The sequence below is a fragment of the Gorilla gorilla genome, chromosome 22 (assembly GCF_029281585.2).
Source record: "Gorilla gorilla gorilla isolate KB3781 chromosome 22, NHGRI_mGorGor1-v2.1_pri, whole genome shotgun sequence".
In the NCBI taxonomy this organism is placed as follows: domain Eukaryota; kingdom Metazoa; phylum Chordata; class Mammalia; order Primates; family Hominidae; genus Gorilla; species Gorilla gorilla.
Window position 1 is genome coordinate 34,457,937 of NC_073246.2, and position 60,796 is coordinate 34,518,732.

General features: G+C 46.2%; 2 protein-coding genes and 1 pseudogene across 7 annotated transcripts; 1 reads left to right on the top strand and 2 right to left on the bottom strand.

Moving 5' to 3' along the window:
• Nucleotides 1-14,100: 14,100 nt before the first annotated feature.
• TCP10L (t-complex 10 like) lies at nucleotides 14,101-22,639 on the bottom strand. Its single transcript, XM_019017592.4, has 5 exons — nucleotides 22,500-22,639; nucleotides 21,276-21,420; nucleotides 19,640-19,855; nucleotides 16,154-16,291; nucleotides 14,101-14,365 (listed from the first exon to the last, which is right to left on the bottom strand). The coding sequence occupies exons 2-5, from the start codon at nucleotides 21,417-21,419 to the stop codon at nucleotides 14,216-14,218; spliced, it is 648 nt and encodes a 215-aa protein (XP_018873137.2). The 5' UTR covers nucleotide 21,420; nucleotides 22,500-22,639; the 3' UTR covers nucleotides 14,101-14,215.
• Nucleotides 22,640-22,791: 152 nt separating this feature from the next.
• CFAP298 (cilia and flagella associated protein 298) lies at nucleotides 22,792-51,012 on the bottom strand. 6 transcript variants are annotated; one of them, XM_031005188.3, is made up of 7 exons: nucleotides 50,002-50,744; nucleotides 46,628-46,795; nucleotides 44,434-44,501; nucleotides 40,907-41,065; nucleotides 39,943-40,074; nucleotides 29,138-29,277; nucleotides 24,158-24,317 (listed from the first exon to the last, which is right to left on the bottom strand). In XM_031005188.3, the coding sequence occupies exons 1-7, from the start codon at nucleotides 50,138-50,140 to the stop codon at nucleotides 24,269-24,271; spliced, it is 855 nt and encodes a 284-aa protein (XP_030861048.1). In that variant the 5' UTR covers nucleotides 50,141-50,744; the 3' UTR covers nucleotides 24,158-24,268. The 6 variants fall into 6 exon arrangements, with proteins under 6 accessions (XP_030861049.2, XP_030861048.1, XP_030861047.1 ...); XM_031005187.3 differs by lacking the exons at nucleotides 24,158-24,317; nucleotides 29,138-29,277 and adding exons at nucleotides 38,462-38,766; nucleotides 39,054-39,149 and having other exon boundaries at nucleotides 50,002-51,012; XM_031005189.3 differs by lacking the exon at nucleotides 29,138-29,277 and having other exon boundaries at nucleotides 22,792-24,317.
• An 8,127-nt stretch (nucleotides 51,013-59,139) lies between these two features.
• On the top strand, nucleotides 59,140-59,995 carry LOC115931866 (putative gustatory receptor clone PTE01; annotated as a pseudogene).
• Nucleotides 59,996-60,796: the final 801 nt, after the last annotated feature.

Here is a 60,796-nt window from a genome sequence, read left to right on the forward strand (position 1 = left end):
AAAAAGGAAAGTGACGTGCAGAAAACAGATGTGAGGTACAGAAACAACCAAATTGGTTGCAGCTCGGCAGGCATTTGCCTTATTTGAACATAGTTTGAACAGTTAGCCCTTGATTGGCCAAAACTTGGTGATTGGCACAAAAGTAGGCTTCAGTCTGTTTACATCTTCATTTAGGTTAAAGTTCACTATGTACAGAGAAGCCTTTAGGCTGAACTTAAAATATGTTAAAAGGCAGCTTTAGTCTAAACTTGATTTAACAATATAAAGAATTGAGGCAAAGAGAATTTCATAACTTGCTCAAGATCACAGAGAAATGAGAAACTCAGAATAACTCTCAAGTACTCGGACTCCAGACTGGATGCTGTTAACCTCCCCTAGACTCTCATGTCTATATTGCTTTTGGCCTATAACTTTTTCATGTGTGTGCATGAAATTGTGAACTTCTTTTCAGTGATAGTCTTGTGTTCTTATTTTATTACACTTTTTAGTTCTTCTTGAATATGGCCACACCACTCTGAACACGCCTGATCTTGTCTGATCTCATAAAGCTAAGCAGGGTCAGGCCTGGTTAGTACTTGGATGGGAGGAATAGATCTTGAATTTTATAAATAGCACTCAGACATCTATTTTTATGCTTATTTTTAAATGTCTTCATAAAATGTTTGACTACTATTACATTCTTGGGAAAAATCTCCCTTTTTTGTGTTACACTTTTAATAATCACTAGATTTTATTTGCTAAAATGTTATTTAGAATTTTTCATGTATTTTTCACTGGACTGTGATTTTTCTTTTTATATAACATCTTTTTTAAGGGTCTTTGTTAATATTACACTCAAGTTTTCTTCTGTTTTCTTTGTTCTGAATTCAAGCAGTTAAAAATCCATGGGAAATATTTTTCCTTCACATTTTCTTTTTTTTTTTTTTTTTGAGACAGAGTCTCGCTCTGTCGCCCAGGCTGGAGTGCAGTGGCGTGATCTCGCCTCACTGCAACCTCTGCCTCCTGGGTTCATGCCATTCTCCTGCCTCAGTCTCCTGAGTAGTTGGGACTACAGGCGCCCGCCACCACGCCCGGCTAATTTTTTATTTTTTGTATTTTTAGTAGAGACAGGGTTTCACTATGTTAGCCAGGATGGTCTCGATCTCCTGACCTCCTGATCTGCCTGCCTTGGCCTCCCAAAGTGCTGGGATTACAGGCATGAGCCACCGCGCCCGGCCTTTTCCTTGACATTTTCAAAGAACTATGCATGTAATATTATATTGACTGTTCACCCAGCCCCTTGCCCTAAAGCCTGGTAACATGATTAACTCATGATTCCTGGATAAATGCTATGTTCTCATTCCTCCATTTTTATCTATACGTAAGGCTCTTGGCTTTGAATTTTATTTCTATCTCTTTGTTTGGTTAAGTTCATCTTGGTAAAACATTAGCTCTCCCCGCATTTGTTCTCAGTTCTATGATGTAGAGTTGATAAACTTTCCCAGTAGGACAGACATATATTTTGCCCAATGTGTGTTCTCTGTAAATGCAGGTGAGGAAGGAGGGGTAATTAGTGGAAACAGAATTAGAATCTCTAGGGATTTGAGCCCTTAAACAATTCTACGATAAACTACAATTTATACAATATTTTCTGAGTCATGTAGTTTTGTGTTGGATTGCTTTCGGTCTGGTAGAATTCAGCTGGGAAACCAACTGGTCCAGGGCTTTTTTGGTTAGTAGGTTTTTCATTACTGATTCCATTTCAGAAGTTGATATTGGTCTATTCAGGTTAACAGTCTTTTCCTGATTCAATCTTGGAAAATCGTGTGCTTACAGGAAAGTATCCATTTCCTCTAGATTTTCTAATTTGTGTGCTTAGAGTTATTCATAATAGTTTCTGAAGGTCTTTTGTATTTCTGTGGGACCAGTTATGATACTGATAAAAAAACACCTTTTTCATTTCTGATTGTGCTTTCTTGGATCTTCTCTTTCTTTTTCTTTGTTAAACTGGCTAGTGGCCTATCGATTTTATTTATTTTTTTGAAAAACCAAGTCTTGGTTTTATTGATCTTTTGTATGGATTTTTACATGTCAATTTCATTAAGTTCTTCTCTAATTTCAGTGGATTTTCTCCTGCTAGTTTTGGATTTTCTCCTCCCTAGTTCCTTTCCCTTAGTTGACCTAGTTTCTTCCTTTCCAAAGATAGATTGTTAATTTGAGATTTTTTTAACTTCTTGATGAAGACATTTAGGGCTATAAACTTTCCTCTTAACACTGCCTTGGCTGCATCCAGAGATTTTGGTAAGTTGTGTCCCTATTTTCATTAATTTCAAATAATTTTTTTGATTTCTGTCTCAATTTTGATGTTGACCCAGGAGTTATGCTGGAGTAAGTTAGTTAATTTCATGTATTTGTATAGTTTGAGGCGATCTTGATATTGATTTCTACTATTATTGTACTGTGATTCAAGAATGTGCTTTGGTATGACTTCAATCATTTTGAATTTATTGAGACTTTTTATGATCAAGCATGTGGTTGATCTTAGAATACATTGTGTGCAGACAAGAAAAATGTATATTTTTTGATTGTTGGGTGTAGTGTCCTGTAGCTGTCTGAGATCCAGTTGTTCAAGTGTCAAGTTTAAATCCAGAGTTTCATTGTCAACTTTCTGCCCTGATGATCTAACGCTGTCAGTAGGATGTTCAAGCCTCCCACTAGTATTTTGTGTTTGTCTAAGGTTTTTCGTTGGCCAAGAAGAACTTATTTTATGAATCTGGGTGTTCCAACGTTGGGTGCATATATATTTAGAATAGTTAGGGCTTCTTGTTGGATTGTACCCTTTATCATTATGTAATGCCTTTTATTGTCCTTCTTGATTTTTGATTTAAAGTCTGTTTTATCTGATATAAGTATAGTTGACTCCTGCTCTTTTTTCCTTTCAGTTTGCATGGTAGAATTTTCTCCATTCTTTTACTTTGAGCCTGTGGGTGTTATTATATGTGACATGGATTTCTTGAAGAAAACTGACATTTGGGGCTTGTCTTTTTATCAGGCTTTCCACTCTGTGACTTTTAAGTGGGCATTAAGCCCATTTATATTCAAGGTTACTATTGATAGGAATGATTTTAATTTTGTCGTGTTGTTAACTGGCTGTTATGTAGTCTTAATTACGCAGTTGCTTTATAGTGCTTGTGGGCTATGGTCTGGAGTGTCTTTTGTGGTAGCAGGCTCTTTCAATTCTATGTTTAGCACTCCCTCACCAGGTCCCCCTCAGCAGGGACCTGAGGATCTGAGGACTCCCTCACCAGGTCCACTTCTGGGGATGTCTTGTAAGTCTGGTCTAGTTTAAATATACTCCCTCAGAATTTGCTTTTCTGAGAAGGATTTTATTTCATCTTCATTTAAGAAGCTTAGTTTGGCAGCATATGAAATTCTTGGTTAGAATTTTTTTTCTTCAAGATGCTAAAAATAGGCCCCCAATCTCTTCTGGCTTATAAGGTTTCTGCCGAAAGGTCTGCTGTTAGCCTGATGGGTTCCCTTTGTAAGTTACATTCCCCATCTTTCTTGCTGCCTTTAAGATGTTTTCTTTTGTGTTCACTTCAGTGAATCTGATGACCACGTGCCTTGGGGATGGATGTCTTGTATAGTATCTGGCTAGGGTCCTCTACATTTCTTGGATTTGCAGGTCAACCTCTCTAATGAGATTAGGGAAATTTTCATGGACTATGTCCTCAAATATACTTTCCAAGTTGCTTATTATTTTTCTTTCTCAAGAATGCCAATGAGTCATAGATTTGGTTTCTTTGCATAATTGCATATTTCTCAGAGGTTTTGTTCATTTTTCTTTATTTTTTCTCTTTATTTTTGCCTGACTGAGTTGACTTAATTACCTGTCTTCAAGCCCTGAGGTTCTTTTCTCTGCTTGGTCTATTCTGCTGTTAATAGTTCTGCTTGTATTTTGAAATTCTCGTAGCGAATTTTTCAGTTCAAGAAGTTCAATTTGGGTCTTTCTTAAAATGGCTTCTTAGTATTTCAACTCTTGAATCATTTTACTGAATTGCTTCGCATCCTTGGATTGAGTTTCAACTTTCTCTTGGTCTTGATAAGCTTCCTAGCCATCCAGATTCTGAATTCTATGTTTGCCATTTCAGACATTTCAGACTGATTAACCATTGCTGGGAACCTAGTGGGCCTGTTTGGAGGTAAGGGGACACTGGCTTTCTGAATTGCCAGAGTTCTTATTCTGATTTTTTTCCCATCTGAGAAGGCTGGGTTCCTTTAACTGTGATGGTAATCTAGCATAGTCAGTTGGCTTTGTATCTGGAAGTTTTCAGAGGGCTAAGGCTCTGTACAGGGTCTTTGTTGTTGAATTCTTGCCCTTGGTTTATCAGCAGGGAGAATTGGCAGAGTGACTTTTTTGTTGCTGTTGTAGTTTGGGCCGCGATCCAGTAGATAGTGCTTGAGAGCAATGGATGGAAGACGGGCTCTTACTTGGCAGCATGGCTCCTTTGTGTATCCTTGGATTTGCAGCTATGCTCTGTGGTACAAGGGGGAAAGAGGTGACCCCCTCACCAGGTTCACTCCTGGGGACTGGGGGAGCCATCTCTGATCGCTGGCACTTTGCCAGCAATTCCAATTATTTATTTATTTATTTATTTATTTATTTATTTATTTATTTATTTATTTCAATTTGATGTTTCAGCCTCAGGGCTCCCTTGGACAGAGGTCCAGTAGGGAAATAGGCCACCTCTTTACTGGACCTGCCCTGTGGAGGGGAGGCACATCTAGGTTCTAGGCCAACCTGTGAACCAGTGCAATTCACCCTTCTCAGTTTTCTGGGAGTGTGGGGTCCTCCCCAACTTGAGTGCAGAGAACAGATCCTGGCTAGGTAATCCTGAGCCATGGGCCAGGACCCTGGGGTGCCAGGACCTGCTTGCAGCTCCCTTCTCCAGACCCTTGGGACTGGGTCTCAGGTGCACTATAGGATCTGAAGGGCTCCCAGGCTTCCAGAATGCACTTAGGTGGCACAAAGCACCCAGGCTGGGCAGTGGAGCTATGCTGTATACAGGCTTCGGCAGGGTGGCCAGGCAGGAGCCTTGGGAGGGGCTGGCAGGCAGGTGGCCTGTGAGACAGATGTGCCCCAGTCCCACAGGGAAGGTGGCCCTGCTTTCTCCCCAGTGGTTAGCTAGGGCCAGAGACTGTCAAAGGGAGATAGGCAGCCGTTGGTGGGGTTAGGCTCCGCCAAAGCTGTCCCTAGCACAAAGGTTCCTGGCGCCATGCCTGTGGCAGCTCTGTCTCTGTCTAATCTCTGAAGACATCCACCTACCAGCTCAAATGTCCGTGGCGCGTGTGAGGTCTCCAGTCTCCAAGTTCCTTCACTTACCCTTTCCTCAGACACCGCTGGAGGCCAGGAAGCAGCCTTAGCATTCAGTTACCCGCACGGAGTTTCCAGCTTCCTCCCTCTTCAGCCTCAGGGTCTGCATCTTTTCTACATCCACATTCAGCATCTTCTTTACAAAGATCTGTTGAAATTATGTTGATTTAGTCAAAATCTCGGCCTCTCTCCATGGGAGCCACACTTCCCAGCAGCATTGAGTTGGCCATCTTAAGACCCAGTTGGTGTATAATTTTTAAATATTTAATAGAAACTTTAAAATATTTGAAAAATTAATCTTACATTATCACACTGCCCATTCTGAATTGTCAGCTTCCATGAGTGTAATCATTAGCTTAACTGTCTGTACTATGTATTCTTCAAATTAAAACAAATGACATAATTATTTGTAATAATTTTTTGTAAAGGTGGACAACACGATGTTTCTGTAGTGTTATTAAATTACTAGTTATCTAACTTGGACAGCACTTAGCAAGTTAGATAACTGACTTGTTTGTAAAACTAATCTCATTGACACTTCTTCTAGTCCAGATATTATTTTCTCCGATAAACAACCATTGTTTATAAAATCACTGTCAAGGAAAGATTAAAATAGATTTAATGAACTAAAAGAAGTAGAAGGTTTGTTTATTAAGAGGAAGAGTTCAGAGATCTGAGCTCAATACGAGTATACATCTTAAATGAAATAAAGGGAATAATGAGAAAGAAAGAAGTCAAATGAATATCTAAACATGTTTCATCAAGGAAAATATAGGAAAAACATTTGCCTATATATTCATAAAGGCAAAATGTAAGTATCTAATTAAAGTGCAGTTGTAAAGAAGGACAGGCAATACAGCTTGATTAACATACAGCTGCTTTTTACTGGTTATCCAACATCCTTGATGAAGATTAGATTTTATCACCCACCATCTCCTCAGGGTCCACCTGGGAGGTGGTGGGTTTTGCAAGTTGACAAACACAACTGAACTTTATCTATTATTCACGCTGGGTTTCTGTATGAATTTCTGTGAATAAAGTTTTCTATTACAAAATTTTTAATAGTGAAATTGAGAACGTTTTTCTTATTGCCATTATTTTTTTCTTTTCTTTTTATACAATTACATTATTTTACAGCATCTTTTAATGCTGTCAATCTATAGAAGATAGTCAGAATGTTGTTGTATTTCCTTACAGGTTCTACTGACTCTGAAGTGTTCTGAAGTTGAAGGTTATGATTCTTTCTCATTTTGTTTCAAAACAGGGTCCCCATTTCCCTAACGTAGGATTCGAGGGCACAAGCAGAGGAGGAAAGGGGTGTCAAAGTCAGAACCGCCTAGAAGGCAACGAGAAGCAGAAGCGCAGGCCTGCGAGATGCTCATCAGAGTGACTTAGCTGTGGGCTGCGGAAGGCAACGGAAGGAACTCACATCCACTGGCCGCATTCCGCTCCCCGGAGCGGAGGACAGAGCCGAGTTTCTTCAGGCAGTGGCTCCAGCCAACTCTGCCCCACAGGTAAGGAGCGCGCAGCTGCCACACACCGCAGGCAGCGCGAACACAGACTCGGCTTTCCAAGGGCGCCGGCGTGTTGAGGGCGCCGCCCCCGTCGCTGCGGGGAGCCCGGCAGGCCCGTGGCCTTTTGCCTGGTTCTCCCGCCTCTGCAAGCCTCGCCTTCAGGACTCCGCCTCGCCTTCCTCTTTTCTGTTGGACAGACTCACGGGACCGTCTGTCTGGATGATGTGTGCACATTTCTTACCACGATTCCTCTGCACACCAGGTCCAGGGACTGCCGCGCTGGGGACGGCACAGCTGAACTGTGCAGGCAGCGAAGGGGCCTCACGGGGACCGCTCAGCTCCCTGAGGGCGCAGCCCACCTGGTCGGGTGGGAATAAACTTCCGCGGTTTTCAGTGACCCAGTTTGTGGCACGGCACAGGTTGAAAAGTTAAAATCTGAGCGCGTTACTTCACAGATGTACCGTGAGCGGCTTTGTGCAGCGAAATGACCTGTTTACCGAACAGCGCCCTCTGTAGCCCAGTGCTCAGAACGGGCCTTTTCTTGATGTTCCTGTATTGCGTTTACAGCCTCCCTGTGAGGGGGTTGCGCGCACAGGTGGACCTCGTTTTATTGCGCCTTGCTCTATTGTGCCTCGCAGATACTGCACTTTTTTTACAAATTGAAAGTTTGTGGCAACTCTGTTGGGGCACCTCTATGGGTGCCATTTTTCCAACAGCTTATGTTCACTTCATATCTCTGTGACATATTTTTAATTCTTGTAATATTTCGAATTTTTTCATTATCATTATATCCGTCATGATGATCTGTAATCAGTGATCTTTGATTTTACTTTGTAATTGTTTTGGGGAACCAACGACCGCACCCACGTAAGACAGAAAACGTAATAAATGTCACGTGTGTTCCGAGTGCTCCAATGACCAGCTGCCCCCCCCATCTCTCTCCCTCCCCTCAGGCCTCCCTGTTCCCTGAAACACAATTGTGGAATTACACCATTAATAACCTACAACGGCCTCTAAGTGTTCAAGTAAAAGGAAGAGACACACATCTCTCACTTTAAATCGAAAGCTAGAGATGATTAAGCTTAGTGGGGAAAGCCTGTTCCAAGTTGAGATAGGCTGAAAGCAAGGCCTTTTGCACCCAGGAGTTAGCTCAATTGTGAATGCAAAGAAAAACCTCTTAAAGGAAATGAAAAGTGCTGCTCTAGTGAACACATGAATGACAAGAAAGCGAAACAGCCTTATTACAGTGGTCTAGATAGATCAAACCAGCCACAGCGTTCCCTCAGGCCAAAGCCTACTCCAGAGCAAGGAACTCTCCTCAGTTCCACAAAGGCTGAGAGGAGTGAGAAGCTACAGAAGAAAAGTTTGAAAGTAGCAGAGATTGGTTCATGAGGTTTAAGGAAATAAACCATGTCCACAACATAAAAGTGCTTCCCTCTAATAAAATGTCATGAAATAAGAACTTTTTACAAATGTGCTCATTGCTGATTCCCTAGCCCTAAAACAATGCCTGCCACATGGTGACCATTGAATAGCTACAGGATGAAGGGTCAGAAGGGGCATCAGGATGAATGATCACTCATGACCAAGGCAAAGCAAAGGACATTTTCAGATGAGCCAAAATTGAAAGGGTTGATTGCCCCCATCTCTTCATGCCCTCAAGTAGAAGAAAATTGTGCCCAAGAAACGAGAAAGAAGCACCCCAAATTCGGCATAAATTTAAAAAGTTTAAAGTAAACACTGGCTATGTAAACACCACAGTAATAATCATAACTAATACTGAGGGTAAAGACAACTTAGAGTAAAAATCCTGGCAGAAGCCAACACAATGACATGAGAGATCGGGGAGGAGAATCAGAACTAGAAGACTCTTGAGTTGGTTGTAGAGGACGGTAAGGATACTGATACATTTTCAGTTTATGAAATAAAACCTCAGGTTAAAAGGAAAGTTATTTTCAGATTATATACTTTTCTTAATGTCTGTTTCTTATAAGATCATATTTAAAGATAAAGATTTAGAAATAGCAAAAGAGAAAGAATAGAAACAGATATACCAGACGTATATTAACTAACTAAAAGAGAGCTGCTATACCTATTAGATTTAATAGACTTAAAGCACAAAGCATTAAAGGTATAAAAATAGGTGTCACTGGTTAAGGATTTTTAAAAAGAAACCAATTCATAAGAAAGAGAAAAATTACAAATGAATATTAGTAAATTCATAAGCGAACTAGGATTTTTTTTTTTTTTTTGAGATGGAGTCTTGCTCTGTCACCCAGGCTGGAGTGCAGTGGCGTGATCTCAGATCACTGCAACCTCCGCCTCCTGGGTTCAAGTGATTGTCCAACCTCAGCCTCCTGAGTAGCTGGGATTACAGGCACACTCCACCACATCCGGCTAATTTTTGTATTTTTAGTAGAGATGGAGTTTCACCATGTTGGCCAGGCTGATCTCGAACTCCTGACTTCAGGTGATCTGCCCACCTCGGCCTCCCAAAGTGCTGGGATTATAGGAATGAGCCACTGCACCCGGCCCAAACTGGGATATTTTTAACACAGTTCTCTCATTACCTAATGCAGTGGTCCCCAACCTTTTTGGCACTAGGGACCAGTTTCATGGAAGACAATTTTTCCACGGACTGGCATGGATGTGGGTTGTGGGGGGGTTGGATGATTAAGTTCACTAAATTTACTGTGCACTTTATTATTATATTGTAATGAAATAATTATAAATTATACAATTCACCACAATGTAGAACAAATAGGAGCCCTGAGTTTTTTTTTGTTTGTTTGTTTTGTTTTTGTTTTTGTTTTTTTTGTTTTTTTTTTTTTTAGAAAGCCTCACACCGTAACCTGGGCTGGAATGCAATGGCATGATCTCGGCTCACTGCAACCTCCACCTCCCAGGTTCAAACGATTCTCCTGCCTCAGCCTCCTGAGTAGCTAAGATTACAGGTGCCATCCACCACGCCCAGCTAATTTTTGTATTTTTTTTTAGAAGAGATAGGGTTTCCCTATGTTTACCAGGTTGGTCTCGAACTCCTCACCTTGTGATCTGCCCACCTTGGCCTCCCAAAGTGCTGGGATTACAGGCATGAGCCACTGCACTCGACCACCCTGAGCTTTTTTTCCTGCAACTAGAGGGTCTGATCTAGGGGTGAAGAGAGACAGTGAGAGATCATCAGGCATTAGATTCTCACGAGGAGCGCACAGCCTAGATCCCTCGCATGCGCAGTTCACAGTAGGGTTCACACTCCTATGAGAATCAAATGCTGCCACTGGTCTGAAGGAGGCGGAGCTCAGGCCTAACGGAGCGATGGGGAGTGGCTGTAAATACAGACAAAGTTCCCCTGGCTTGCCCGCCACTCACTTCCTGCTGTGCAGCCCAGTTCCCAAGAGACCCAGGTGTTACCCAGAGGATGGCGTTTTAGAGTCCAGGTGAGACTTCGGGAAAGAATGTGGTGGCTTTTAAGACAATGAGCTGACTGCACTGTGCGAGTAAGTAACACCCATTTATCTCGATTGCTGCTCGAGCCATGTAGCCAGGCCCACCCAGAAAAGCTGAAACACAAGCCCCAGACTGAGGTCTGACGGCGTTTACGGAGGCATCCAGACCTGGGTGCACTTACACACCGGCACAGAAGCCACAGGCTCACAGTTCTTGGATAAGAACCAGGAAAACATGCATTAAGCAGGGTAAGCCCCAAATTATCTGGACAGCTGCTGCTGTGGGGAACTTGCCTCCAGGGCTCAAGTATCTGCTAACCTGCAAGTCCCCACACCTCTGCACATTCACATGCAAAGGCACCTACCCACATGCAAAGGCACCTACCCACCAGGTGAGTTCCTGGTGACGTCACTCACCTGTCTGCTTGTTAAGAAACTGCACAACTTCCAAACCATCAGGGTAGGTCGTGTGTGTCGTCTAAGCATTTGCATAATAGTAAACCTGTAAGCACCAGAAACACCTGTTGGGAGGCAGTTTGTGTTATCATTTTGAACCTGGATTTAATCTAGTAAAGTCCTTCCTACAGGGGGGTAAAAGCACCGTCCCAGCAGGTGGGAGTGGGCTGACCTTGTCCATGGCATCCTCCACAGCAAGGAGGCGTGAGGAGAGGGCTTGTCACCCAAGCCCAGAAGTCAAGACACTGTGGCTCTAGGCTAGTGGGAGAGAGGACTGGACCGAGGTGGAATTCCCAGTCCTTCACCTGGGAGAAATGCACCTTGCGCTGGCATTTTGCAGCCTCTGCCTCTAAGTCGGTGGGCACGGCTGAGCCCCGGACAGTCAGCACCAGGAATTTGGACCATGTTTTGTGTTTTATTAAAGTGGTTATCTCCCACTTATATGTTTGCTCTGGGGTCAGGGTGGCCACAGTGACAACCGCCACATTCAACACCTGATATAAATAACACACAGAGACATACAAATAACATACGAATAACACCTGCCATGACTGTGGCACTGTTTCTAAATGCAGATCATTAGCCCTGAGGCTTCCAGGCAAACCCATTAGCTGGATCCCCAAATAAAATAAAATCCCAAGAAAAATGTTCCCACTCGTCCCCCCACTGAAGATATTGAAAAGGGCAGAACAGAATGTGGGTTTTTCTCGGGAGAACAGAAAACAAGCGGGACCTGTGTTCCCAGACTTCCCCGCCAGGTGCCTACTTACATCACACGTAAGTTCACAGCCCAAATTTCCTGCCGTAGAGAAAATAATTTCATTTTATTGACTTTTTTTGTAAAATATAGCATGTTACAAGTGGACCACTAGCTAGGGCTTAGAAATATGTTTGCTATTCTTGCCTTCGAGTCTATTAATGTCAATTGAGAACTGTAAATCAAAATGATAAGAAATGAAACTTTGACTTGGGAAACTCTTAAGCCATGAAAAATATTAATCCTGTTTGACTATGTGCTAAATGCAACCAACTTAAATCTATAAAAGAAAGTCTCTGTTTGAAAGGCTGAACCTCAGGAAATAAAGAGACATTTGGAATCATCTTAATTTTCTGTTCTTGTCAAGAAGATGCAACCAGCTCTTGACACCCACTCCGAATCTCACTTCCCCAGGATGAAAAGGTGACCTTCTCAGGTCTCCCTCAGGGGAACCTGGCTGGCCACCCTTGCAGAAGCCACTCAGCCCACCTACCTGCAGCTCTGCAATGTTTGGGGAAGAAGCGGTGAACTCATCAGGTTGAACGTGGCTGAGAAATCCACCTTCAGAACTCTCTAAGACTGATGAGCTTCCGTCTAAAAAGCAAATAAGTTAAATTTAAAAGGATAGTGTATATACATTGTGGAAATATCAGTATCCTAATGCGATTGCTAAATTCAATTTAAGCGAACATGTGAACACATTCTTTCTTGTTCATGAGATTACTATACACATGTCAGGTCAGTTCAACAACAAATGATCCTGTAAGGAACATTAATTCTTTAATGAATACACTCCATCGGTATTTCTCTTTCGAGTATTCTGATGGATCAGGAGATTCACGGATGGAAAGGCACTGTCTTGGCCCTGAAGCTGCTCACGGTCCCGCAGCAGGCAAACACAGAAGAGAAAAGCCAAATCCCTGTGACACTGGCTTACGGGACCTATGAAGGGCCACGGGCCATTGTGAAGGAGCACCACAGGCTTCCAGGAGAGCCAGGAGTCAGGGGAGCTTCCCCAGGATGGCATCACTGTCAGCTGAGATGATGCCTGGAGGTTGCGGAGATACTAGCAGGTGTGTGTGAGAGGCAAGGTCCCCCATTCTGCCCGGCACCAGCAAGTACACTGAAGTCTTGTCCGGGGGCCTGAAGGGGAGGGGACAGCAGGAACAAGGTAGCCAGGCTGGAGCAGACCTGATGGGAAGGGCTTCCCTGCCCCACAGAGAAGTGCAGAGGGGACTGTGAGGGCACGCAGAGCCTGAGGTGGTCTGAAGCAGACAGATGGCACCAGCCTCACCTCTACGAAGCTCCCTGCAGAGGCCATGAAACAGCCTGGGGGGGCAGGAAGCCTGGGGGGCAGACTCAGGAGGAAGACAGTGTCAGATTCAGCCCTGAAGGGCCATGCAGACCTCGGCCAAGGATGGGAAGGAGTCCAGGTGCCAGGCAGCCCAGGGCGAGTGGTGCCCACAGGCTTGGGCTGTGCTGTGCATAAGGGCCACACCTGAAGCTCGGCCACACCTGAGGCTCGGCCACCACACAGGCTCCGTTTCTTTACCGAGATAGGTTCCTGCAGAGGTCGTGAAGCTGCTGTGGTCATTTGCTGGCAGCGACGTGAAGATAGAATTCTTTCCTGACTCAACCAGGGGCACTCTTGGCTCCTCCCCGTGAGACCCCCAGTGCAGGAAGCACCCACAGCTGCATGGACAGAACTGGGGCTTGGGAAAGAGGCCAGGCAGGTGCCAGATGAGAGGGCGCTCCGTCAGGGTGGCAGCAATGCCATGGGCTGGCAAATGGAGAAAGGGGAACAAAGCACCCAAGTGCATCTAGCCCCAGCCACACGCCTTCTGCTGGGAGTGTGCTCAGAGGGAAGTGACCGCTAGGATTCGGAATCTCCAGTCACGGCCCCTGGAGACCGGCATGTGGGCTGTGTGTGGGGTGGAGGGCTGGGGGTGTTGGCAAGTCTCACAGGTGAGGACCCAACGAGGGAATCAGACAAAAAGTGGCCACAAATTAGGCAGCTCCATGAAGGACATGTCCTTGCCATAGTAAGATGTTCTGCTCACGCGTATCCACGAGAAAGCCCCGCATTTCACGGGGAGCATAGAAACAGGAGTCCCCAACCCTGCTCACCAGCTCCTCCGGCTGCTGCCATCTGCTCCTGCAGCATGGCGGCCTGGGAAGCCTGCACTGGTGATTTTCTGCCATTCAAGTTTTGCAGACTTCGGGAAGATGGATGCATAGCCTGGGGCAACGACAGCCACAGGCCTGCCTTGTCACAAGGTCCCTGGAGTGGGCAATGCCTTGAACCCAAAGGCTGAGAGCACAAAGCCATCTTCAGCCATCCTCGATTTCCAGCAAGACCCCAGGGTTCACCCAACAGCCCTACACTCCATACTACAAAGTGGGTTAATTTTTTTAAAGACTCTGCAGAAATATACCAACTACAGAGCTCAGGAAAGCAACTGATTTATACAACCCAATCCAAGTTGTTTGCTTTTATAGCATTAGAGACATGTCTGAAGAAATTGAAGGTTTTATCTACAGAAACATAATTAGTTTAATAAATTACTAGGTCTATTTTGAATAACAAATTGAGTACTTTTATTAGACCTAAGTGGAACTTTATCTGAATCTGAATTTTCCAAGGGGCCAGTGTAGAGTGACACAGGTGTCCGAGGCCACCTTTCCATCTTCAGACACCCCCCCGTCTCTCTGCACAGGGAGTTGGCCTTCCAGTAGGCGTTGCTCTTCTGTCTTGACGTCTCCTGGAAAGACTTTTATCTCTCTTTTCCTGTGGTGGTGTTTTCCACGAGCTAATTCTTTCTATCTTTAAACTCATTGGCTGAAAACAAATGTGGGAAGATTTTTGCATTAGTAACAATTATATTATTTTTAAATGTTAAGCAACACATCACACCAGCTATCACAGAATGTAGATGATTCTACTCCCCCTTCCTACAGAAGGACACATGAGGTATCCACACTTAGTGTCTCTCATTCCCCATTTTACAGCCCACGCTCTTGTGAAATCCGGGATTCCAATACATGGCTGATATTGTAAAGTCAACAGTGAAATAAAGTGCTTGAAACTCAATTCAAAAATGCATAATAAAAATAATTTTCTACCTTTTGCACTATTTAACAATTGATGGTTTCAAGGCATGGATAAGCCACCCATTCAGTTATCTATTTACTCGTACATTGCCCCGCATGCCTGTGATTAGCTCAGGTCAATGAGGGAGCATGAGAGAAGTCCGCGTCTCACAGGAGGCTGGGCCTGTGCAGTCCACCCTGGGACTTACGATGTTTTGTACTCATAGGATCTGAAAAGGCTCTTTTCCTACTTGTGACAAATGCTTAGAGTAGATTTCTGATCTTCCTTCAGGGAATAAAGTGTTATCTGCTCAGCAGTTGCTTTGGGAAAGAATGCGAGGGGATAAATCATCTTCAGGAGTTGGGGGCACCTTCTCCATCCACATCAACCCAGTATCAGTTGCTGGCTGTGGACTCACGAGATTTACTTCCTGAGTATGAGGGTGACACAAAGCTGGGACAGGAAGAGACACACTGGCTGGGAGAATGTTCTAAAGCGGAGCTAATTTTAACAAAGAAAAATGTGATAGAGACTGCCGAAACCAGCTCGGTCAGGAAGACCCTAACCCAGCAGCGCTAGAGGAATTAAAGACACACGCACGGAAGTATAGCATGTGGAGTGGGAAATCAGGGCACTCACAGCCTTCAGAGCTGAGAGCCGTGAACAGAGATTTACCCACATATTTATTGACAGCAAGCCAGTGATAAATTGTTTCTATAGATTATAGATTAACTAAAAGTATTCCTTATGGGAAACAAAGGGATGGGCCGAAACAAAGGGATGGGCTGAAACAAAGGGATGGGCTCTGGCTAGATATCCGCAGCAGAAACACGTCCTTAAGGCACAGATCGCTCATGCTATTGTTTGTGGTTTAAGAACGCCTTTAAGTGGTTTTCCACCCTGGGTGGGCCAGGTGTTCCTTGCCATCATTCTGGTAAACCCACAACCTTCAGCATGGGCATCACGGCCATCATGAACATGTCACAGTGCTGCAGAGATTTTGTTTGTGGCCAGTTTTGGGGCCAGTTTATGGCCAGATCTGGGGGCCTATACCCAACAAAAGACAAAATAGCATCCTGTACTGTGGCTCCCAAGCTAACAGCGCCACCCCTGTTCAGAGGAGTCCGCGCCAACAAGCAGCAGGTACAAGACCGCAGTGCAGAAGCAGGGAGCGCGGGAGGCTGCGAGCCCTCAGACTCACGCGTGGAGACAGTGCCACACACATCACCTCCGCAGCCTGCACCCACGGAAACAAAGCCCCCAAGTCCACTCGGCCCCAGCCAGACGCTTGCTGCCGTGAGTGTGCTCAGAGGGAAGCAGCCGGGAGGACTTGGAATCTGCTCCACAGCAAGAAGTGCTAAGGGTTAGGATCTTGTTTGAAAGGCATGTACCCGTGTCCTTGGAAGAACACAGGACTCCAGGGAGCACCATGCTCACCCAGGGAGGTGAAATTGTGTGGTGAGGAGCTGATGGGATGTGTGTGTTTGGGTACAGAACCTCTGCTTCTCTTTACAGATGATAAGCACAAAGGGTCACCTTTGGAGGAGCTGAATTGTTAGATGACGATCTTTGTCCCAGGAGAGTGGCACTCTGATTCTTGCGGCCAATGTTTTTGGGTATTGTCTCTTCATCAGCTGACAGAGGTGAAATTTTTCCAAAAGCAGGTTCCAATGCCTAAAAGACAAAATGCAGGGAAATTTTTCACATTTTCGAAGGTAAAATAAATTCAGATTTTAATACAATCAAGAATAATTGGAATGTCCTAGAAAAAAATAGGGTACAAGTAGGGGGACTTGGACTGGGTTTTCCCCCTAACATGTTGATAAGAACAGAAACCCTCACCAAGCGTTTGTGAAGGAACCTTTGTGGAGCCGATGTTTGCTTTGTGTTTCTTATTGTGGTTCCTTGTTTCAAAATGATCACAGGATCCCAAAGGCTACAGAACAAACAATACCCAACATATCTTCCTTTAGGCTCCTGTGTCTTCAACCGGGAATGTGTTAACGGAGGAAGAAAATGTGATACTACTTCTAGTGTTGTCTCTACAACTTGTCTAAGATCCAAAATGCAAATTCCCAACTTTCCCTGTTATCAGCAGACTGACCTGGAACAGTGTGATCCTTCAGGTGGGATGAGGTATGTTAGGTCTGGAATGCTAAATTATTCACCATTCTCCCCTCTGAGGAGGAGAAGGGAATGAGAAGGGGAGAGGGTTGCTATGAACGAACCCTTAATATCAGATCCAGAGTGGCTCACCCACACAGCCATGCCCGCGTACTGTGGGTGCTCAAGTCTCAGCCTTTTAGATATTCAGTCCCTAAAACGGCGACTACACACAGATACACCTTCGCATATTTAAAGTGTGGGATTCACATATCCCATCCTGTTTCTTCAAATCAGGTATGCTCTTGTGAGCGTAGATCGTGTTCTTATAAATAGCCCCATGGTGACCAGTGCAATGCACAGAATGGAAAAATATTTGGAAATTCACCAAGCTCTAATCTCAAAATAAGAGAATGATCAAAACTGCAGGGCATGTGAAGACTGAATAAGACTTCATTGACTTTTAGGGTAATTGTTATACAATGACCCAAATGGGGCAGTAGATACTATTTTTTAGGAACTGGCATACAATATATGTAGGGAAAAAAATCCCTGTGAGTCTTCTTGGGTTCTCCCCACAGAAGGTGGACAATCCCGGCCAGTATTTGCGGCAATTTCCCCCACTCTTCCTCTGACAGAGGAACAGCCTGCCCAGCTTCTGCTCTTCCTTCCGCAGAAGGACTCGGCGCTTTGCTGTGCTGAGAGGCTAAACTCACTTTCTTTCTGAGGCAGCAGAAGCCATCTCCATGGAAACAAAACTCTCGCAGAGCTCCCGAAGAGTGGGAATAACTTCCAAGATTTCCCGTAATTTCTTGTAGAGGAACTTGTGGCAGTTTTTTTTTGTTTTTTTTTTTCAGACGGAGTCTTGCTCTGTCCCCCAGGCTGGAGTGCAATGGCGCCATCTCGGCTCACTGCAAGCTCCACCTCCCTGATTCAGGCCATTCTCCTGCCTCAGCCTCCCGAGTAGCTGGGACTACAGGCACCCGCCACCACACCTGGCTAATGTTTTTGTATTTTTAGTAGAGACGAGGTTTCACCGTGTTAGCCAGGATGGCCTCAATCTCCTGACCTCACGATCCGCCCGCCTCGGCCTCCCAAAGTGCTGGGATTACAGGCGTGAGCCACCGCGCCCGGCTGTGGCTGTTTTTGCTGTGCTTGGAGAACAGACCACAGAGCAGTCTCCTCTGGAATGTATTCGGTGGGTGCCTGTGTGTGTGTGTGTGTGTGCGCGCGCGTGTGTGTGTGTTGTAATCACTGTGCCGTATCGGAAATATTCTAAGTCCTGGAAGTACCGATTTAAAAGTTCACACAATAAATGCAGCTAGGAAATGTTAGTACTTTTCTTAATCCACTAAGAAATATCCCCACTTACATTTGGAGGGTGTTCATGTGGTTTCATGTGTTGTTACCTGTATGTATAATTTTAATGATTCAAGTTATTTAGATCCATATGCAGGAAACAGAACCCAGACAAGGCAGTGATAACACTGGCCACACTCACACTCTCTTAGGCTGGTTCTTTGAGCCGTGTGATCAAACGCGAAAGCTCAGTGTTCTGTAAAGGCAGGCTGGTGCTGGGAGGCACCCACTACTTCAGCATGAGAATGCTGGTTCTTCGTTCGGGATAGAGCAGGTTAGTGATACAGGATGGGGGCAGGAAAGTCCTGGGTAGAGAAGAACGGGGTCCCTGGCTAGGGCTCGACCCCTGGGCCTGTGCCCATGGACCTACGCATTTCTGCTTTTGTGCCCAAATGTTGCATTTCCCAAGACCACCCTGGCCTGCCACACTCCCATCCTATGCCTATAAAAACCCCAAGACCCTAGCGGGCAGAGACCAAGCGGCTGGATGTCAAGAAGAACACACCGGCAGAAGAGCACACCAGCAGACACAGCAGACGCCAGCAGGCCATCGACTGGCGGAATGACACGGAGTTTGCTTGGGGTGGTCAGGGGAGAGCCCGGTCACTGGGCAGCCCAACTCCCAAGGGGAAAACTGCCTTCCCACTCCATCTCCCTTCTGGCTCTCCCATCTACTGACAGCTGTCACCACTCAATAAAAAACCTTGCACCCATCCTCCAAGCCCATGTGTGATCTGATTTTTCAGGTACACCAAGGCAAGAACCCAGGATACAGAAAGCCCTCTGTCCTTGTGATAAGGCAGAGGGTCTAATTGAGCTGATAAACACAAGCTGCCTACGGAGGGGTAAACTGAAAGAGCTCCCGCACTGTAACACACACCCTCTGGGGCTTCAGCTGGAAACATTCACCCCCAGACACTGCCGTGGGGTACAGCCTGCCGGTCTGTACACTCCCCTAGAGGTTTGAGCAGTGGGGAACCAAAGAAGCGAGCCACACCCCCATCGCACACCCTGCGAGGGGGACAAGGGAACTTTTCCCGTTTCAACAGGTCTCTATTGCATTCTACACAGCTGTCCTAGAGGATGAACAGGAGGACACCAGGCTACTGAGCTGGCTCTGGAGTCACCCTGGGTTCAAATCCCAGCTCTGCGTTCTCCAGCCCGTGGCCACGATGGAGTTAGTAATAGTATCCATTTCATGGGGTCGTCATAGAGAGTAAGACCGTAAAGCTCCGTACCTAGCCCGTGTAAAGTCCATAGTAAGGGTTTGCTGCTGTTGTCCTGAGACATCATGAGATGTCTTAGAATTCTGGACTTGAGACACACGGCCTGGGGGCGGCAATGCTTCTGTCTGCTGGAGTGCCAGGTGAGAGGCCTGATGTATCCAGTTCTTATTAATCATTACTTATGGGAAATGGAGTTGATGGAAAAATAGCAACCCCTCCCACCACCCGGAGCGTGAGTGATACCGCGTCACTCAGCAATAAAGCCCACATCTTTATGGGGACGCTATTTTTACATAATGCAAACGGTACAAAAACATAAATGCGCTTTTGGTACCAGAGTGTGCGATTCTTGCCCCACGTGTGGGGACGCTGCAGATTTCTTCCTGGCTTTCCACTGCTGCAGCTGCAGAGCTCTCAGCTTTTCTCGGAGCTCCATGTTCTGCTCCCTCAAAGCATCTATATGACTCCGGAGTTTTCCACGAACATCAGCCCACAGAGACTTCTGTCTCCCAAGCTCATGGTGGAGTCTGATGACCTGCTGCTGTAATGGCTGTTATTGGGAAGAGAACACCAGAAAAACCTCTCAGACGTCACAATGGGCACATTTATCTGCAAAATACTCAAGCCCTCTCTGATGTAAGACCAACACTATTTCTGGAATAAAAGACACCCGATGAGATAAACAGGACTACCACAGCCTTTTTCTTTCTTCTTTCTTTCTTTCCTTTCTTTCTTTCTTTTCTTTTCTTTTTTCAGGGTCTCACTCAGTCACTCAGGCTGGAGTGCAGTGGCATGATCTCAGCTCACTGAAGCTTCAACTTGATGAGCTCAAGCGATCCTCCTGTCTCGACCTCCCAAATAGCTGGGACTACAGGCATGTGCCACCATACTTCGCTAATTTTTGTATTTTTACTAGGGATGGGGTTTCACCATGTTGCCCAGACTGGTCTCAAATTCCTGGGCTCAAGCGATCCACCTGCCTCGGCCTCCCAAAGTGCTGGGATTACAGGAATAAGCTACCATGCCTGGCCATAGCTTTATTCTTATTAAGTAGTGTTTATTATGAGTTAGTCCACATAATATAACCAGATAAAGATGGTTAGTGAATTATGATTTTTTTTTTGTTAAAACACTACTACAGCAAAAAGAGGCTGGCATTCTTTTCCTTTTTTTTTTTTTTTGAGACAGTGTCTTTCTCTGTCACCCAGGCTGGAGTGCAGTGGCGCAGTCTCAGCTCACTGCAACCTCCACTTCCCAGATTCAAGCAACTCTGGTGCCTCAGCATCCAGAGTAGTTGGGATTACAGGCACATGCCACCACACCTGGCTAATTTTTCTATTGTTAGTAGAGACAGGGTTTTACCATGTTGGCCAGACTGGTCTCAAAGGCTGTACTGGCATGGATATATGGTCAATAGTTTAAAAATTATGGAAGCCACTGCATTTTCAACCTAACATGTTAGCCTTCCCCTGGGATCCTTCACTGGATCGTAGAGCCTCCAGCCTTGCTCTGAGAATAAGCGGGATCGTGATAAAGGTACAGTCCTGCACTGGGTGGCCCTGGCCACAGGGACCCGTGGGACTTTAATGACAGCAAGCGCTGTCCAACAGGGTCCAATGAGGAAGATGGTAAAAATTAGGAAACTTGCTGGGATGATGTGAGGCATGTCAACTTTCTGATTTTCTTTAATGAAGTTTTTAAAGTCTGGTGCCTTCTCCTGGATTAGAGGAGAAAAGCTGGAAGGTTAATATTTTCTTTAACTCCCTGCCCTGCCTCCCATCCACCAAGAGATACGGTTGCAGAGGGGGAAAGAGCCACATGCCCCTTGGAGAGGAAGTACAGAATCAGTGTCCCGGGGTGGCGCATTCCTACAGGGGTCCAGCAAGGGAAAGTCCAATGACGGGCCTCAGGGACAGGAATCAGGGTCCCGCCTGGAGGGACTAACTCTGTCCCCACAGAGCTCAACTCACTGGCATCTCCCCGGTGTTGCAGTCCTCCGTGAGAACCTCGGCTGCCACAGCTGTCTTCTCCATGACAGCCCCAGCTCCTGGGCATGGGTCCTCTGGGTGGGTGCCCTCCTTGGGGTCCCTGGCCTCGAGTTGACCTGCCAGCATCCTGGTTGGGAAGGGAAGGGCTATGGGGACACTTGAATGCAGCCCTCCTACCCCGTCAGTGTGGGCTGAAGGCCCCAGCCCCAAACTAAGGGTGAGCAGGACCCGCAGCCGCTCTTCTCCCCCTGGGTCATGGGCACATTCCCAGGCCCGAAGCTGACCAGGTGAAAGGACACCACAGACAGAGGGACTGAGCTGTCCACACCTGGCTCTCCACCATCCTCCGTGGAAAATGCTTTAGATCCTAGAAGATCAGCCTGACACCTAACACACTCCAGTCATCCAAAGAGGGGTGTGAGTGGGGTGTGAGCCGGTGTGAGTGGGATGTGAGTGGGTTGTGAGCAGGATATGAGCGGAATGTGAATGGATGTGAGCGGATGTGAGCACGATGGTCTCGGGGTGTGAGCAGGTGTGAGTGGAGGGTCACATGAGACACCGAGGGAATTCTCAGCCCTTTAATCAGCACCCACCTGGAGGGGCACAGGCAGACCCTCCACTGTGTTGAGTATGTGTCTTGAACCATCAGGGTGCCATTTGTGAATTCATGGTGAAGATGTGGAAAGGAAACACCTTTTTATAGGTACAGCATTTATGCCAGTTCTAGGAAGTTCACAGCAATTAGAGAACAAAAACGAAAGAGAAAAACGCAAAGCTTTCCTGCAAGCCTGCAGGGTCGTCTCTGAAAGCTGCCTCCACCCCTGCCTTGCCCTGTCCGTTTTAGGAAGCCAGTGGCCCCCAACGAAACCCCGACTGTTTAATTCATAAACTTCTAACTGTGTGAGAAGGAACAGTTTAACCACAGTGATCGGAGAAATGCTATTTAAAAGAGTCTCCTGATGGAAGCGAATCGAAGGTCTAGAGCAAGACCTACCAGTAACCGGATCAGTGCCATTCCTTCCCCGCGGAGACTGGGAATGTTTCTGCGGAAGTGGGCTGGGGTCACGGTCCTCACAGCCCTGAGAAAGCTCCTTCTTTCCTGCTCCTCCGAGGGGACACCCCAGTGTCCTCGGCCCCAAACTCATGACCCCCTCAACCAGGGAAGACCCTTTCCCTCAGCCCCACTACCAGACCTCGTCACCTCACCTGGTCCCCAACAGTCACTACTGCCAGGATCAGATCATCTGGGCCATGTCCCCACAGTTGTCCCCAAGCCCTCCTGCCTCATATCCAGAGACCAGAGAGCAGCAGACAGTTCCAACGGACTTTCTGTCTTAAAGGGGCATGAACGTCTCACTCAGCATCACCACTGTACCAGCTCAGATAATAATTAAACATCCCCAAACCTGCAATTCTAATATAGAAGCTCATCATCAGCGGAGTCCATCCATCCACAAAGGACGTTGGAGAGAGTCAAACTACTCCTCCAAATTGACAAAAACCATGTGTTTTATATCAAGTCTTCAATACGCAACTTGTAGTAAGAGCTCATTTCTCTGAGCATACATTCTTGGAGAAATACAAACTTTCTTCGGATATCAAATTATTTACTAGAAAAAACATTTTTATGAAGGGAAAATAATATATGTGAGTTTAAATAGGAGACAGGATTCAAAGTTTCATCATTTCACTAAATGCATCTCCATCTGAATTGTCCGTGTGATTTTTGTGATAGAGAAGAGAATGAGGAGCAAGCAAGAGTCGATATTCCTGTTAAACCCTGGCTGTCCTTCTCATCCATGGTGCTGCGTGTGGACAACACACACCTGGGGCTCACCTGAGCCTGCTTGGGACGTGTGTCACTCGGATAGTTCTGCAAGCGATTCGCATGCAATAGGCAGTAAATGCCGACGTCATGAATGAATGAAGAAAATACCACAAAGAGGAAACAGAAGGCACTTTTGTCCCTGTGTGTCATTCTAACTGTAGGAGTGTGTGTGTGTGTCCTGAGGTGTGTGGGAGGTTGTATGTTTGTCCTGAAGTGTGTGAGAGTTTATATAGGTTTCTGAGGTATGTGAGGGGTTGTGTGTGTCCCTGAGGTGTATGAGGTGTGTGTGGGTCCTAAGGTGTGTGAGTGGTTGTGTGAGTCCTGAGGTGTGTGAGAGGATTGTGCGTGAGTCCTGAGGTGTGTGAGGGGTTATGTATGGGCCCCTGAGGTGTGTGAGGGGTTTTATGTGTGTCCTGAGAAGTGGGATGAATTGTGTGGGTCCTGAGGTGTGTGAGGGTTTGTGTATGAGACCCTGAGGTGTGTCAGCATTATGTGTGAGACCCTGAGGTGTGTGAGGGGTTGTGTGTGGATTCCTGAGGTGTGTGAGGGCTTGTGTGTATGAGCCTGAGGTGTGTGGGTTCCTTATATGGGTTCCTGAGGTGTGTGAGGGGTTGTGTGTGTGTCCTGAGGTATGTGAGAGTTTGCGTAGGTTCCTGAGGTATGTGAGGGGTTGTGTGTGTCCTGAGGTGTGTGAGAGGTTGTGTGAGTCCCTGGGGTGTGTGAGAGTTTGTGTAGGTTTCTGAGGTGTGTGAGAGTTTGTGTAGGTTTCTGAGGTGTGTGAGAGTTTGTGTAGCTTCTTGAGGTGTGTGAGAGGTTGTGTGAGTCCCTGAGGTGCGTGAGGGGTTGTGTGTGTCCTGAAGTGTGTGAGGGGTTGTGTAGGCTTCAGCCTTTGCAGCTCCCCTCCTGAGCCTCAGCCGGGCGGCTCCCAGGGCAGGGTCCCCCCATCCCTGTCTCTGCTGCAGCTCTCTGTGTGTTGCTCTTCCTGGCCTGGCCAGGACATTTTCTTCATTGAGTCTTCCCCAGATTCTCACCCTGCAGCAAACGCGTGCGGCAGCAGGTCAGGGCGGAGCCTCCTGGGCGTTTGGACTGTGGGGCCCTTCTCTTCTCTCTGATAAGGCCCCGGTTTTCTGTTCAGCCTCGTGGTGCCTTAGCCGCATTTCAGGCATGGTCTTCCAGGGCCCTCTGGTCTGAACATTCTGTAGAGGAAACCACGGCACACCTTTCACTCATCTTTTAAAATCAGAAGCCAGTTCCTGAGCTGGCTGCTTGGAGTAGCAGCAGATACACTTTTTAAAGCAGCTTATGTGTTTAAATTTCTGGTTCAAAGGACTACTTCTATAGCGGTACAGACCCTGACAAAAGAAATCACCTTTTCTAAATATCATCACTGCAAATGGGCAATATGACCTGGGAACTGGTGAGATGCCATTGAGATTGGAGCCCACCCCACTGGAGCTGAGTGAATTCTTGGATGACTAAATGTCGGAATAAGTTAGGGAGGGGTGCATGTCATCCAAAGAATGACATGAGCTCACTCTGTGCCTCAAGTGACACAGATCATAGTAGATTCCAGCGAAATACTTGCAGCTGTGTTGAGTTCCTCAAACTACCACAAAATTCTTATGGCAACACTTGTGAGAGGTGGAGATAAGACAGTGTGAGCCCTGTGATCGAATCCAAATATGAATTGTAAAATATGCCTTAATACTGTTACCAGTAGCTGTAGTGTACAATGATAGAACCAAAAGATAAAGATTTTCAGCCGGGCATGGTGGCTCACGCCTGTAATCCCAGCACTTTGGGAGGCTGAGGCGGGCAGATCACGAGGTCAAGAGATCAAGACCATCCTGGCCAACATGGTGAAACCCTGTCTCTCCTAAAAATACAAAAAAAAAAAAAAAAAAAAAAAATTAGCTGGGTGTGGTGGCACACGTCTGTAGTCCCAGCTACTTGGGAGGCTGAGGCAGGAGAATCGGCTGAACCTGGGAGGTGGAAGCTGCAGTGAGCCAAGATGGCACCACTGCACTCCAGTCTGGCGGCAGAGTGAGACTCTGTCTCAAAAAAAAAAACAAAACAGATAAAGATTTTCTACTCATTTTCTAGTTGTTCCCTCAGTGGTGCATTTCAGCATGCTCAAAACTCCATGTTTCTTTTGAATTTTATGAGCTGAGTCTGAATGTTATAAGTGACACACTCCTTTTTTTTTTTTTTTTTTTCTTGTGAGACAAGGTTTTGCTCTGTTGCCTAGGCTGGAGTGCAGTGGCACCATCTCGGTTCACTGCAACCTCGACCTCTTAGGCTCAAGCAATCCTCCCACCTCAGCCTCCCTAGTAGCTAGAACTACAGGTTCACACCACCACACCCAGCTAATTTTTGAATTTTTGGTAGAGACAGGTCTCGCTATGTTGCACTGGCTGGTCTCGAACTTCTGGACTCAAGTGATCCACCTGTCTCAACCTCTTAAAGTGCTGGGATTACACACTCTTTAAACATGTTCTCTGTACAATATTTCGTAAAGGTTGAGAATAAGGAAAGACATTGCCCCTTTAAACAAAGTGGTAAGGCAACATATAAAAACTACTCAATCCACAATAGTGAGAATTTCCATTAATTACATTCTAAAGTTTTTTTTTTTAAATGAATTGAGGGAGTACAGTATGCTCTTCAAGATAATGAGCAGAGAAAAATGCCCAATGATTGCTAGCCATCCCAATAATGTATTTACTCTATGTTGTGTTATTTTGTTTTTGTAGTAGGACCCAACTGATTAGAAAGGAAATTACATAGTCAGTGACCAGCTGAGACTGAGTACGGACAGAGGAAGAAGCTAACTTACATCTAAAGAGACCTGAAGTCAGGAGACATTTCTAGATAAACCCCTCAGCCAGATAACATCAACCCATGACTTCCAATACCAATGCTGAAGAGGTCACAGAGGAGAGAGAATCCTGAGAAGATTTTTAAAATCTGAAAGTTCTTGTATTAAAAGAAGTGGAAGTTTCTTGGTATGTGTATGAAGCCTAAGATTGAGATAGTGGTACTGAGGGTGGCATGATACCCCATTGAGGCTGGGAGTTTTATTTCTTTTAAGTCTTTCTGTAGGTATACCTCTGTGGGTTCCTGCCACTTCTAAACCATAGTTATAAGGCCAATAAATACATAAAACAATCTTGCTACTGCTCGCAGGCACCATGCTCTTCCTAATAGCTCTACGGGAACCCTTTATTGCTCGTGACCCTGTGTCCACATTATGCTATCTGATTATTCATAATTTTTCTCGGATCTGCTTGATATGAAACACGGATACAGCCATATTTGAAGGAACATGTTACAGGAAAAGAAACCCCGACCTCAGAATCTGAGGATTTGTATAATTTGGACTTTATACAAAATAATTATGTAATTTTGGGCAAGTCCCTTAATACAGTATTTGAACTCAATTTTATTGCCCCTTTTAGGTCTAAACTCTCAGCTGTGAGTACTAATTTGTGGCGTGATGGTGAGGTGAAATGGCAGAGGCCCATGGCACATCATTGCAGAATATGCATTAGACTTTCACAAGTCATCAGTCATGAATTTCAGGATCTGGCTGCTTGTCTTCATGGGAGACGTCAGGTACAGCTTGCGATTAGCTAAGGGGTTCATCTTACAATACCTCTAATTACTGCTTTAGCTAAAAGCCCCCATGAAAGACACAAGTTTACCACATCATATGAACCCATGGTAAATATTTTGTGACCTGATACTTATCCAGTCAGTGCTCTGTTAGCCAGAACTAAATAGTTGCCAGAAAAATGAAAACTAATATTCATAATACTGGTCTTGAAATACTACAAAATCATGGGACAAAATCAGCTACTCGGGAGACTGGAGTGGGAGGATCACTTGAGCCCAGGAGGCAGAGGCCGCAGTGAGCTGAGATTGTGGCACTGGACTCCAGCCTGGGTGAGTGAGTGAGACAATGTCTGAAAAAGAAGGAAAAAGAAATAAAGAAAGAAAGAAAGAAGGAAAGAAAGAGAAAGAAAGAAGAAAGAAAGAGAGAGGTAGGGAGGGAGAGAGGGAGGGAGGAAGGAAGGAGAAAGAGAAAGAAAAAGAAAGAAAGAGGAAAGAAAGAAAGAGAGAGAGAGAAAGAAGGAAAGAAGGAAGGGAGGGAGGGAGGGAGGGGAGAAGTTTGAAGAGGCTCACTCTGCCTGAAGACAGGAAGGGACCAGGAGCCGAGGAGCTCTCAGCCCCAGAAAGGGCAAGGAAGCAGAGCCCACCTCCAGCCTCCAGAACGAACGAGCCTGCCGAGGCCTGGGCTGTAGCTCCACGAGACTCAGCCAGGATTCTGACATACAGAACTGTGTGAGAACACGATTGTTGTTTTAAACCACTACGCGTCGGTAATTTGTTACGGCAGAAACTCTTTTTAAATGTGCATTTCTAGGCCTTACCCATATAAATTCTGATTCAATAGTCCTGGGCTGAGAATGTGAATTTTTAACAAGTGCCCCAAGTTACTCTGATGAGGTGCCAAGAATAACACTTTAAGAAAACATGGCTGACAGTAAGCAACAGAAATATGAAGAAATAACCAGCACTACTAACTCTGCACGGACAGAAATGCAGGTTCCAGAGACTGATGAGGCTCTGATGATGAAGGGGCATCTGAGCCAGGATGGGTCTCACATTTCCAGCCAGAGAGGAAGGAGGAGGCTGAGTGGCTGCACAGTGGGGAAGCCCGCAGAGGGGAGAGTCTCCTCTCGGATGCACTGGGTCTATGGCATGGCTGACCAGGTGCCCTAATGCAGGAGGCATCGGAAACTGTGGGCTCGAAGCTAAGCTATAAGCGGCGCACTGAAGATACAGAGTAAGAGTTCGCTGCACAAGTTTGATAGTCAAGGGGAAAAGTTAGATCGTGTAATTGGAGTTATAATGAGAGCGGAATGGGGCAAGGATTCCAGTACTGGAGAATGTCTGGTTTACTGTAGCCAAGATATTTTAGTTTAGGGCATAATTTAAAATGCTCCCTTGACTCCTCCACCCCATGGAAGGTCTCAGGTTGGGGACCCAGCTAGTCCTGAAAGAGGTCCTCTGTGACCACCAGCTCCTCTTCTCTCCTTCCCTCTGCCATAGTGAAGCTCTCTATTGTGGGATTTGGGCATATGAGGGGCAGGCCCACCTCCCCTAGATGTCACCTCTCTGCCTTCTGAGTATCAAGTCAGTCTCTTTCTCCCTAAGCCTCCCAAACTGTGGGGACTTACGTGTCAGTGTCATTTCAGTTGTTGTATGATTATAGATACATGAAAAAGAAATATTTAAAAATTGTCCTGACCTCCCTCCTCCCGACCCCCATAGGAACCCACCACTTAACCACACAAGGGCCCGACTCATCGAGCATTACAGCTTGGGGAAGAAATAAATGCCAGCCGCGAGCCAGAGAAACAAAAACGAGGGGCTGTCCCTAAAATGCAGGATCCAAGGGTCTCGAGCTGGAGAGAAATCAGGCAGCACCTCACAGAATCCAGGCTCACAGAAAGTCTGTTTCGATCAGAATTTAAAACAACCCTCTTCATGCTGCAACTCTTCAGGCCACTGACAAGGTGACAGGATCACACTTTGTACAGGATACAAACATATTCCCCATGGGTGGACAAAACGACCCCGTAGCCTGTCTACACCAAGGAGCTGCACCTGTGCCCTGTGTAGCCAGATGTAATTTTCTATTATCGGAAAATCCACTTTAAGTTGTTCCTTAGCAAATTCTTCCCAAGTACTGTTTTCTTTCCTCAATTCCTGGCCTAGCAAGTCTAGAAAGAAAACAAAAAGAATGTAAAATGTTCTTGGTTGACTTTACTCTTAATTACCAAAAAACAAACAGAGAAAATTAAAATCAAACACGTGCAAAAAATTCTTCTAGAGCCTTGCACACAATTCCAGTTCTTGAAATATTTCATAAAGCAAAGCTAATGAAATAAACAAAGACGTGGCTGAAAGGATATGCATTGTACTGTGTTTATGGTGCCACATTGCTTACTGCATCTCTTGCTCCACCGCCGCCGGGCTCATCTGCCAGAAGCCTGTTCCTGAGCTGATTGGGGTTCTGGTCCAGGGGTCCCAAGGAGCGAGGCCCAAGCTCAGGAGGACAAAGAATGGCCACCTGGAAAGTGGCAAAATCTGTAAAAAATAAAATCTGAGTGGGCCCAAGGGGCACCTGGTCTCAGGAGCAAACGCTGTGTCCAGAGCCTCATGTCCGGAGGCCCAGCCCGACTCCCTGGCTCTTACAGCCCCAACGCCCAGAGACCGTCCCAGCCCGACTCCCTGGCTGAGACTTCCCGCCCCGATGCCGTGAGATCGTCCCAGCCCATGCTGGGGTCAGTTTGTGCTGTTATCTTTTTTTTTTTTTTTGAGGAGTCTCACTCTATTGCCCAGGCTGGAGTGCAGTGGCGCTATCTTGGCTCACTGCAATCTCTGCCTCCCAGGTTAAAACAATTCTCCTGCCTCAGACTCCTGAGTAGCTGGGACTGACTACAGGCGCCCGCCACCACGCCCGGCTAATTTTTTGTATTTTTAATAGAGACGAGGTTTCACCATGTTAACCAGGATGGTCTCGATCTCCTGACCTTGTGATCTGCCTGCCTCGGCCTCCCAAAGTGCTGGGATTACAGGCGTGAGCCATTGCGCCCAGCCTCGGGCAAGCCTATTAAAAACTTCCTAGTGTGCCTCCTCATTTGCACAAGGATGTGTGGTAAAGGGTTAACTCAGCAGGCTTGGGGTGTCCAAACCCTGCACATTCAGAGAAAGGTCTGGCCCTGTCCTTCCCAGAGGATACCCTTTGAGCCCTTGGATTATCTTGCTTGATAAGAGTGTTTATGTTTACCTGCGGCCTCCAGCCATGGCCAAGAGTTCATGGAGTTCATGTTAACAGTGATTTATGTGGACCCTAGAGCCACATTACATCAATTTGACCTCTGGGATAGCTGGACTGGGTGACTAGGATTAGCCAGCGGAATGATTCAGACCTATGTGACTGGCTCCCAGGAGAAGCCCTGGACCCTAAGGCTCGGGGGCTTCCCTGGCAGGTGGTGTTATGTGCACACTGGCACAGTTGTTGCCGACAGAATTAAGTGCATCGGTGTCTCCTTCAGGTCAGGACGGCGGGCAGCTCACAGCTGGCCTCTCCTGGACTGTGTCCCAAGCACCTTTTTCCTTTGCTGATTTTAATCTGTGTCCTTTTGCTATAATAAACAGTAACGTTCTGTGAATCCTTCTAGTGAATCACTGACCCTGAGGGTTGTTGGGGGCGTCAGACACAAAGGGGATAAGGACACCTGCCTTGACTGCCTCAGAGGGGCCACAGGGAGCTGAGATCCAGCTGTCACAGTGAGGCCATGCAAGTCTGGGGGTTCTTATGACATAGAATTCTAGTGAGGCAAACAGTACTTTCAGACTGAATAAAGGAGGGGTGTTATTCACTTCCAGCGTCTGTCATCTGCCGAAAGCTACGTGCCCTCTCCACGGAAGATACAGGGGCAGGATCTCCCATCCACAGCAGGCACACGGACTCCCAAAGGCCCTGTGCACAGAGCTCTGGATTAGGAACAGATTCCCCCCCCACCGCCCCCCGCCACCGGGGAGAGCCCCACACTGCCTTTTCCTCTCAGGATGCCTGACACCATTTAGGGTGGGATGTGGGAAGCTGGCTTCAGGATCAGACCTGAAGACAAGTAGCTGACCTGGGGGTTGAGCCAGGGCTCACACCTAGGCCCTTCTCCAGGGGGGTTTACCAAAACCAGCCCCATGTCCTGTAGACCTGACTTTTGTCAACACGCACATATAGCCTCCCCTTATGCACAGGTGTTTATGTAAAAGCAATGTATGTTTATATGCCAAGGTGACTTAAAAATTACAAAGTGCGGTACAAACATGTTATTTACGGTGTGATGAGGATGACAAGGTTTGGATTTCATGCTGTGTGTAATGATGTCAGTTGGAGTTCTTCTTGGGATAAAGGAGGGCAGGCGGTCAGCACTGTTCCTGTTCTGTGAATCAAGGACCTTCGTTCAAGCAGTCCTTACTGGACACCTGTGCCCTCATCCTTGCTAATACGCCAACCAGCCACACACACTGCACCACAGAGTCCCTGTGTCATACCAGCCCTGCAGGCACCTGTTTCTTGGCACCAAGTGTCTTTCATGAGTGTGAACCCATCTGATGTTAGTGGCCAGTGGGGAAAATGCCGATGGGAAGTGGAGTGTCGGGGGAGCCCGAGCCTGTGGCCTGGCCATTCTGCACAGTGAGTTGCGGCCAGTACGTTATGTGCTGATGCAATTCATAGCTGCTCAGCACGACTCTGCCCAGATTCCGTTTATTATCCTACTAAATAATTATTTTCATTGTCTTCATCTTTTTAATTGCACTACTGATGTCTTTATCTTAAAATCTGAAGAAGGCTCTCTCCACGGGGCAGACTTTGTCATTTACAAGCTAACTGGTGAGAAATTGAAGGGGAAAGTGCGATCACGTAAGTGCCTTTGGAAGACCACAATCCGGATGCACAATCACTCAATTATAACTTGGTGGGAAGGGAAGCAGGGAGGTTTGAGGAGGTGAGAGGCGAGACTCTGGTTCAGAAACCTGTGCTCAGGCCTGAGTCCCTCTCATTGGCCGGGGGTCTTGCAGAAGACACGGCCATTCTCTGAGCTCAGTTCCTGTATCTGCAGGGACCATGACCCATCAGCCAGTTGATATGAAGAGTAGATGGGGGACCCATGGGACAGCGTGCAGGAAACTCCAGAACGCTGCATATTTCTCTGCATTTTGTGTGTATGACAAGCCATGTGGGGGTTGTTATTTCCATCAAGCACTAGAAGAAATCCATTCTGCTCGATTCTATCTAGTTGTTGCCTTCCTAGAAACACAGGAATAACCTGCAGCACCACCCCCTTCCGTTCCGTGGCATTGGCACAATTAAGGAATCTACTTTTGTGCTTTTACACATTGAACTGACAGGTAAGGTCAGGCATCGACTGTCACAGGGGCCAGTGGAGAGGTAGGAGGGACGCCCACATTCGATGAATCCTGCATCACGGTGTTGGACTTCTTGTTCCACGGTGTTGGACACTAAACTTGTTCACATTCAATAACTTGAGCACGAATAAAGGCAGCTCACAGTAATAACACCTGATGGGTACAGGCCCTGTGCTGTGCTCTAAACACTGCTCCTGTTACGCCTACAAGACATGGGCCCTGCATTTCACAAACATGAATTCTGAAGACCATGAATAACTGTTCTGGCCCAGCTCTATTGGGCCCTAACTCTGTGCCCGGGGTCGGGATGCGGGTTGTATTTGGAGCCCGTTGCAGATGCGGATTCGTCTGCTCCACGCAGGGTGCTCTGACGTACTCTGTGTGGCCTGGAGCTCAGAAACCTGTGCTGGACTCAGTGCCTGCAGACGCTGCCCCTGGGTAGCTGTTTTCCAGGCGTCAGGAGACATGCTCCAGAGGCTCCAGAAGCACAGACGGATCATGAGGTCAGGAGATCAAGACCATCCTAGCTAACATAGTGAAACGCTGTCTCTACTAAAAATACAAAAAAATTAGCCGGGCCTGGTGGCAGGTGCCTGTAGTCCCAGCTACTCGGGAGGCTGAGGCAGGTGAATGGCGTGAACCCGGGAGGCGGAGCTTGCAGTGAGCCGAGATCGCGCCACTGCACTCCAGCCCGGGCGACAGAGCGAGACTCCCTCTCAAAAAGAAAAAAAAGAAAAAGAAAGTGATGGAGAAAATGTTCACTGTGGAGTCTCACATGTGGGTGGTGTCCGGTGCCGAAACTGAAAGAGGGTTCAGTTTTGTATGTAATATATACAAGGGTGAAAATAGTTTACATCACAAATCAGATTAAGGAAAATAGATGTATAGGGAAAAGAGTTAGCAGGTTGCTATATAATTAGATTAGTCAAATTGTGTTTCAACAAAAATCAGCAAAAACATTCTGTGAGCATCAATTGGTTATGTGGAGTTCATGATAGAGAGTGCAGCATATCTTATTATTTGTAAGCTGTATGCTACATATCCTTGATATCAGCAAAATTTATAACAAACTTACATCTGTATTTATATGCACATGTATTTTGGGAAAGCTATTGTTAAACATTTAAGAGTGTACCACTATCATGGCCGGGCACGGTGGCTCACGCCTGTAATCCCAGCACTTTGGGAGGCTGAGGTGGGTGGATCATGAGGTCAGGAGTTCAAGACCAGCCTGGCCAAGATGGTGAAACCCCATCTCTACTAAAAATACAAAAATTAGCCAGGTATGGTGGGGGGTGCTTGTAATCCCAGTTACTTGAGAGGCTGAGGCAGAGAATTGCTTGAACCCGGGAGGCGGAGATGGCAGTGAGCCGAGATCGCACCACTGCACTCCAGCCTGGGGGGTGACAGATTGAGACTCCATCTCAAAAAAAAAAAAAAAATTGAAAGAGCGTACCACTATCTACATAAATACATACACTGAAAATGCATAATAACTCCAGCTGCTCTGATACCAAACGCCAACATCCATGAAAATGTCCTACAAGAGAGGGAGGGAGCTGCATCAATTGCGCTGATGACCCTGGGCCGACTGTCCTAAGATCTGTTAGGTCTGTGATCTGGGAGGGCCCTGGAGATCCTGAGGCAGCAGGTGAGGCCTGAGGCCTGGGACCCCAAGCCCAGCTAAAACTAAAAACTAAAAACTCTTAAGTGTAGAGTTCAGTGATACTCACATTCTTGTGCAACCATCAGCACCATCCATCTCCAGAATGTTTTTATCTTCTCAAACTTAAACTCTATACCCATTAAACAGTAACTCTCCATCCTTCCCTGCTGTCCCCAGCCCCTAACAACCATCATTCTGCTTTGTCTCTGGATCTGACTACTCTAGGAACCTCGTATAAGTGGAATCTTACAGTATTTGTCATTTGGTGTCTGGCTTATTTCACTCAGCTAATGTCATCAAGGTTCATCCCTGTTGGAGCATGTGTCAGGATTCCCTTCCGTTGCAAGGCGGAATAATATTCCATTGTACAGATACACCACCTCTTGCTGACTCATTCATCCTCTCGTTGACTCATTCATCCTCTTGTTGACTCATTCATCTGTGGATGGGCACTTGGGTTGCCTCCACATTTGAGTTATTGTGAATCATGCTGCCGTGGACGTGGCTGTACTGCAACTGGTTTTGCATTTATTTGAATAGGTGGATTTCAAAGGTACAAAAGACCATCCTGTGAAGCATGACTCCCTCCCAGCCCATCCTCCAGGCCCCCTAGAGTTTTAACCACAAGCAGCCACGGTCACCAGTTTCTTGTGATCTTTCCTCACGTGTTCTAAGAGTATATGAGCATGTGTGTTATGCTATGGTAGAGGCTGGACGCAGTGGCTCACGCCTGTAATCCCAACACTTTGGGAGGCCGAGGCAGGCAGATCACCTGAGGTTGGGAGTGAGACCAGCCTGGCCAACACAGTGAAACCCTGCCTCCACTAAAAATACTAAAATTAGTCGGGCACAGTGGTGTGTGCCTGCAATCCCAGCTACTCAGGAGGCTGAGGCAGGAGAACAGCTTGAACCCAGGAGGTGGAGGTTGCAGTGAGCCAAGATCATGCCACTGCACTCCAGCCTGGGTAACAGAGTGAGACCCTGTCTCAAAATAAATAAATAAATAAATACAATAAATAAAATTAAAAATCTAACAACAGTGCCCTGGTTCCCATGATCTCAGTCCATCCAGGGAGACAGACTTGTAACCGAATGCCATGATTACAACCAGCTCAATGGGAGATGAAGAAGGAGGTGTGTTCGGAAACCTGGGAACTGAGGAGGGAGTGGGCTCTCAACCTTAACATGGGCTGCGGGAGTTGGGCAAGAATCAGAAACAGATTGTGTAGATGATACTCGAACTGTGTGTTTTACCATTTGCAAAAAAAATTTAAAATTATATTTTACAATGTTAGTATATTCTGAGCATTTTAAGAAGTAAAGTCCACTTTGATAAAAGGAAGAATGTCTATCTTCCTTGTATATATATCTATTCCTATAGAATACCCATTTGTGTCTTAGTTTGTAAGAGCTGCCATAACGAAATACCACGGACTGGGTGGCTTAAACAACAGACATTGATTTTCTTACAGTTCTGGAGGCCGGAGGTCCAATATCACAGCATTGGCAGGGCTGGTTCTTCCCAAGGCCCCACTACTTGTGTTGCAGATGGCGGCCTTCTCCCTGTCCCTTTCCTCTGTGTACATAGATCCCTGGCGTCTCTTCCTTTTTTTTTTTTTTTGAGATGGAGTCTCGCTGTGTCACCCAGGAGAGCAGTGGCACGATCTCGGCTTACCCCAACCTCTGCTTCCCGGGTTCAAGCAATTCTCCTGCCTCAGCCTCCCGAGTAGCTGAGATTACAGGCACACACCACCATGCACAGCTAACTTTTGTATTTTCAGTAGAGACCATGCACCATGTTGGCCAGGCTGGTCTCGAACTCCTGGCCTCAGATGATCCACTCGCCTTGGCCTCCCAAAATGCTGGGATTACAGTCTCCTCACCTTAGGCAATTTAATCCCTCTTGACTTTGGTTTCCTAACTCGTGAGATGACAATAGTAGTTTCTTTCTAATTTGGCTGTTTTTAGGTATAAACGAAAAAAATATATAGGTAAAGTGCTTAGTACAACCATCTGGGAAATAGCAAAGTCCCCATAATGCCAGCTGCCATTACTGTTATGTCTAGCATCGAACTTCTCCTGGAAATCAGCCGCCTCTCTCCTTGAGCCCTGTCCAGGGCCAGTGGGTTTTTGGTAATGTAGAGGGGCAAATCCTATCTTGCAAGGAACAGCAAGAGGTGGGGGCAAGCAGCTCTCTCTGGTCACTTCTTCAAGCGGGCGGTTGCTGAGGCTTTGGAAGGGAATTTAGTGAGCTCAGACCCTCTCAAGGCTACTGTGCTCCAAGTATGTGGCAGTTCATTTCAAGCTTGATGGCACATTCTTTGCAGAGCAGTTGCCAAGGAACGAGGTAATCTTGTGACAGAAATACTGCCTGATGCTGTCAGTGTGATGGTCGAAAAGGTTTTAGGTGGTGTCAAATTTTATTACTAGCATTCCTGGTCTCCATGAAAGAACCACATAAGAAGACAAGTTCTGTCAAAGGACAAAACCACAGACCTAGATGGGCACCGTGCATACAACAGACACTTGGTTTCCTTTTGATATTGACTCAAACAGGGACTGGATTAAAAAAAGAAGAAAATAACAAGACCACAGACTTAAGCTGATCAGTGGTCTAACACTGGCAAGACTACTTTTGTTGATAAATTGATTTCTTGGGAAATCCTGGGAAAGTTCCTGGACGTGACCCTGTGGTCCTACCACCACTAGCTATCTGTGACCTTGGATGAGTCAGCAAGTCGACGCAAAGGGAACACACACAGCATGGTGACACAGCGGGCACCATCTGCCCCCCGCCGTCACAGATGGCTTGCAAATAAGCTACTCACGTACTTCCTGAGATCTGCTGCACCCAAACACACCAAGCTCAGAGAGGCTTTTGAGGCAGACAAGGGCAGGGAGAGAGGATGGTTCTTCTCGCATGGGTATTTAAGGAGTGTAGTGTCATGCGTGAGTGACTTTTTGGTTAGTAAGTTCTGCTGATTACATGAAGCAATGGGATAACTATCATGGCCAAAAGAGTATTCCTACTGCAGGCTCAATAAGACTTTCTAATGATATTGAAGTAGTAGTTCCCTGAAAAGAGCTACTATGATCACATGGCTTGGTTAACTGTTTCTTACAAGTCTGAGCATGAATTTAACACACATGAACTATACACTGACAAAGACAGGATGCTCCTGAAATAAAATCACAGCATCTTATTGCATATACTACATTATCCAAGGTCAAAACCCTTTCATAGAGACATTTAAAACTATAACCAAGTAAAAGAGAAAATAGATGCAAATTTGCTTTTACAAAATTTGAAAATCAACCAAAAGAGTAAGGCACAAGATGCAGTCAGCTACAAAGCACTTCAGAGAACAGCGCTTTGCTCTCAGGTCTGGGACCCACCCCCTGGGCAAGGCCGCCTGGCAGCAGGCAGGAACCAAACCCCTGCCACCTCCACTCACTCCCAGGGTTCCTCTTTGCAGGATGGTGGGGAGCGCAGGCACCAAGGCAGGAAGGCCAGGGCAGGAAGATGCCCCGCGTCCTTCACTTTCCCTCAGTGTGAGCACACCAAGTTCCCTCTAACCAGGAGAACAGGACCCTAGGCACCAAAAGTCAAGCATGAGGGAACGTCTGGGCCATTTCTGGTTGCCACAGGCAGTCTGGCAGGTGTCTTTCAGATGCTAAAGTGCCAGGGTTTGCAGGATACTTGGATGGTTTACAGTGATGATGAGTTGGAGTCTTTAAACTCAATGGTGTCCTAGATACTCAGTTAGGATGATAGTGATCCCATCCATCCCGTGGTTGGTCACTGAGCTGCGTACGAAGCTGGCCTAGAATCAGACCCCGCATCCATAGGGAGAAATCATCACCCTTTACCGGGATCTGGATTTGTTTTCAGGATCTATTCTCATGAAGGAGACTTGAGAAGCTGAGAAACTCCAGAAGAATTTAAGTTTCAAAGTCAGATGAGTTTGCTACTCAACCTTCATCATGGTTGTAGCTTTCGCTCCCAGAATACAAGGCCAGAGAGGCACCAACCAGGAGGCAAACTTCACCTTCAAGGCCAGGCAACGCCTGGCTACAGTTAGACCCCGCAGCAGGGTTAGAGAAGTCTCTCCAGCAAGGCTGGGAGTTCGGCTTCCAATAGATCTACAAAGAGGGCCAGGAGAAAAAGCACGCTGAGTGCCTGGCGGCATCTAGTGGTCACTAGTGGTCACTGCCAGTCATCAGCTTTCCTCCAATAAACCAGTTATCATGAGAATATAAAACAATCACGAAGAAAAAAAAGTGTAGCTTTTTTTTTTTTTTTTTTTTTTTTTTGAGACAAGAGTTTCGCTCTGTTGCCCAGGATAGAGTGCAGTGGTGTGATCTCGGCTCACTGCAAGCTCCACCGCCCGGGTTGACGCCATTCTCCTGCCTCAGCCTCCCGAGTAGCTGGGACTACAGGCGCCCGCCACCATGCCCGGCTAATTTTTTGTATTTTTAGTAGAGACAGGGTTTCACCGTGTTAGCCTGGATGGTCTCGATCTCCTGACCTCGTGATCTGCCTGCCTCGGCCTCCCAAAGTGCTGGGATTACAGGCGTGAGCCACCGCCCCGGCCAAAAGTTTAGTATTTTATCAAAGAAAACCATGACATACTAAATAGTCCTGAAACAAAAACGATTTACACATTTTCTTCTGACTAGGTATTTATTAAGTTCTAAAACCTTGAATAACTGCTATTTTAAAAATTCACACTAAAAGAAAACTAGAAATGTTAACATCTTTTACAGAGGGCAGTAAGTGGCCTTTTTTTTTTTTTTAAATTATAATTGCCTAGGAGAAAGGTGAGCTAATCTTTGGAAGTGTCATCAGCTGGTGAACTTCATCTTGGTCTCCACTTTATGTCTTTCACTCCATGAAAATGTCTTTTCAAAGCAGTGTTATCCGCCCATGGTGAGTTTAAATAGGCATCATCATCATTTTCTTCCAATCTCTGGAAATAAGTATGTTTTATTCAGGCAGGCATTTCAGGAAAGTGTTTTGCACATAAAGAGACTGAAGAAAGAGTCCATGACTGACCTCCCCCTCTCCCTGCCCTCTAGGAGCAGGACACTGCCATGTCTAACACCAGGGGACACCTGGCAGGACCCCGACAGACCTGCAGACAGAAGCTCTAGAAAGACCCCTCCCCGGCATTCTGCAGAGCTCACTGCTCCCCAGCAGGCACACAGGCTATGTGTGGGCGCCAGCACTGCAGAAAGCCCATCTGTCCCCCGCTACCTTGAGCTCCTCTTGTCTTCTGTGATAGTACAGCATCAGCTGCTTCTGCTCCTCACTGCTAATAATAGGCTCTCGGGCTGGAGCTCCCTGTCCCCTCTGCAAAGAGGAGAGCAGAGCTAATTGTGGATTAAGGTGTTCTTAGAGTGACAATCCTGAAGTTACAACAAATGTTTTACGATTGCCTTTGCCGGCTACTAAAGATAAACAGGTCCCCCATGTCTGATCACCCGAAGTGAAGCATCAAGGGAAGCCTTGGTCTTGAGCAGCCCTGAGCCCTGGACTCTCACCTTGTGGAGACCAGAGGCTGCACGATGCCATCTCTGTCTTGACCATTCCCAAGGCAGACACTGCAGGCAGGTCCAGTGGGAAAGGGAGGATGCTCAGAGCCACGGACTCTGGATCTACATACGGTGGAGGACCCCATTTCCCCAAAATCACAGCCTAGTGACGTACGAGGACCCACAAAACCAAGGCGGCCCCTCAGGTTACAGCGCTACACGATGTCCTTCAAAGGTCTCGAACCTTTCCTCCTCCCCCTCCTGTACACAGCATCAGCAGTTTGAAAAAGCCTGAAATCAGTGTCGGGCGAAATTTTACATTTCAAGGAACATATCTGTTTACTTGCAGCCCTATTTTTACGCTTGAAATTAACATAGTATATTTCCTCTCCCCCACATATTAAAACAAACTCTAGATATTGCTAATCAATCCATATTTTCTTCCAGTTTTTGTTGGTGTGCAGGAAGAGGATATTTTTAGTTTAAACCCGAGCCAATAAGATTAAAATATTTGTACCAGTAGTTTAAATCTTTCGGATTCACTGTACATTTTTATCAGTTTGAAGGGAAATAACAAAAACTACTGACACATTAAAGCAAAAAGTACTTACTTGCTGAATCTTGGCGATAATTTTGGTTTTTTCATTCTTCCCCACGTAGTCTGAAAGCTTCTTCGTTCTTCTCAGCTCCTTGGCTGCCCACCACAGCTGCGCCTCAGCCTCTTTAATGATGTTGAGCCCTGCCTGGGGCCAATCGTAAGAATGGCTTGACTGTGTGTTCCCACCCAGGGGGCAGAGCCCAGCTGAGCCCCTCCCAGCAGGGGGCAGGGGACAGATTTCTCCCCGTGCTCACCATGGGAGGCCTGACTCCCCCACCTCACTCTAAGTCCTTGCTGACTTTAGTACCTTCCCTGTTAAGTTTCCACTCATGCCCTGACTCAGTTAACTTCCTCCTCTGGACAACAGGGAGATCCTATCTCATTTGCACCTTGATCCATACAGTTCGTCTTAGACAGATCTGTAGGCCACTGCCAGGGAAGGGCACTGGCATTGTGCTGGGTGTTTAAATCGAGGTATAAAGGGGCTGCCTGTTTACTTCTGCATATTTCATTTATTTAACATGGCTTAGACAAAGAATATTGTCCAATAGGATAAGAAGTGAGAAAACCCAAGGAAAATGGAACATGAGGGTCAGAAAATAACATGAAGCAACAGGTAAGACTAGAGACACAAATTTCCATGCAAAGGGACTGATGCATTTGGGTAGAAATAGGAAGAAATTAGGTAGCTGGCTTCCTAGCAGCCAAAGACAGTGGAAATGTTTTCAGTCACTCCTGATGAGCGGCCTCACAAACTGCGTCCACTGCCTCCTGCGTGTGGGGCCAAACCCCTCACTCATGAGTACCCACTCTCAGGGGCTGCTCCTGAATTCAGAACTCTGCTCTGAAGCAGGGCATAGCAAACCTGAAAGCTGTGTAGGGAGCAAAACACTACATCCAGAAGAGGGGCATCAAATCTTAAGGGCTTTGGGGGCCAGGAACTCAACCTCCAGAGTACCCACTCACAAACTACGTACCTGTGTTCCCGACAAGTCTTCCTTATTTTCAAACTCCATGCGGATGGGATCATACGGTGGCAACCCCATGGGGTAAACAATCATCACCGCGCCTCGAAGCTGGTCCAAGGCATCTTTCACCATCTCCATGGTAACACAGACACCGGCTTCCACTTGTTTCTGCAAGCAGAAAGCCATCGTTATCTACAGTGTGGCTAATCACTTCCATAAATTCGATCAAGATCTTGTACAAGACCCTTGCCAGACACTGCCAGAGCAACAAAAAGAAATCAAACAGTTCTTGCTCCCAGAGTGACTACCATCTATTTCAGGGGCTGAGCCAAGCACACCGTGGCCTGTATTATAAAGCAGACGGTGAGCAGCACTGAGCATGGAGTACAATGAAGTGCAAAGAATTCTCAAAGGACAAAGAGCCCAGTGCTGGCAGCACAGATGGCGATGAGGATCGGGGGATACGGCAGGGGGAGCAGGCACCGCAGGTGGGCCTCGAAATGCAGACGGGCTGAAAAGGTACAGATGGCAGCAGGTGCTTCAGGACAAGCTGAAACAAAGAAAAGCAGGCGCCAGCCCCCTCAGCATGGGGCAGGAAGGAGAGAAGATGAGGCCAGCTCTAGCTGGATCAGCTGAAGTTTGTTTTTGAATGGCCACAAAAGCCAGGCTGAAGAGTTCACGTTTCCTCTGTTAGGCCACGGGAAGCGACTGCCTTTTCTGGGAAGGAGTGGTGATGTTGAGAGATTTATCTTGTAGCTGATATAGAACAGACCTAGTTGGCCAGATGTGGTGGCTCACACCTTATGTAATCCCAGCACTTTGGGAGGCTGAGGTGGGCGAATCACCTGAGGTCAGCAGTTCGAGACCAGCCTGGCCAACATGGCAAAGCCCTGTCTCTACTAAAAATACAAAAATTAGCTGGGCATGGTGGCAGGTGCTTGTAGTCCCAGCTACTCAGCAGGCTGAGGCAGGACAATTGCTTGAGCCTGGGAGGCAGAGGTTGGAGTAAGCCAAAATCGTGCCACTGCACTCCAGCTTGGGCAACAGAATAAGACTCTCCTCAAAAAAAAGAACAGACCTAGTTGGAGGGAGACCAGGTAGCAGGCTCTGAAGAGTACAGAGGAAGGTGTGATAAAATAACAAATATATCTGGTCTTTGCTACTCAGTTCCAGGCACAGAGCTCCAAAACTCTTGGAATTTCCTGAGTGACAGGAGTGTCTTGTTATTTATAATGAGCCCCTTCTCACCATACCTGAGCTTGTGCTAATACAGTAACCTGTAGTCAGCGCTGGGTTTCAAGGAAGGGGCTGGCCGTGCCTGGGAGACCAAGCACATAATTAGAGGGTTGGAGCTTTCGGCCTCACTCCCTTCCTCCACCTCCAGGCGCTAGAGGTTGGGATCAAACACGTGGCCAGTGGTTTAAGCCACCATGCCTACCGAACAAAAACGCTACAAAAATCCCAGACATCATGGCTCAGTGAAGCCTCCTGATTGGTGAAGACGTTGATGTGCCGGGTGACACACATCAGTGGGGGCGTTGTGGGAAGCTCCAAATTTGTAGTCAAGCTGGACACAAGTATGGGTGGCCTGGGGACCTCACGTGCAGCTGGTGTCTGAAATAAGAGGAGTCTTGTTGGTGATCTCGCCCTTTAACTTTTGGGTCTGATGCTAACTCCAAGCAGTTAGTGTCAGAATTGAAGGATCTGCCCTTGACCTGTGGGGTCTGTGCTGTCTCTGTGTAGTTAGTGTCAGAACGGAACTGAATTGACTGGCAGGACCCCCAGCGGGCATCAGAATGCAAAAGGCTACAGGAGAGCCTTAAAGAAAGCCAGAGCTGTGGAAGTGAAAGGAAGAGGTGGACTTAAGAGGCATCATGGGAGCAGACGGTACAGAACCCCACTTCAAACCTAGAGGTGACAGAAGGGAGAAGTGTTGAAGATGACACTGAGGATTTGGCCTATAAAACCAAGACACTGCGGTTCTGTTACTGGAAACAGAGAAGCTCATAGGAGGTGCTGATTCTCAGGGACAGAACAGAGAGGGAGAGGAGTGAGGAAGCAAAGAGCTCATTTCTAGAAAACTGGACTTCAAAGTGCTGACCAGATGTTCAGATAGAACCATCTCGCAACCAGCTGGAAATTCAGGTTGCAAGTGAAGCAAGATGTCAGGGGGAAAGGATGGAAGCTTCAGAGTTATCTGCAGAGGGTGGAATTTGCATTTGGCAGAGTAGATAAGATACCAAGGGAGGAAGAAGGCCAAGGATAAAAAGTACTTTCAGAAGTACACAGGCAAAGGGGAGAAGTGAGGCGACTGAGAGAGGAGTTCCACAGCAAAGTGTGGGGAGAAGGGTGCAGAACAACGGCCAGACCACTGTTTCCTTGCCATGGCCTGAGACGTGCTCACATGCCTAGATGCCATCACCACGCAAACGAGGGCTCAACCAGGGCCTCTCCTGTAGAGCTTCATAAAGCCTTTCCTATATTAACAGGCACAGAGCTTCGAGGCAGCCTTTGCTGAGGCTCTTCAAAGATTAGTCAAAAGCTTGGTAAGTTTGAGAAATATTGGTTTAAAAATAACAGTTCTGCTGAGCAAACCAGGAGAAGCAGAAGAAAAAGTGGTTATCAGTCGAGAGACTTGCAGTTGAGAGTGGTAGCAACTAATATCACCAACACACAAATACAAGCAACAGATACAGATACCACTTCTTTCAATAGCCTTAAATTCTCTTCCTCCAGATACACATTATCTGTACATCAATGGTATAAATTTATGCTCCTCCCTCTATAAACTAGCCTTTGTATAAAATGCTGAAGACAATTACAAAAAACCAATTTATATCAAATACATATTAAGTCAATCAAGTGTCTGGAGAGCTACTCGATGGCCACAATATTCAAATCTCCCCTACTTAACTTTGTTAAGTTCTTCAAAAAGGTAAAAGAAATGAAATCAACATTTGTATTATACATATTTGTATTATACGTGAACCTATATTTACATAAGCCAACAAAAATTTGGGTCTGCCTGGAGGAATGGAGAGGCCTCTGGGCAACCGTCAGGATTATGAAAGGAAAAGCCAAGGCCTACCCCAAATATGCTTGTTTCCTTTGCCTCCGGAAGGCTGAAAGAGAAGGCTGGCTGAGAGGCAACTCTGGAAGCCAGAGTTGGAGTTTTATCTCAAAAGACAAGTTTTAGGCCGGGCGCGGTGGCTCATGCCTGTAATCCCAGCACTTTGGGAGGCCAAGACAGGAGGATCACCTGAGGTCAGGAGTTCGAGACCAGCCTGACCAACATGGAGAAACCCCGTCTCTACTAAAAATACAAAATTAGCTTGGCATGGTGGTGCATGCCTGTAATCCCAGCTACTCGGGAGGCTGAGGCAGGAGAATTGCTTGAACCCAGGAGGTGGAGGTTGCGGTGAGCCGAGATCGCACCATTGCACTCCAGCCTGGGCAACAAAAGCGAAATTCCATCTCCAAAAAAAAAACAAAAAAAAAAACCGACAAGTTTTAGAGCATCATTTAAAAAAGCCAACCTTAGATATTATTGCTTTGGCTTCTTCTATAGTCTTCTTTAACACTTGCTTCATTTTCTCATTTGGAGCTATAAAAATAAAAAGGAGAGAGGGAGAGAGAGCTGTCAAATACAAAGCCTCTTTAAAACTCTTCTGAAATACCTCAATCCCCTCTGTCTGAGTCAGGGGGTAAATGAACCGAGAGAGAGTGCGAGTGTGGAATTTAGGGAAGAGAAGCAAGAAACCTGGCTGCCGGAAGTTAGGTGAAGACCTCTTCCCAACAGCAGAGACCTGGAGTGTGCTTTACACAAAGTGGCAAAGGCTGCAAAAAACAGAAATGCATGTCGTTGGGTAAACAGGGCCGGTGAACTTTTTCTGGAAAGGGCCAGAGAGTAAAATTTGAGGCTTTGCAGGCCACACAGTCTTGTTGGGTGGCATAACTCAGCTCTGCCACGTAGCACAAGAGCAGACAATACTTAAATAAATGGGGTGGCTGCATCTCCATACAATTTTATTTACAATAGGCAACTGGCTAAATTTGGCCTGTAGCCCATAATTTGGTGACCCCTAGATCAGGAAAAAATAATAACTTGAAAGCTTAGAAGCAAAAAAAAAAAAAAAAAAAAAGAAGATGGAATGCCCAAACCTAGGGAAAATGGGGCAAGTTGAAACCATACATTCCTAGTAAATAACAATATTAATTAGACATTGAAAATATTAGAAATACAAGATTGTATTATAATAGAACTGGTTAGGCTGGGCGTAGTGGCTCACGCCTGTAATCCCAGCACTTTGGAAGGCCAAGATGGGCGGATCACCTGAGGTCAGGAGTTCAAGACCAGCCTGGACAACATGCTGAAACCCTGTCTCTACGAAAAATACAAAAATTAGCCAGGCATGGTAGCAGGCATGTATAATCCCAGCTACTCTGGAGGCTGAGGCAGGAGAATCGCTGGAACCCGGGAGGCAGAGGTTGCAGTGAGCCGAGATTGCACCACTGCACTCCAATCTGGGTGACAGAGTGAGACTCTGTCTCAAAAAAAAAAAAAAAAAAAGGTGGTTAACTTAAGAACATATTACATATTGGTTTAATGATGAATAATGAACTGTTAACTGGTTCTCATATTTTTTTTCCTCATCTTACCACATCTTCTTACGTAAGAAAGATGTGGAAGACAACCATTTTTCAGGTTAACACTGAAAGGAAAAAATACTAGGAATTCTTACTATCCCTGATATTTAAAAAAATGTATTTTTGAGCTGCTAAAGGCCTTGCAGGAATACTGTTCTTTTACTCCTAACAGTGTTTTAGGGCTGTTCAATTACAGTGTTTTAAATGGAGCTTTCAATGCAGGTTAAAAAGAATAAGCTATCAAAAAGGATTATCATCAATTCCACATGATCAGCCAAACACTGAAAGGAGAGGAATTTCCTCAGTGTTTTGCCGTGTACTGAAGTGCTCTGCCCCAGAGAGAAGCATGTCCTTGATCAGGGAAGTCCATGGGCTGACATGCTTTCCCTTTCCTCTTTCACACAGTCCATCTCTTAAGATCCCCCGACATCTGCGAACAGTAACAAAACACAACTCTGAATACACTGCAGTGAGTACCTGCCAACAATTATTAGGTGGAAACACATGAAATTGCCAATACTCAACCATTTTTGAGCTACAGAAGGGAAAGGGTCATTTCATCTGGTTCGTCGAATACATATAAAAGCAAGCTGCAACTTATTAAAGAGCAAGACAAAGCTTCCTTTATCTACCTAATTCATCCTAGATTAGAGTTTTACCAAAGGAGCTACAGAGTACAGTATTTTGTAAGTCTGTAGAGAAATGACGAGGTCAATTTTTAAACGTAAAGAACTGCTTTCTCACACCTGTAATCCCAGCACTTTGGAAGGCCGAGACCGGCAGATCATCTGAGGTCAGGAGTTCGAGACCAGCCTGGCCAACATGACAAAACCCCGTCTCTACTAAAAATACAAAAATTAGCCAGGTGTGGTGGCACATGCCTGTAGTCCCAGCTACTCAAGAGGCGGAGGCAGGAGAATCGCTTGAACCTGGAACACAGAGGTGGCAGTGAGCTGAGATTGCGCCACTGCACTCCAGCCTGGGCTAGAGCAAGACTCCGTCTCAAAAAAAAAAAAAAAAAGGAACTGTTTTCATACTTATGCCTGTATCAAGCATGCACATAGAAGAGAAATCCTCACTTACCTTGCCCATTCCTTCGTCCAATATCATCCTTTTTAAATACTGCACCTCCGCTGGGTACACATTTGTCACCCCATTCATCCTTCAATTTCAATTCTTCAATCTGATCATCGGTCAGTCCTTGCATATTAGGAGGGAGAAATATGCCATGTTCGGCTAATTCTTCCATTTCTTAAAAATAAGTGAAAGACGGTATCACAATCGTAACACCTCATACTCCACTGGAATGTAAGCTCCAAAGAGTCAGGGGTCTTGCCCATCTGGCTGACTATTTTGTGGAACAAACATTCATATGCCACTTGCTAAGTGCCAGGCCTGGGCTGGACCCTTGACAAAGAGTCACTGATCCATCCTCAGCCAACAGCACAGAGAGTTCAGGAGCTCACCCCATGTCCCAGGCAGTCGGCCTGTAGATTGAGTGCTCCAATCATGTGTGGTATGTTGTGTTTTCTGGAACTCAGGGAGGGCAAAATTACTATTCATTGAATGCCTGAATATATATTCACATGGGTTTTATGGTTTTCCAAGTGCACTCACATGGACTATCTCATTTAATTTAACCTTGTACATTCCCCCTACCTTCCTTAATTTACGATTGTATCATGTCAGGCTCGCTCAGATGACACATATGCAGCGGATTTTTTTTTTTTTTTTTTTTGAGACAGAATCTCACTGTGTTACTCAGGCTGGAGTGCCATGGCACGATCTCAGGCTCACTGAAACCTCCAACTCACAGGTTCAAGTGATTTTCCTGCCTCAGCTTCCTGAGTAGCTGGGATTACAGGTGTCCACCACCACGCCCAGCTAATTTTTGTATTTTAATAGAGACAGAGTTTCGCCATGTTGACCAAGCTGGTCTTGAACTCCTGACCTCAAGTAATCCACCCGCCTCGGCCTCCCAAAGTGCTGGGATTACAGGGATGAGCCACCGCGCCTGGCCTGAGACCTTCTATAAAACTTCATGTCAATGCTTCATAAATAATTTATGCAAATCAGTGGGGAGGATTTAAAGCAGCTTATACCCCTCAAAGGTAGCAGAGATGGGACAAGGGACTTGGTTTTCTAGTATCATGTTCACTATTCAAATGCATGGCTATTTTTCCTAATTGTTATACATTCACCCCAAAACCAGTCCACATTTTAACCTTGCAAAATTGCCTTCCTTCCTTTCTCCCTCTCTCCTTCCTTCCTGTGAAGGAGGCACCTGGATCTCGGTGTTCCCATAATATTGTGTGAGGACATCACCTGACCTGAAATAATACAGTATTATGAACAAATGGTGTAATTGAATGGGATGTTTATTGTCTCCCTCTCCACCACAGTCTAAGCTACTTATTTCTTAAAAATAAGGGAAAGTTAGACAACATCTATCACAGTTATCATTATAACACCTCACACCCCATTGGAATGTTAGCTTCCAGGGGTCAAGGGTCTTGCCCATCTGGCTCACTATTTCATGGAACAAACATTTATATGCCACTTGCTATGTGCCAGACCTGGCCTGGGCCTTTGACACGGGGGCACGGTACTGGTCTTATTCATCCTTGTCTTTTTTTTCTTTGAGACAGGGTCTCCCTCTGTCACCCAGGCAGGAGTGCAGTGGCGCAATCTCAGCTCACTGCAGCGATCTCAGCTCACTGCAGCATTGCCTCCCGGGTTCAAGCGATTCTCACGCCTCAGCCTCCCGAGTAGCTGGGACAACAGGCATGTGTCACCACGTTTTGTATTTTTAGTAGAGACCGGGTTTCACCATGTTGCCCAGGCTAGTCTAGAACTCCTAGGCTCAAGTGATCCGCCCGCCTCAGCCTCTCAAAATGTCAGGATTACCCGTGTGAGCCACCACGCCCGGCCCCATCCTTGTCTTCTGAAGGCTGAGCATTGGTGCAGAATAAATACATGAATTTTAAGTTCACTAATGTGACTCTTAGCATTCAGCACATTTCCAATTTATAACGTTATAGGAAAAGAAGATGAATTCCTTTTCTCCTCAAATGCTTTAACTTAAAAATAACATTTAATATTGAGTTTGTGTTGGAAGCTCAATTAAGAAACTACACATAAGTTTCATGAAAAGAACCATGACCCTCAGGAATTTCTCCACGGTGCAACTCACATATTCATATAATGTAATCAATACAGTTCATAATAAATCGCATATTCATGCAATTTAATAAATCACATAAATGAATATACTATTTATTGCAAATAGTTACGTTTGTATATTCTATATATACACGATAGTTATATAAACACTTAGTAATATCCTAGACCACATCAGGAAGTATCATCCCGTCAAGTTCAAAAACTATGCTGTCTAATGCGGCAGCTACTCGCTCCACTTGGCGATTTAAATTCATTTAAATTAAAATGAGCCAGGCGCGATGGATCACACTTGTAATCCTAGCACTTTGGGAGGCGGAGGCAGGCGGATCACCTGAGGTCAGGCGTTCGAGACCAGCCTGGCCAACATGATGAAACCCTGTCTCCACTAAAGATACAAATATTAGCTGGGCGTGGTGGTGGCGCCTGTAATCCCAGATACTTGGGAGGCTGAGACAGGAGAATAGCTTGAACCCAGGAGGCGAAGGTTGCAGTGAGCAGAGATCGCGCCACTGCACTCCAGCCTGGGCGACAGTAAGACCCTGTCTCTCACACACACATACATACTATATATATATATAGTATTTATTTATATTTATATATATTTAATTAATTAAAATGCAAATGTAAAATTCGGTTGCCTGGCCGCACTAGCCGCATTCCAAATGCTCTACGGCCACAAGTGGCCGGCGGCTGCCCAATGGACAGCACAGATGGGGGCCCTTCCACCGCCGGAACGTTCTGCGGCAAAGCGGGTGCCCTGGAACCTGCGCAGGGTAGGGAGACGGCGCCGCAACGCAACAGGCCGTTTCCAGGGCGGGGAAAGATCACCAAGGCTTCCTCAACTGTAAGGGGCCGTCCCAAAGCCAGGTGGCTCGCTGCTTTACATCGGGCGACTAAAAATAGTAAATTCAGCTTTTAAAAGCCCACCTAGTTCTCATCTCACCCCTCACACGTGATTAATTGCACTAAGTCTGCTGTTCAGCCCGGCCTTTCGGCTCCCTCCTCCCTCCCCAGCCCATTTCCACGTATTCGCAGCACCCCAAATCCTGGCTCCGAGAGGCACCTGGGCCCACCTCCCAGCCCGGGGTGTCAGACAGGCCGGATCTTCTCCGGTTCCTTATTCATCTCCGGTTAACCCTAGTGTCCCGTTTCAACCCCGGCTGCTGCAAATCTCTTCAATAATCTTCACAAACCTGACCCCTCGGCCCACCCTGCCCCTCTTTCTCCATCCCACGCCGGTCTCTCGATCTGTCGGGCCCACCCGCGAGCCGCACCTGAGCAGAGGCGCTGCACCTTGAGCCGCCCATTATAGACCCGGGCCACCTGCACCGTGAGCTCCTCCAGCTCGGTGCTCCCAGGCGCCTGCAGCAGGAACTGGCTCTCGTCGCCCCGCTTCACGTGCAGCAGAACCATGGCGGTCCCGCCGAGGTACTGAGGCGGTGAGAAGGCCCGGGCTGCGTGGCCCGCGGGTCCTGCCGGCCGAGGGTCGCCGGATCGCCAGCAGCGGCGACGCACTAACAGCCGCTCAGAGTCCGGAATCCCACGCTCCCTAGCCCGCGGTGAGCGGGGGAAACGGCACTCGCTCCCGGAAGTGGATGTTGCCAAGAGCAACAGTGAAACAGAGTTAAAGAGCCGCCAGCTCAAGCTCAGAACCCGAGTGGGGGAGGCTGGGGTGCACCGAGGCCCAGCAATCCACGCCCATGCGGAGCTGCGGCCGGGGAAACCACCCACACAGTCTGAGAGGACAGCTGATTATGAGCGGACCGGCGGAAGGAGATTCGCAGAGCCCCTTCCCGGAAGTGACTGTTGTCGGGGCAACTGCCAAAACACAGACCAAGTCGCTGAAGGGGAGAGCGGACCTCCCAATCGACTGGTCTGGGGCCCGAGATTTCCCCTCAGGGAGATACGTGGGCTGAGATGGGAGTTACTAGATGGGGAACGGGAAGTACGGCGGAAACCACAATCGCCGAGTTCCGCAGCTGCCGCCCCACAACCGCTCCACATTCCAGCGTCCCTTCCGCCGCTTTCAGTCTCCACTTCCGGCAACGTTCCACGCTGTTTCCGGCCTGGGAAAGTTTGGCGGCAGCGACCTAGAACTGAGTCTTGCTGTTGGCTGCTGTTTGCGCGGGTCAGCTTTTCAGGACGGAGGGGCCAGGGCGAGTGTCCGCACTTCTTCGTTCAGGTTGATTTGGATGGCGTTGCTAGGGTAGCTCCAGCGGCTCCTGCCAGAGCGACCCTCCCGGAAATATCCAGCCATCCTCCAGCGGACACTTGCTGAAGGCAGTCGGCGTCAGTCGCTGTTTATTCCGGGCCCCACAGATCCAGAGTCGCTGCTCTCATGGAGCTTATATTTTAGTGTGACAAAAATAAAACAAAAATAAATGGACAGGCCGGGAGCGGTGGCTCACGCGTGTAATCCCAACACTTAGGGAGGCCGAGGAGGGCGGATCACCTGAGGTCAGGAGTTCGAAACCAGCCTGGCCAACATGGTGAAACCCCTTCTCTACTAAAAATACAAAAATTAGCCGAACGTAGTGGCCCGTGCCAGTAATTCCAGCTACTAGGGAGCCTGAGGTGGGAGAATTGCTTGAACCCGGGAGGCGGAGGTTGCAGTGAGCCTAGATCGCGCCACTACTCTGCCTTGGCGACAGAGTGAGACTGTGTCTCAAAAATAATAAATAAACGGACAATACAAATTCAAATACACATCTAAAGAAAACTAAACAGGTTGATGGACTTCTTATGTTTAATGGTCAGGGAATGTACACCTTCTGCGATATTGGGAGTAATATTATCGTCTCCCGCCCTGAATATTTAGAAAAATATCACAGTGGGGTGTACACCCCTGCGATATTGAGAGTAATATCATCCTCTCCACCCAGGAAATTACTAACAAGGTCACGGGGGGGTGTAATCCCCCTGTGATATTGGGAGTAATGTTGTCCTCCCCAAACCTGGATGTTAGCAACAAGATAACAGAGGGGGTGTACACACCCTGCGATATTGGAAGTAATATGATCCTCTCCCCCCCGGATATTGGGAAAAATATCACAGCGCGGGTATACATTTCCTACGCTGTTGGGAGTAATATTCTTTTCCTCTCTGGATATCAGGAACAATATCACAGGGGTGGTGTACATTTCCTTCGATATGGGGAGTAATATCATCCTCTCCCCATTGGGATACTAGGAACAATATCCCAGGGGGGTGTCCACCCTCTGCGATATTGGGAGTAATATCATCCTCTGTTTCCCCGGATGTTAGACACAATATCACAAAAAGGTGTACACCCCCTGCGATATTGGGAGTAATATCATACTCTCCTTCCCTGGATATTAGAAAACAATATCATCAGGGGTGAACACCCCCTGCGATAATGGAAGTAATATTTTCTCTTTTTTTCTTTTCTTTTTTTTTTTTTTTTTTTTTAACAGAGTTTCACTCTTGCTGCCCAGGCTGGAGTGCAATGGCATGATCTCGGCTCACTGCAGCCTCTGCCTCCCGTATTCAAGCGATTCTCCTGTTCCAGCCTTCCAAGTAGCTGGGATTACAGGCATGCGCTACCACGCCCGGCAAATTTTTTTTTTTTTTTTTTGTATTTTTAGTAGAGACAGTGTTTCTCCATATTGGTCAGGCTGGTCTTGAACTCCCGACCTCAGGTGATCCGCCTGATTCAGCCTCCCAAAGTGCTGGGATTACAGGCGTGAGCGATCGCGCCCAGCCACCACTTAGCATTTTCATTTTACATTTGTTGAAGTCACAGATTTATACACACATTGATTGCTGCTTTATTATACACTTGCATATACATAAAATGGGAAATAGAAAAGAATAAAATGGGCACAATATCCCTAAAGTTTCACATTCCGAAACATTTTTTAAATATTTGCTTTTTAGAAATTTGTTTCAATTAAGAAACTGCGGTATACACACACAATGAAGTATTATTCAGCCTAAAAAGGAATAAAATCCTCTCCGCTGCAGAAAAAATGGAAGAGATTGCAGGTCTGTATGTTAAGTGAAATAAGCCAGGCACAGAATGACAAATATTTCATGTCCTCACTTATACGTAGGAACAAAAAAGAAAATCTTGGCCAGGTGGCTCAGGCCTGTAATCCCAGCACTTTGGGAGACCGAGTTGCACGGATTACTTGAGGCCAGGAGTTTGAGAGCCGCCTGGCCAACATGGTGAAACCCCGTCTCTACTAAAAACACAAACAATTAGCCAGGCGTGGTGACGCGTTCCTGTAGTCTCAGCTACTCAGAAGGCTGAGGCCCAAGAAGCGCTTGAACTTGGGAGGTGGAGGTTGCAGTGAGCCTGGACTGTGCCTGTATGCTCCAATCTGGGCAACAGAAAGAGACTCCATCACACACCTACACACAAAAGGAATCTCAGGAAGGTGGAGAGTATAAAGGGGGTTAGCAGACGCTAGGAAGAAAAGGGGTGGATGGGGAATGAGGAGAAGTGGATAATTGGGTCCCAAAATACAGAAAGATGGGGTAAGTGAGTTCTAGTGTTTGATAGTACAGTATGAAAATTTTAGTTCACAAGAATTTCTTGCATATTTCCAGATGCTTTGGTAAGAAGCTTCCTAACTTTCTCATTATGCTGGTTTTTAAGCTCTTGTCTTCTGCTCTTGAAATCATGCTGGTTTTTTGTTTTTTGTTTTGAGATGGAGTTTCGCTCTTCTTGCCCAGGCTGGAGTGTAACAGTGCAATCTTGGCTCACCACAACCTCTGCCTCCTGGGTTCAAGTGATTCTCCTGCCTCCACCTCCTAAGTAGCTGGGATTACAGGCATGCGCCAGCATGCCCAGCTAATGTTGTATTTTTAGTAGAGACGGGGGTTTCTCCCTGTCGGTCAGGCTGGTCTTGATCTCCTGACTTCAGGTGATCCACCCGCCTTGGCCTCCCAAAGTGCTGGGATTACAGGCGTGAGCGACCACACCCGGCCCATGCTGTATCCTTATCTGTTGTTTGTTGTTGTTTGTTTGTTTTTGAGCCCAGAAATAACTTCTCACCTATGTGTTCAAATGATTTTTAACATGAGTGCTAAGAAAGCTCATTGGTGGAAAAGCAGCCTTTTCAAGAAATGGTGTTGGAGAAACTTGATTTCCACATGCAGAAGAATGAAGGTGGACCCTATGTCACACCAGGTGCAAAAATTAACACAAACTGGATCAAAGACCTAACCCCAAGTGCTAAAAGTATAATATGCCTCAAAGAAAACACTGGCCACACTTTCATGACATCAGATTGGGCAATGCTTTCTGGGATATGACACCAAAAGCATAGGCAACGAAAGAAAATTAGATTCCTTGGATTACATCTAAATGACAGACACTTTTGTGCACCAAAAAACACTGTGAACTGAGTGAAAAGATAACCCATGGATTCGGAAAAATATTTGCAAATCATATATCTGAAAAGAGGCTGATATCCATCATGTATAAAGAACAGCTAGAACTAAGCAACAAGAAACCCAAAGCATCCCATTAACAATGGTCAGAAGACTCGAGTAGACGTGTCCCTAAAGAAGATACAGCAATGGCCAATAAGCATCTAAGATGATGTTCAAAATCACTCATCATAGGGAAGCGCAAATCAAACCAATAATGTGATACCACACATTAGGATGGATATGATAAACAAACAAGCATTGGTGAGACTAGAGGGAAGTAGGAATGCTCGAATATGATTGGAGGGAATGTAAAACCGTGAAGCAACAGTGAAAATAGTATGGCGTGTACTGGAAAAATTAGAAACAGAATTATCAGATGTTCCTGCAGTTGCATTTGTGGGTACCTACCAAAAAGAATTAGAAGCCAGGAGTGGAAGAGATATTTGTACACCCATATTCATAGCAGCATTATTCACAACAGCCAAAATGTGGAAGCAACCCGAGGGTTCGTGGACAGATGAATGAAAAAGCACACTGCAGTTCATTCATACAATGGAAGACTATTCAGCCTTCAAAAGGCAGGCACTTCTGGCCGGTGCAGTGGCTCCGCCTGTAATCCCGGCATCTTGGAAGACCAAGGTGGGCGGATCACCTGAGGTCAGGAATTCAAGACCAGCCTGGCCATCTTGGTGAAACCGTCTCCACTGAAAATGCAAAAAATTAGATGAGCATGGTGGCGTGTGCCTATAGTCCCAGCTACTTGGGAGGCTGAGGCACAAGAATCGCTTGAACCCAGGAGGCGGAGGTTGCAGTGAGCCCAGATTGTGCCACTGCACTCCAGTCTGTGCGACAGAGTGAGACTCCATGTAAACACAAAACAAAACAAAACAAAACAAAACAAACAAAAAAACCAGACAGGCACTTCTGACACAGGCTGCAACATGGATGAACCTTGAAGACATTATCGTCAGTGAAATAAATAAATCCCAAAAGGATAAACATGACCAGGCTCAGTGGCTCGCACCTGTAACCCCAGCAATTTGGGAGGCTGAGGCAGGCGGATCACTTAAGGTCAGGAGTTCGAGACCAGCCTGGCCAATACGGTGAAAGCTCGTCTCTATTAAAAATACAAAAATTAGCTGGGCGTGGTGGCGCACGCCTGTAATCCCAGCTATTTGGGAGACTGAGACACAAGAATCGCTTGAACCCATGATGTGGAGGTTGCAGTGAGCCGAGATCATGCCACTGCACTCCTGCCTGGGCGACAGAGAAAGACTCAGTCTGGAAAAAAAAAAAAATGAAACGCGGTATGATTCCACTTCTATCAGGTGTCTAGAGTAGTTAAACTCATAGAGTTGTGAACTAGAATGGTGGCCCCCAGGGGTGGGCAAGAAAGAGGAATGGAGAGTTTGGTGAATGGGTGCAATTTCCATTTTGAAAGATAAAACTGTTCTGGAGATGACAGCGGTGATGGTTGCTAAACAATGTGAATGTAATTAATGTCATTAAACTGTAAACTGAAAAACAGTGGAAATTGTAAATGTTTATACTGGCCATTCTATATGAAATAATATATATTTATAATTTTTAATATTTATACGTGGTATATTTTCCCATAATCAAAGATGAAAATTAAAGCAGTTGGATCTTTAAAAAGAAAAGAAAGAAGTGAATAATACATACCAGCTTTCTCCTGATTAGAGGAAGAGCCCCAAAGCTTCTATGGACACTCACTTTTCTCTTCTTCTTGCATTATTATGAGGAAATCCTTAGAGGTTGGGGAACTTGGGTGACTTTGGCTAATGAGGAGCTCTGTGCCTTGAGGCCCCCAGGCCACAGAATAGTAAATACTCAGTCTGTGCCTCCAGCCCTGCAGTGTGAGGTTCCAGTCCTGTGGGCTCCACACCCGTCACCTGTATCAGGAGGCTCGTGTCTCACCCTGTCTTCTTGCCAGCCTTGAGGACGGAGTCTGAGCCTCCATCGTGCACCACGCAGGGAGGACAGTGGACCTGTTCTCCGTGGTCACGGCCCAGCAGAGGGGAAGGGCAGTTCAGTAAGTGCTGAGGGACCGCTGGGAGGCTTGTTTTGTTTCCTCATCCTCAAGACAAACAAGAGAGTGCGGTGGGCAGATGGGAGGAGACCAATGTGCAAACTTCCACTCAGCAGACTGTGGAGTTTCTGTTCTTGGTTGTGGTGGGGGTCTCAGAAATCTTATTCAAAATTTTGCTTTCCTCCCCCACTGGTTGTCCTTTTCATAGACATCTCATCCATGATAGCAGGGAATGAGTCCCTCTAAACTATTCCCTAAGAACAACAAGAAGATGATGAAGGTGATGATGAGGATAAAGAGGATGATGACAGACACCATGGCACCATGAACCCTTACTGAGGGCTTCCTAAAGGCCAGACTCTGAGCTCTGTGCTCTATGCAGCTTGTTTCATTTCATCTGCGTAGTCTCCCAGTTATTAGTGCACATTTCGTTATTATTTTACAGACTAGAAAAGGAGCAACGCATTTTCATATAACTTGTACCAGATCATGAAGTCAAAAAGGGTGAAGTCCAATTTGAACCAGGCAGTCAAAGTCCAGACACATGGCATTTGGCCAGTCCTCTCCCTGCATCCAACCTGCCCTCTCAAATCCTTGTCACTCAGGCCGATGCCCCTGCTCACTGTGCCCTTCCCTTTGGGGGTTCCTTGTAGACCACAGCTAGACCAGTGGGTGCCACAATCACTGTGTCAAGTATAGAAAGGGCAGCTGAGATCACATCAAGGATTCCAGAAAGAACTGGCACAGGATCATTCGGGATGCATCTCTCCCTTGCCCCTGTTCCTGGCTTTCCTTACAGCTCTCGACTTCCTCAAAGGAGTCATCAATTCGGAGTTTGGCTTCCATTCCTATTGAGGAAGCTGGAAACCATTTCAAAAATGCTCCTCAGATGTGCCTGTGGTTAAGACCTCTGAGCTCTGCTTAAAACTTTTTGAAGCTGGGTGTGGTGGCTCACGCCTGTAATCCCAGCCCTTTGGGAGGCTGAGGCAGGTGAATCACAAGGTCAGGAGTTCGAGACCAGCCTGGCCAACATGGTGAAACCCCATCTCTACTAAAAATAGAAAAAAATTAGCCAGGCGTAGTGGCGTGCGCCTGTAATCTCAGCTACTTGGCAGGCTGAGGCAGGAGAATAGCTTGAACCTGGGATGCAGAGGTTGCAGTGAGCCAAGGTCACTCCACTGCACTCCAGCCTGAGCAACAGAATGAGACTCTGTCTCAAAGAAAAAAAAAACAAAAACAAAACCACAACTTTTTGAGAGTTGGAAGACCATGAAGTATAGTACCCGGGACTTAGAGTCTGGCCATGAATTTGGAATACCACCCTTTCTACTTATCTGTATGGCAAGGGGTGAGATGTCCATCCTCTGAGACTCAGCACTGTCATCTGAGTTGATTTCTAGTTGATCCAATGGAAGTGAGTGATGATAAAACCGATCGTGGGTGCCCGCTGCGTGATCTCTATGTGATGGATGCATAAAGTAAAGGCAAAGTGAATTTTAGATACATTCATTAATATTTTAAGCTTAAAGTCCATACAATTCACCGGAAATATTCCCTGACCTGAAGTTCTGGTTTCCCTGCATTCCAGACAGGACATTTTGTTTTGTCTTTGTCTCGGTAAGTACTGAGTATTGTGAGAGGAACAAGTGAGTGTCTTCTGTTTCTGATTCCCCAGAGTCTATATCTTGCTTGGCACATAGGAGATAGCAAAAGGAAACATCGATGTCAATTATTGAATCGACACTTCCTTGGTTCACAAAAATTGGCTGTCATCAGTGTGACTTCGACTTACTTGATTCTTTTCGTTTTTTGTTTTCTGAGACGGAGTTTTGCTCTTGTTGCCCAGGCTGGAGTGCAGTGGTGTGATCTCGGCTCACTGTAGCCTCTGCCTCCCAGGTTCAAGCAATTCTCCTGCGTCAGCCTCCCGAGTAGCTGGGACTACAGGCGCGCGCCGCCATACCGGGCAAAGTTTTTGTATTTTTAGTAGAGGTGGGGTTTCACCATGTTGACCAGGATGGTCTTGATCTCCTGACCTTGTGATCCGCCCTCCTCGGCCCCCCAAAGTGCTGGGATTACAGGCATGAGCCACCGCATCCGGCCAAACTTTCTTATGAAAATTCTAAGTCCACCTAAGCTAAGGACAGGAGTTATAGCTTACACGAATTTTAAAACAAGACGCACCGATTTGAGTAAGCAATTACTCTCTTGAAGGAGAAAAGTCAGAAAACATAATGAAATCACTAGGACCTAACTGGCATGTGGAACTATTTTCTGCTTATGAACTATCAACTTTCATTTCATTTCCAGATGGCATGGTTTCAGCTGTTATACAGTGTTTATAAATGTTCTAAATCAAGGGAATTTGTATCAATCTATTAGAATAAAATAAAATATTTGAGTTCTTAATTTCCCTTAATTAGGATAACCTTTTTCTTAAAGTGAAGAGTATGGTTTTATTACATATTTTTCTTTGGAAAAGATAAGCTATATTTTCTAGCAATTACGAATTTGTTATATATGATGATCTGGTTCTTGGAACATTCTTGAATCTAGTGTCTCTAAGGCAGGTGTGTAGAGCAAGAAGTGAATAACACAGAAATCAATGATGAAAGCTTTAGAAGACAATAGAGTTTGTCAGAACTGCAAAATATTGCTGAGTGTGGATTGCTCTGAAATCTGAAAACATGACTTGTGAATTGCTTATATCCAAAATGCAGACACAATGCTGGGTGTTGGTTTACTTGTTTCCGGTTTTTCAACCCTCTTTTTTAAGCAAAAGGTGTCCAAACTATACAGACCCACAGAATCTAACGGATGTTTTTATATTCCTCCTCCTAGAACCCTCAAAGGATCCAGCACTGCAGCCGGTCGTCACTGGGCTGTTCCTGTGTGCCTGGTCACGGTGCTGGGGAACCTGCTCATCATCCTGGCCATCAGCCCTGACTCCCACCTCCACACCCCCATGCACTTCTTCCTCTGCAACCTGTCCTTGCCTGACATTGGTTTCACCTCCACCGCGGTCCCCAGGATGATTGTGGACATCCAGTCTCACAGCAGAGTCATCTTCTATGCAGGCTGCCTGACTCAGATGTCTCTCTTTGCCATTTTTGGAGGCATGGAAGAGAGACATGCTCCTGAGTGTGATGGCCTGTGACCGGTTTGTAGCCATCTGTCACCCTCTATATCATTCAGCCATCATCAACCCGTTTCTGTGGCTTCCTAGTTTTGTTGTCTTTTTTTCCCTCAGTCTTTTAGACTCCCAGCTGCAAAACTTGATCACCTTACAAATCACCTGCTTCAAGGATGTGGCAATTCCTAATTTCTTCTGTGACCCTTCTCAACTCCCCCATCTTGCATGTTGTGACACCTTCACCAATAACATAATCATGTATTTCCCTGCTGCCATATTTGGTTTTCTTCCCATCTCGGGGACCCTTTTCTCTTACTATAAAATTGTTTCCTCCATTCTGAGGGTTTCATAATCAGGTGGGAGGTATAAAGCCTTCGCCACCTGTGGGTATCACCTGTCAGTTGTTTGCTGATTTTATGGAACAGGCGTTGGAGGGTACCTCAGTTCAGATGTGTCGTTTTCCCCGAGAAAGGGTGCAGTGGCCTCAGTGATGTACACGGTGGTCACCCCCATGCTGAAACCCTTGATCTACAGCCTGAGAAACAGGGATATTAAAGGTGTCCTGTGGCAGCCGTGCAGCCGCACGGCAGCACAGTCCAATCTCAATATCTTCTTATCTGTTCCATTCCTTTTGCAGGGTGGGTTAAAAAAGGCAGCAAGATCAAATAAGAATGATATCACAGGGTGAACACCCACTGTGATATTAGGAGTAATACCTCCCTAGGATATAAAAAATACTGTCACAGAGTATACACACGTGGGGTACACCCACTGTGATATTAGAAGCAGTATCTCCCTAAAATATTATGAAAAATATCACAGGGTGTGCAGACTGTGTGATATTAGGAGTAATATTTGCCCTGGTTATTACGACTAATATCAAGGGTGTACACACACGGGGTAAACTTACTGTGATATCAGGAGTTGTATCTCCCTAGGATATTATGAATAATATCACAGGGTATACACTATGTGTGTACATCCACTGTGATATTTGAAATAATATCTCTCTATGAGATTACAAATAATATCAAAGGGTGTACACCCCTGTGACATATTAGGAGTAACATCCTTCTAGGGTATTACAGATAACGTCACAAGGTGTACACCTTCTGTGACATTTTGTACACCCATTGTGACATTAAAAGAAACAACCCCCTAGGATATTACGAATAATGACACAGGCAGTTTACACACATGGTGTACACCTCCTGTGCCATCAGGAGTAACATTCCCCTAGGATATTACAAATAATATCACAGCAGGTGAACACACATGGTGTACACCCCATGTGACATTAGGAGGAACATGCCCCTAGGGTATTAGGAATAGTATCACAGGCGTTGAATACGCATGATATACACCCCCGGTGACATTAAAAGTAACATCCCCCTAGGATATTAAGAATAATGTCACAGGGAGTACACCCCATGTGACATTAGGAGTAACATCCCCCGAGGATATAACGAATAACATCAGAGGGTGTACA

Excerpts from the sequence above, each read along its gene's own strand:
- TCP10L (XM_019017592.4), bottom strand. The coding sequence starts at position 21,419 with ATGCTGGCAGGTCAACTCGAGGCCAGGGACCCCAAGGAGGGCACCCAC. Across the intron at positions 19,856-21,275 it reads GCAACACCGGGGAGATGCCA|CCATTACAGCAGCAGGTCAT; the intron begins GTGAGTTGAGCT and ends TCCCAATAACAG. Across the intron at positions 16,292-19,639 it reads GGCAAGAATCGCACACTCTG|GCATTGGAACCTGCTTTTGG; the intron begins GTACCAAAAGCG and ends TTTGTCTTTTAG.
- CFAP298 (XM_031005187.3), bottom strand. The coding sequence starts at position 50,140 with ATGGTTCTGCTGCACGTGAAGCGGGGCGACGAGAGCCAGTTCCTGCTG. Across the intron at positions 44,502-46,627 it reads TGGACGAAGGAATGGGCAAG|CTCCAAATGAGAAAATGAAG; the intron begins GTAAGTGAGGAT and ends TTATTTTTATAG. Across the intron at positions 38,767-39,053 it reads GAAGACAAGAGGAGCTCAAG|AGATTGGAAGAAAATGATGA; the intron begins GTAGCGGGGGAC and ends ACTTATTTCCAG.